Source organism: Aphelocoma coerulescens, chromosome 1A (genome assembly GCF_041296385.1).
Source record: "Aphelocoma coerulescens isolate FSJ_1873_10779 chromosome 1A, UR_Acoe_1.0, whole genome shotgun sequence".
Classification (NCBI taxonomy): Eukaryota; Metazoa; Chordata; class Aves; order Passeriformes; family Corvidae; genus Aphelocoma; species Aphelocoma coerulescens.
The window spans coordinates 32132809-32204897 of NC_091014.1; the positions used below are offsets into that span (position 1 = coordinate 32132809).

Here is a 72089-nt window from a genome sequence, read left to right on the forward strand (position 1 = left end):
CAATTTCAGGCCTCTTGCTTAAAATATATGTCCAAACAACATGACTCTAAAACTCATCTCTGGTGTTTAAGACGACAATAATTATCTCTTGCAATGACTCTACAACTCTACAATAAGATCTAACAATTATATTAAAAAACTTTTCTCTACTATTTCCTTTTCTGTGCAGGAGGCATATTATGTTATACTTTTATTTCATGTTTCTAGACATCTATATTTAAATTTTTACTTAAGTATATTTTGTATGTAAAATAGACTTAAACAAAATTTTTAGAGTGGAGGAAACAGAAAGCGGTAAATCTGCAATTACCTTGACTTTCCTCTGGTTAAAGGAGTCTGTAAGAGAGTGGTGAATTCATAACATTGCTAATTTCCACCAATTTCTGTTTTACACTTGTGTCTCTCTGCCATTCCCTTTTTATCTGAAGTGTCTGAGCAAGACTCACTGGCAACCATCTGCCATGGATTTTATTTTCATTGCACTGCACTAATAGCAAAGTCGTTTATCTCTGAGTGCCTTACTCAATAAAAAAAAATTATCTAGCAGTGATTGCATATGGGGTGGCTCTCTCTGCTGCTGAGAAGAGTTCATAGAAAGAACATGAGTTTCTTTCCCTTCAGTGTAATGAAATTAAAATGCATGTCCAGCTGATTCATCCCATGTGTGGTAGCTGTGTGTTTGTTGGCTGGGTGTTGGCCATAAGGACAAATGACTCTTCTGTCACCAGCTGGCAGTGGGACGAAACTTAAATGAGAGCCACAGCTGAGGTCCACGCCTGGTGCTCACCAGCACTCCTGTGCATGCTGCTGAAGGTGCTGGGGCAGCAGCCTTGAGAGATTGCTGGGAGAGAAGGGCAAAAGATCACCTCCAGTTCATCTGCCTTCTGCTCAGCCTCTGGGTTTGGAGGATGCTGGAAATAATCCTCAGAGAATAAAAGACTTTTCCTTCCAACCTCTCAAGCACCGTACTGTAGGGAATAAATCAACAGCTAATTTGAAAAATATTCTCATCGGCAAAATGCTAAATTTGTCTATTGTACACTGTTACTTGCTGGCATTTAAACAAACTTTATACAAATGTGTTTCTCTGCCTCCTTGTTTTATTGGTGATGTTCTTTAATTATGCAGGTGGGTCTGATTTTTTGTCTATTTCTATAAATTCCTGTGATTCAGTGTGACCATTCCAGCTTATTTTATGTATACTATTATACAATATATACCTAGATAATTTATTTAATTCTGTCTACCTTAAAATGGAAATCAGTACACAAGTATGCATAAAGAGCTTAATCTTCACAAAGGTGCACAGACAGTTAGCTCAGTAGAAAAGGGGACTTAGAGGCATTAAATAAACCAGAAGGCATCAGCAGCTTTCAAATGCATTTTGTCTTGCTAAGTATTTCCAGTAAAACGAACAAGAAAGAGTGCTCTCAGTAACAGAAGACCTTACTAGACGTTACCTTTTCCCACTCAGGACTTTTGACAGTCTCTCTCATCAGTTAAGAGCTGTGTCACTTTGTGATGCAGATGCCTGACTTGCTCATTCCCACCAGCAGTGGAGTTTGCATGGGTGTTCCCTGCTCTGCTTCACTGAGTTTCGGCATTTCTAAAGGGTGCTTTGACTTGGACTGACAGACCTCTCCTGCAGCAAAGAAACAGATTAAGATGCACTAATAAGAACCGAACTCTTAAAAAGGTAGGGAACTGAACTCTTAAAGGTACAGTATTTTCTTAACAGCAAAGTGAAATTTCCTGGAACCCACCAACTACAGTACTATTTGGAGATTATTTTGAATTTATTTTGATTTTATCACTTTGTTATTTATAGCTTAATGTGCAATGCTACGGCTATTCCCCCGTATCTGAAAAAATATGATCAATGGGTCTCAATCCTGAAGTAGTTACATATGAGTTTATAATTTTTATTCTTAAACTCATGTTAGATTTTAAGGGGTTTAATCTGAGGCATGATTAACTGCAGAGCATGAGGTAAAGTACAATAAGTGTAAACACCCTATCTTTCCATATGTGTACGAGCATTTTTGTATTTCAGAGCCTTGGTGAACGTAGGTAGTATACACATTTTGAATAAAAAAATAAAAAAGGAAAAATACTTAAAACCAGAAAAGCATTAAGAAAGATAGTCTGGCTATGTCTGTAATGTACTTGTGGACCCAATGTGACCCAGCTGTGCTCTCTGCCTCGTCTCTGCCTGTACTGGCAGGGGACATCCCTCAGAGCACTGCCCCTACCAGAGAGCCACTAGCAAAATGCACTGACCCTTCATCCTCCCCTCTCTGCACACAGGGAGGATGGGGAGAGGTTTGGCCAGACAGACTTAGTGTACATTTTCCAGAGGGAGAAGTGGTGTGGACCACCCTAAATATCATTGTTATTTGCATCTCTTGTGACCTTTCAGAGTAAGACCCACTGCACACATGGTTGACCTTTCCATGGTCCAGCTGCTTCAGAGTTTGCAAAGAACGTGTTTAACTTTGCTATTTGCAACAGGAATTGTATATTTATTGTGCGGGGTAAGGTCTTGCAGAAAGACCAGAGGACCTAATCACCCAATATCCTCTAGACCCAGGATAGTCTTAATCTGTTTTTACTACTATGTCCCTTCAAGTAATGCAATGATGATATTTTAAAAATTATTGCTTTCATGTCCAGTTTGAGCCAAGACAGGTGTAAAGTTGTCCTGGACAGAACTGTGGAGGAATCCAAAATTCCTATTAAATGTACTGTGTCCACAGGTCATCTGTGTGTTTTGCTTGACTTGCTGTTGATCTTCTCCCCTTAGCTGCCTGGAGTGAAGACTGGGGCTGGACTGGTTTGAGGTGCTCTTCATCCCTTTTATGTTGAAGGGTTAACACAAGATGGATCTAGCAGGGATCCTTGCTACCTGCATAGCTACAAATACTCTGTGTTCTACTCAGTGATGAAACTGGAAGCACTAGACAAGAGAAAACAAATCCTTGTAATAAAGGGACTCTGGAAATAAATATACTGTGAAAACATTTCTTACATAATTGTATTCTGAAGTCATGTGATTGGTGAGAGGAGCTGAATGAGGGAGAATGGGGAGTTTGGCTGATGGTGGTCACCTTTGAAATAATTTTTCTGAACAGGTGTTTACCCTATATTTTCACTTGGCCTTCCTTTGCAAAGTTGATTAATGCACACTTTTGCTCTATCTTAAAATCACAGTGTTCTTTATTTCCATTGTTTCACTAAAGTGGCACAGCTCTGAAAGACCAAGTCTGATGTATGAATTAACCAAGCAACCCATGGCTTAAAATAAATAGTTTTAGAAGGAAATCAGGAAGAACTTACATTACATATGCTAATTATAATAGGTCACGGAATGTAAGACTAAAAGGCAATTTAGTATGGAATCTGTCTTGCCTAACTCTAGCTGTCAAAGCTAAATTAGGAACACACAGGGGAACTAGACTATCAAAGACAGTCATTTAGCGTCTTTCATATAAGGCGAGAGAAACTGACACCATCACAGAGCAAGTTTTTCAAAGATACTAAGATATGTATTCTAGATATATTTCACTGGTTATGGAAAATCTAGCTGATTAGCTTAGACTGCGTGATGAACATGTAAATTAGATGAGACAAATCTTTGTCTTGGTACTGTAGCAAAGAAAATCATGAGATAAGGCAACAGCAAGTTATTAACAGCCATGGCTAACAGTAATGACATTCAAATAATTGAGATAACAATATTAAATAATGAAGAAATCACTCCTGAAGAATCACAGAAGTGTGTCATTAACTTACCTGCTTACAGTCTCCCACATTCACAAAGTCTATACTGTCCCTCTGCACAGAGATTGCCCTTCTTGTCTGGTCAACAGGATACAGGGACACTGGGTTGAGATGTGTGGAGGTTATATAGACCTGTTTGTGGTGTCTAAATCGACAGAGTTGTAGCTGAAACACATTTAATGTGAAAGAAGCAATCAGCAAGCATCAATAAAAAGATATGAGCTTTCCTTTGGAACTGAGGAACGGTCATTTAGCAGTGACTGGAGGAAACATGAAAATGCTGTTGTAGAACCCAGGAAGTCATTCAAATATTTGCTGTTTTCCTGCTTTGTATTTCAGTTCTGAACTTAAGGTTGCTGCAAATGAGGCATGGTAGTCAAAACATATCACTGGCCATAACAGTAATTACTAGCTGCAGTGAAATTAGAAATGCTTGTTTAAAAACCTCTTCTCAACATTAACTCTAGTACTACATAGGCAAAACACTAATATTCTTGTTTCAGAATCTAATAGCTTGATTGAGTGAATATTTGTGATAGGAGTTATTTAAGAGCTACTAAAAAATGACACTTTGAAAATTCTGGTGTACCAGCAGGGTTGCCCAGCTCCTAGGAAACAACATCTCACTAGCACTAGTTCAGCAACAGGCTCTGTGCATCAAGAGGGTATGTTGCTGGTTACTTCTGCTTAGTGACTGGTCTTTCGGCTGAGAGTTGGAAAGAGAATTAATGAGCTCATGGTGTTCCTTGCTGTCTTTGTACCTGGACAAACAGGATGTGCTTAGAGTATGAGAAAGGTGATAATTCAATTACTTTAGTTAAAGGCATGGGAAGGCTGAAAATCTTTGCTTTGAGAATGGGGAGGCTATTTAAAGCTATTTAAATGCTGTGTAGCTGGAGTATTAAACAGATATTGGAGAGTATTGAGGGGAAAAGACAGAAATGGCAGGAAATTCTTGTGGTGTGATTTTAACTTGCCTGTGGGTAAGAGGTATCATTGAATTAGCTGTGAACCATATGAACTTGGCACCGCACTGTGAATTTTGGCCTCTATCAAATTGCAGTGAGCGCCTGTGCATTTGGTGGCTATATTTTCATGTTCCCTCTAATCAGTTCTTGTATGTCAGTCATTTTGTAATCCTGTTAAAGGCTAAGCTTGAAGAGCAAGCTGTATGCAAATCCTGTGACATCGCTGACTTTCTATCTGTTCTAGAAAAAATTACAAGTTCAACAAATGGGATGACCCTGCCTACTGACAGCATTGCAGAGCCAGAAAACATTTCCGTAGGGACCATGAAAAGTGTGAGAAGCAGAAATAACTAGGAAAGAAAGTAACTGTATCCCCAGAATAAACACAGAGTGGAAGTCAGTGTTTCTTCCAAATGTTAACCTGTAGCCATTCTAAAATCCAGATTTGTGTCCATCCAGATGGCAACCCCAGCCACTGCTAAGAGAGTATCCTGGAGTGCATGAGAGGAACCTGCTGGGCAGCTCAGCATGCCATGGGCTGCTTTCCCACCTGCTCCTCTGCCAGTCTTTGAGGGTTCTGGAGATGCACCTACTGTTCCGTCCAGAGCCATAGATAAGGAAAGAAGGGCTGATGACTTCCCTCCAGCAACTAGGAGTGTTTCTCCCGAAATCAGAGGGATCTGTAGTATCTCAAAAAGGGAGGTGCACCGGCTCTCTTCAGTGGGATTTCTGGGCCTTCCATTCATTTGCTATAGTCCACTGAGAATGGTGGTCTTGAAGGTAATGTTGAACCCTGCAGCATTTCCCATATTTCTGCTACTGAACACCCAGAATTTGGATTCTAGCCACTATGCGTTTCTAAAAATGGATGGCAGGCTGTCCTAGTTCCAGCCAAGGACAGGGTTAATTTTCCCAGTAGCCCTGGGAGGATAGTTTGGAGCCATGTGGGCATGGCAAATACATCCTGTCACCCCATACCATCTTACCTCATGTCTGGGGTGGGGAAAACGACTCACACTTCTGAGAGGAAGGGACACCATTTCCAGTCACGGGAAAATATGGTGGATGTTGGGCCCTCCTACCATTGTTCATTGTCTCAGCTTGGTGAGCATTCTGCTTGTAAATTGCCCTCTCTTTGTACACTGCTGCTATTAGTATTGTTGCTGTTACTGTTCTTTTTCTTATCTCATTGCTGTTTCCAGTAAATTGTTCTTATCTCAGCCCATAACCTCGGCCTTTTGTGTCTCCCACTGGAGGGGGAGGGAAGGAATCAATCTACATCTGATTTGGGAGAGTCTCCTTGTAGGGGGTCACTGAACTAGGGAGTGCTGTTCCTAAACCACAACACAGCCCGAGATCACCCCTGCAAGTGGATGGGACTTGTGACTACTCACAGTGGCAGACTTCCAGTACCTGCTCACTTCATCCCTTGCCTATTCTAACTCCCTGACAAATTGAGTGCTGGTAGGGAGTGCATATATGATGAGTTACCCAAAGGCGAGCCAGAGGTATAGTACATGTCATAGTAATGTAGCCAATATCAATACTTTACAGTGCAGTGAGTCTTCTATTATTTGAAGCTAGGATAAAGAATAGAAGTCAAATTGAAATCAAGATTATTGGTCCACTAATCTGAAAATAATTTGCCTAATGTGTGAATTTCACTTAAAAACATGAAATCGTTTTCTGTTACTTTCCTTGAAAGAAAGTCATCATGAATTTTATAGTACTAGTTTAGAAGCAAGTTTCATATTACTCATGGATAAGACTTCTTGAGCCAATAACACTTTATTCCTCCTCATTTGATTCTGTTCTTCTGGAGAATTGTTTCAGATATATTTGGCTTTGAGATAACCCAAACGTGGGATTTTATGCATCTAAGAAGTTTGTTCCCTTCTGGTCTTGCTCTTGATAGATTAATTCTTTTTCACACACAAAAAATAATATAATGTTATTGTTGTAATTTAGAGAACAGTAAACCAGTTCCACATGCATGTATTTCCCCAGACTCTCACAGCAACTGAAAGGAGGTGACATTTTTGTCAGCTGCCTCCTTTGTGCAAAAGGATCACAAAGAAAAGAAGCAGAAATGTCAAGTTTAGGTAAATGTGGAGGCTTCACATATTATATAGTTTGGAATATTCTCTACCAAGAGAACTTTTCTTCAGTGGCTCAGAGATACCTAAGCTTTTCTGCAATTTAAAGACCTTGTATATTTTTGTAGTATGTTGTGGTTGATGAAACCATATTTTGGGATGAACATCTGTGGTTTTTATTGTAAGCATTTCCCTCTAGCACTGTATGATTATGACTGAATGTACCCCCATAAGAGTTCACTGCTGAAGTCTGATCCTGTGGAGAAGCCTCACATCAGGGAGGTACATCTGTTGAGCAGGATTAAACCTTCTCTTCCACCTGTGAAGAGGCCACACAGTGTGCTTCAGCCACAATCGTGCACACAGAACAGAAGATGGGGCTGATGCTTCTATCACAGGTAATTTTGTGCCCCAGTGGCTTTGCAGTGTCAGAAAATTTTTCTGGGATAGGTTTCACAGGAGTCTATGCCTGAGCTAGTCGTAGGGACGCGCTTCACAGTCAGCAGAACCACGAAGGGCATGTAACTCGTCTCGGACAAATGCTTCTGTTCACCAGCTATCACAGAAATCTAGATAACCAGTTCAGATGTAGACACCAGATAATGACATGGCTGGGGTTTTCTGCTGAATTTCACTGTAGGTATGCTTCTCTTCTTCTCTATTGCTCAGCTTCTGCATTTTGGAACCTGCCAGTGTCCCCATCAGGAAACAGGGCCAGCAGAGTCAATTTACATGGCCTTGTTGCTGCAAGTTGTTCCACAGAGCACAATCATCCTATGGCCCCAAAAACATGGTGCCCTCAACTCATGTGTTGATCTGCTCACAAATTTGTGATGCTTATCACTAATTTTCTCAGGGTACATTTAACCATGTTCTTCCCATATTTAGGGTTTCTTGTCTCAATGGTGGATAGATGTTATAATTTGTCACAGAAATTTTTGTGAAGGGCGATTTTTTTAAGGTTTATGTCCAGGCTCAGTACAGATGGAAGCGTATCTGATCTGCTTGTCTGGCTGATTTGCTGAAACATATTTCACCACTAATCTGGAAAAGGCAAGGCTTTTCTTTTGAAAAATTGGCACGCAGAGGCAAATCTGGTCCCAGCACTGCAGATGCATAAAGCACTTCAGCAGAGGGATAAATGTGGTTCTTCTGCACAGACTGTGCTGCTTCTCTCTGCAAAACACAATCGTTCTCTCAGAGGATCTCTGCAGGAAAGACAGAGTGGTGCTGATCCCGGGGGATAGTTTGCAGCTTTTCACTGTCACCTTTGCAACTGATCCAATGCATGAACTCAAAGCCTGCAAGAAGGAGAACTCTGAAACCACTTTTTGCATTTAATGAAGGGCAATTTGGAGACTTCAGAAAGAGTCATATTCTTATCAGTCAAGAGTCAGAAGAAACATCTGCTATCAGTGCCTTTCTTTTGTACAAGGTGACATTTTGAGGTTGTTTTGTGCCTCTAAAAATGTCTGTGGAAATGTCTCCATTTACATGGAGAGTGGAGAGGGAAATTTTGTCTGCATGCATTAAGGTGAGATATAACCACGCAGTGGCATTTTAGATTCCCTCTAAACAAAGGGCTGAACAGTAGAGGACAAGGCCTAGGATAGGAAGAGCATTGTTTGCACATGTCCTTCTTTTAAAATTATTCAGGATAGTGGAACAAATACTTTTCTAATGCTGGGCTAATAAATGACCATTATTTTGTCCTTATGCTATTATGACAGAGGCCTGATGATTCTTCAAATGAACTCCTGCAGCTAAGGATGCACTAATAAAAATGTCCTGATTATCCTGCTTTACTGGACTTTCTAGAGTAGAAAACTGGGAATAGCTTAGTTTTTTCTATTTTCCATAAAAAACCTGGAAATAAATTAATCTCGCTTAGAATGGGCATTGGAATCAAATCAATGAATAAAATATTCCCACATGGTCATGTAACTCAACATAATTGTATTTTAATAGTCAACACATAAATATAAGAGCATTGAAAGAAAATTATATGCATAGGGGAAATTGAGGGAATTCTGGTTTATGACAAGATCTGCATGAGTGAGAAGAAATATGTACAAACTATGACTGGATGTGACAGCACTGCCTATCACTTTGGTCAGAGTTTCATGAGCTGTCAGACCAGGAGAAACCATCCAGTATGAAAATCATCTCACTTAGATAGAAGTTCAATGTCCCATATCAATGTGAATTGCCCAGCTCACACTTTAGAAACAGTGGAAGGAAACAGGTGTCGCTGGTAAACAATTTCTCTGCCCTGTTTTTAGGATTGAACACAATACCCTCTGAAAGTGCTTATTTTTTTTAAGGAAAGCACCTCAGCTTGAGGTGCTGATTTGAGCTGTAAATGAATCACATTTAGATCCCTACCTTAGGGCAGTTGAATCTCACTACTAAACTAATGGGAGACTCATATGAAATTACATTTTTGAGCTAAAGCATTTTATGGAAAAAAACAACAAATCTTGTGTTTAAAATGAACAGTCATGAAGGATCTGCTGCATTTTCTAGTAAATCAATACAGCTGATATTTGTGTTTATACTGTTTTTAAAGCCCTTTGCTTTATTTATAGCTTGAATTAGTCTATCTTCAACTTTTAGCTGATAGATCTCATTAAACCCTGGCCTGCTCCAGTAAGCTACTGCATAGCTTTGCTCCCATGCAGTGTATGTGGAGATTTATCTCTTTTTAATTCACTTGTCTCAGTATCAGGTGTCTAGTCTGAATAAATCATTTACTTTCCCCTCGTGGCCCATGGAGACAGATAATGATTAATCCAGGTTGTTTGGGACATTTGTCTTCTGCTGGAGGAAAAGCATCCTGGGGTGATGACACTTTCCTTCAGAGGCCTGGAAGAGGTGACATACACTAGGTGACACTAGATCAGCTAAAATCAGGTGGAATAAATTCTTCTCTGAGATGTGCTCATGACATTCCTAACCTTGGTTTCAACAAATTAAGCACACTAAGCTGCTGGGAACAGACTTTAAAGATTTTCCTAAATGATTTTTCCCTTTCCTTCCCTCTTTTCTATAATCTGTTATTTTCAATTGAATTCTTCGGAGTTTCTCAACGCTCCTCTCAATGAGTGGACAGATGTGGATGAGTGACCAGAAGTGGACACTCTTGGCTCAAAGGAACCTACTGTCCTGCTCCTACTTGGGTTTCCCATTTGAATTTGTAAGGATTATGACAGCACAGTGCTTTGGACAATGCCTCATGCCTCAGTATGATTGATTTTCTCCCATGAACCAATGGACTCATGCCTCAGTATGATTGATTTTCTCCCATGAACCTCGAAACCTTTCTAAATAACCACATCCCAAAACATGGTTCTCTATCCTGTGCACATGGCTTACATTCTTTGAAAGGATATATGTTTTTAGGGGCTAAAATAAGCTGATTTATTTTTAAATTCCAGATCTCAAGACACATAAGGCAGACTCTAGAAGGGTTATGCCCAATCTGTAAAATTTGACCTTAGCTGAAATTACAGCGAGGTGGCTCAGAGGAGACAGTATTTTGTAAACCATATGTTCTCCACTCATGGAATCACAGTGTAGCCACAGAAAGTAGTCAGAAATTAACTGTTTGAATGCCTGACAATCTGTGATGTAGAGGAATCCTGCAGGAATTCTGCCTCATGCTCACACATCCCTCATACATGCAGTGGCAGGTCTTTGGAAGGAGACCTACATTTTCTGTGCACATAAATGTCAGTTTGGCTGGAATCTGTTCTCAGCTGAACCAGCCTGAAACTAAAGGAACATCACTGACTGTGCAGCTGTCACTCTAGGTTTACACACTTGTAACTCAGCCTGTTCTGAAATCTCAGTCAGTCTGTATCTTCATGGACTGAGTATATAACTTACTAAAAGTTTGTCTGCAAGAGAGAAAATAAGACAAAGGACACACAGAAAAATTTCTCCATTTCACAGATATCCTCAGAATCTTAGGAAAATGTCAGGTGCTTTTAAAGAAAGGATACAGAGACTAATTTGGTGTACTTTATCCCAGATTGTCATACTGAAGATGCATGGATAATATTGGGGAATGCCAATGTACAAACAGATGTAACCTTGTGGCTCTTCAGGCCAGAAGTTGCTTGCTCACTGCTGTTGCTTGTGCTCAAAATACCAGGTCTTTCCAGGTATTTTTATTTTCTGGAATGGAGTATAAAATTAGCCCATGGTGAGAGGAAAAGATTGGAATATTTTAACCCCATAAATTTTTAAGGAGGTCTCAAGTACTCCAATGTCACAGGTACAAGCATTCTCATGGAAATATATAGCCAACATCAGTCCTTAAAACTAAACTGGGTTATGCTTGAAGTATATAAATACTGTGGGCACCTGCTCCCATTTCTATTCCATACTATACAAGTGCTCCTGGAAATGTTTTCTCTTTATGTCCTGTTTTTATTTTATTTACTAAAGTCTTCTGATTATAATAAAGAAATATATTAACATAATTCAACATGATAATTAAAAGACTTGCTTTATACAAAATAATTGCCCTACATTTTTTCTTCTGGTTTATTTATTCACCTTCCCTCCACTTCTTCCCACACATGGGTCTTTTACTCAGCTTTTTTTCTCCCTGAGGAGTTAGAGATGAAATCATCATCATTAAACATTTAATTTTATTCCATATCCCTCACAGCTTCAGATTTACTCCTCTGAGAATGTGTTTTATTTTAGCTATAATGGTTTGATGGTGGTTACCAGAGGCTACCTTTAATAAAGGTGACTGAAGGATTTTCTAGAGAATAATTTTCTTTTGGAGATACACCAAAGAATAGATCTTTACCAAGAATGTATCAAAAGCTGAATAAATTGCAACAGGAAAAAACTGCAACAATAAAACTGCCATGGTAGTACCAAAAATGTTTTATGCTGGCTACGCAGAAATACAGATTTTTGGTTTTATTTATTTTCATTTCAGTTTGCTGTACACTTAAATGTAGCATGAAATATGTATTTCCTTCTATGCAGTGCTATATATTTTCAAATTATCACAGTAAAATGATCTTAAATCAAAATAGCTTATAACAACTGTATAAATTCTTGCACAGTGCATCCAAACAACACAAGACTGGCTCCTTTTGGAGCTGGTGCAGCAAAACTCCACCCAAGCTCCAGCATGCTTTCAGGCACCTCAACCAGCTTCCCTGGAGCTTCCTGTGCCGTGGAGATGGCTTAGCTCACACCTGAGCAATGCCCTCTCTAATTACCTTTTTGCTCTCATGCCTTTTCATATTTCTACCTCTTTCCCCCAGCCTTTCTCTCCCCTCCTCCCGGCCCCTCCTCTGTGTCTGCTTGATGACTGGTGGGAGAGTGATGTGCCCCATCTCTTTCTGGGCACTCAAGAGCTGTGGGCTGCCCTGTTTCTTGCACAAGAAGACAGCATTCACATCCTTCCAGCTTACAGCAAAAGCTCTGACAGCCACTGAACAGAGCAGAGCGTTAGGACTGCCTCTGAAATACATTTATTATTATATAAGGATTTGGGCTTGAGGAAATATAATGATAGCAGGTGGCTTTAATGAAAATTGTTTTGGCATGATATGGCTCAAAAGCCCTAGCTCTAGCCACCATTTGCCCCTTAATATGCTAGTACACACACCAGGAAGATTAGAGTCAGTTAGCAAGGCTCAGACACAACTGACTTGGGGAGGAACAGCCAATCCACTTGAGACTCTTCAGACACGTAACTAATAACAAGTTGTCAGCTTACATTAATTTTTACACATCTTGGCTACATCAGAGATATACAGGCAAAATCTAGTGCTCAGAGGAATGACACAGAGTTGAGGACTCCACAGGGAACTTAATCAGTGCACACATATTGATCACAAGTAGTTTTTTCATTGTGATGAGATTTCTTTCCTTGTGTAACTCTTTCAGAATAATGTGTTGGAGAAAAGATAATTGAATGGAAATTGCATCTGAAAAATACGAGAGTCAGTTGGAATATTTTGTGAAATGCTGCTCAGTGAAGCGAAACATCTCTCACAGTATGAGTTCTCTGTCTGAAAGATGCATCCAATATGCATAAATGTAGGTGACTTTCAGCCTCAGGAACATGGGTTGTCACATAATCATAACATCATTGAATGGCCTGAGTTAGAAGAGACCTTAAAGATCATCTAGTTCCAACCTCCCTACCATGGGCAGTAACACCTTTTACAAGACCAGGTAGTGCAGAGGCCCACCCAGCCTGGCCTTGAACACTTCCAGGGAGGGTGCATCCACAGCTTCTCTGGGCAACTTGTTCTAGCTGCCGTGTCTAGCTGCCCTCACAGTAAAGAATTTCTCCCTAATATCTAATCCAAATCTACTCTGAGTTTGAAGCCACTCCCCCTTGTCCTGTCACTCCATGCTCTTGTGAAAGGTCTCTCTCCATCCTTCTCACAGGCTCCCTCTGGGTACCAGAAGGTCACAATTAGGATTCCTTATGAAGGGCTGAGTCTGATCTCAGTTAAACCTGCTTGACCTGAAATGAATTGATTTGACTTTACTGATGCAAATGGGATCCACGACTGGCATCATGTTTAACCTGAGCAAACTGTTGCCCTTTTCTGCAATAACATCATATTCTCATAAGAAATTGCTGAACCTGATTATTAAAAAAAAAAAATTCTTTACAAAATGTACAGAAAATTGAAAGCTTATCTAGAGCCAGACATCCCAGACATCTACCTGACACCAGGGAGCAGCTATTCCAGATCTCTGTTTTTACACCTGGGGTAGAAGATATGCAGCAGGGGCCACACACAGAAAACACTGAGGCAGACTCCCATTTTATCTGTGGAACATCAAGGCATAGGTGAACTCAGTAACTTTGCTTGAAGACACACAGATAATCTCAAGATATAGGATACTCTCAGTATAAAGGCTCATTCCTTGCTTAAAATACAGTTAGTTCCAGTGTGAGTCAAAAGAGAAGCCTAGACCAAAGTACTGTCCACTTAGCTGGCACCATTTTGTGCTCTCCAGAGCTGACTTTATCATCTACAGTTCTCCCACACAGCTCCCTGCAAAGGTATCTGAGAGTCTCACAAGTGCCAAGTGTCCATAACCTAAAGGATGGGAAACATCCTGTTACATAAAAAGAAATTGTTCAGCTAAACACTGTTAAGACTTAACTATTTATTTTTATTCCATCAAGTACACAAAATAAATTATTTAGGAGCCCAGTCTCATGCTTCTGATGGCTGAATGTGTCCAGAATACTGCAGTTTAATAGGAAAAAAATAATGTGGGAAATCCAAAATTTCTCAGTCAGATTTCATACTTGGGCTAAAAATTAAGGATATTACTAGTTGTGCGAAGTTCCATCTTGTTGTTGCTTTGCTGTTGGGATCTCAAGAGGTTACTGACTATATTAAAGGCCCTAGTTCTGTTCTCAATTTAGTTTATTGTAATTTTATTAAGTTTATTCTGATGCTCTGATGCAACCATCTGAAAGAGCACAATCAAGCCTAAATCTGTGTGAGGCTAACATATACCTTGTATTAAGAGCTCCCACTTTAAAAAGAAATTTGCCAATTAGTTTTTAGTAAAATCTAATTTTTTTTTAATAAAACAACAGTTTTTAAAGATGTGTTTAACACCACAAGTTTGTTCAGACTAATTCTGGTTTTATTAATATATGATCAGCAAAATATACTTTCACTGGGTCTGAATACTTATATATTCCACTTATTAATGATATTTTAGTATCTTCCTTTTTTTCCTAAAGAAGCTGTGTCATAAAAAAAACAGGCAGAAAATGTAGTAAGAAGATACTGTAGTGTAGTGACTCTGCCTTGCTAACTCAGTAGATTATTGTTTCCTTTTAGAGGATGTGCTACTGGAAATGTGTGAGGATTGCCTACCATTTGGGGATGAAGTATTTTACTACCTGAAATATTGCATACCTGTAACACCATTAAATAATAAGACAGTCAAACGAGATGTATAACGCACAGTGAAGGCAACCCTACCTTTGAAAAGACGACATTGTCTTTCAAAACTTGTTACACTCTCACAAATTCAGGGGAGTGGGGAGGAGTAATTTAGTTCCATTTTGGGGCACTCTGCAGTGACAGGCCCACATTTGGAGAGGGGAAACAGACCTCTCTCATTTTCAGAAGTCCAACCCAAACTGTACAGTTTCCTCCTGCTGAGTCACAGTACATCCTGCCAGCAATCCCACTGACCACATCTCTCTTTCATGCTGGACTGTTTACTGCAAAGCAAACTTTAGCCTACAAGCTCCCAAGAATGTATCTCTGTACTCCAAGGCCAAGTTAAACCTGCCTGCGCTGGTAGAAACTGTGAAACAGAAAGACTCATCTTGAATGATCAGCATTTACAGCTAAGGCAATATTGTGGTTCAGTGACCTGGAAATATCTGAAAAGTGAGTCCAAATGACACTCTGGAGCTGCTTTAAAAGCAATAGCATGGCCCAGGATTTTCCCAATATGCTCATGTTTAGTGCGAGGCAGTTTCAGGAAAAAATTACATTCAGTTCTGCAATGGAGTGACCACAGTTTGTCCCCCAACAAATTAATCAGTCATCCTGTTTATGACATTTATTTCAGAGGCACTATTGAGAAAGAACAGATTTCAGAGTACTATTTGTATAAACTTGAGGAGCAAAGTCAAAACAAACCTCTGGGGAAAATGAGTGCTTGTTTTCTGCTGAAGATTCCCAAGGAAAATGAAGCACACATGAACAATTTCAATTTCAGATCACTTTGGATAAAAGAGTTTGTATGTAATCCCAGAGAATCTTCAGTAACCTACATTCAGGGCAGAAAACACATAATGCAAGTCATGGGGCAAAGTGGACCTAAACAAACACTGGTGATGTAACACTACAGGCCTGGAAAGGATCTTGCAGCTCTCCTAGTGCAATACCCTACACTGAAGACAGATCAAGATGCCTGTAACTTTCACAGAAGTTGTGTGCCTAACTTGTTTTTAAAAGTCCTCTAGCACAAGAAGGAAAGAAAAAGCTGCAATAGTGTCAGTCAATAGTCTCCCCTATTGTTTCACTGTCCTTGTGGCCAAAAGGCTGTCCTTATTATTCAGCCAAGGCCAGTTAACTTGTCAGCAGTGAACAGAGTCAGTCTGATTCATTCTTGTCAAATCTGTCACCTGTTTTTACCATTTTAATACGCTCCAGGTACTTATGAATTGATTACCTAACCACCCACCTCTTCCAAAATAATTCCAGGAACTGCTGTTGCACTGCATAATCTATAATTCTCTGTTTGCAGTCAGTTTGGTTTTTTTTTAAACGTAGGTATTGCATTTGGTTGTCTTGCATGGGATCTGCCCATCTTTTGCGAGTTTTCAAAGATAACAGCCCATTTCAGAGACTTTTTTTGTATTTCTTTAAAGAAGTGAAGTTGAATGTCATCAGGACTTGATGGCTTCAATTACACTTAACTTATCCAGACATTTTAAAACTTAGTTTATCACTATTCTGGTCATGCTCCTATTTTCACATTTAATTTAATGTAGTTAAGTACCAGATCGGAAATTAATCTTTTTATGTGAAGACAGTGAACACTTCAGTACTCTGTGAACTGCCTGTTAGGTTATGAACCTTTACTTTGCCCTTCTTTTGCTTCTCTTACTTTACCTTGCATAATTTTGCTACCTTTGTGTTCCAAAGTAATGTTAACATCTTACCCTCTGAACTTTCTCCATTCCTATTAAATGCATATCTAATTATGTTCCTTATTTCTACTTTTGGTATGACTACTTTTGATTTTAGGTTCTTAGGAAGGTCTTGATGCAGTTGCAATGCACTTTGCTCCTAATATTTTAAGTTATCTCCTGTAAGTTTGTCACTGTACATTTGATGTAGCTTCTTCCACAACTCCTGATGTGCTTTATTTTTTAGATTAAGTATTTCAGAAACTCAAGTCACACTTCTTTTTACTGATCACTAGGCTTCTCTCATTGTGCTTTCTTCTAAAATTTAGCTCACTTCTAGCTTTAACAACCTCACTGAAGTGGTGATTGCTGGTTTGTGGGTGACTAAATTAGAGGGTTTTGTTACTGAGATTCTTAAATTGGAAACAATGATAGAACACTGAAGTGCCTTTATGCTTCAGCTGCAAAACTTAAAATTGCTCACAGACACAGTATATTTATATGTATTGTTCATGTAAAGATTACTGACAGTCTCAGAGGATTTTTGAAACATTCAAGAACCCCTGCTGTGAATATCAAAAGTCAGTTTTAAATTCTGTCATAAATTGACGTGTCTCACGTTGTCATATCATACCTGGATATTATTCACATTTGCAGGGACTCCTCAGGGGCAAGAGGCCTCCTTAGACCTCTTGACATGTGTACATCACAGCCTCGTTGTGGTTATGAGTAATGCCCATGAGGCAGAGAGAGAAGGAAATAAAGGAAAAAGAGGTTGCATAGGGACAGTGTAGTTAAGTCTGGCTTAAACTCATGAATTCGTGTAGAAACTAAATAAAATCAAAATGTAAAGAAACCTCCAGAAAAACTTCCAGATGCTGCTATTATTCAAATAAGGGAGTACAGTTGAGGGAAAGCAAAGCCTACACTCTAGTTGTGTCAGTGGATTAATGTCAGGAATATGCCAGTGCTACTCCATGGAGCAGTCAGTGATGACAACTTTTCTCAGCAATAAGAGGCTTCAAATTCATACAGCCAAAATCAGCATTTCTCTGGCAGCTGGAAAGGTCAGCTGGCATCCAATCTTCACTGATCAGTAAAGCTCCTTTCTGGCTACTACAGCACACAGCTCAACTTCAAAGACTGGCTTCGTATGTCAGTTTTTGGAGAGTCATTCAGTGTGAATATCACAGAAAAAGCACTTGTCACAACTAAGAGCATGGCCTTTTGAAACAATTCAGAGAGCTAGACCTAAATGGTCCATTATGGCAACATTCCTGCATGCTAAAGTATACTCAAGGACATTAGTCTTCCATTTTCCTGTGTGGTCAGTGCAGAGAGAAAGGCTTTCTGAAGCTCTAAGCCTCCTTTTCTGGAGGAAAAGATCTCTCTTCAACCTAAGCAGATGGCAGTAGGCTACAGTATGGGAGTTCTTGTGTTAAAATGCAATAGTCATAGCAAGAATGTAATGATCTCCTTGAAAACACAGACACTGTACATTAATAAATACCCACCTGTGAACGTATTTGCTCCCTGAAGTGCAATGCATGCTTACTGCCCTTCACAGAAACATTCAAAAAGCATCCAAGGCGTGGAAAGATCCTAACATATTATACTGTAAGGCTACTGTAATGCTTCCTGTACCCAGAAATCAAAATGTTTTGCAGCTACTAATGAACTAAGCTCCACGAAGATGCTCAGAGTCCAATTTTAAAGCAGATATTACCAAAATACCATTAACACAGTATTCCACAGTGGTTATCAGTAATCGTGAACAGTACCTTACAGCTTCCTAGACATACTTTAAGCTCCTTTTTTAAGGCCTATAAGCCTGGTCAAACTCCTCTCATATGCTTTGGGAAAGAGAAGCACTCCTTATCAGAAAGATAAGACTAATCCTACTTTGCTCTATATGAGTGTATTGGAATACCTGAAATGTGGCATCTGTACATTCTGTTGACAGCATGCAGTTGGTCTAGAAGAGCTGTGTTTCTTCTGCCCTCCATGACAACACAGTTTCCCATACTGGCTGTTTAGGAAACCATACAGAGCAACTGTCATCTTTTATATTTAGTCTCCAGAGATACACATGCATTTCCCCCTCTTATTGTGTCAGTTCTTCTCCTCCCACTACAAGGGTGAAATATTAATTGGCAAAGCTGACAGCAGTACACATACCCTGTTTCAAATACATCTCTAAAGAAGAAAATGTTATATTCTGTCTTTAGGGCACAATTAAGTTAGTTACTTCATTTTCTGCAGAGGAAAAATAAAAATCCTAAATGCTCCTACTTCAGTGACAGCATTTCAGCATCTTATAAGTGATGGCTTGGAGACAGTAAGAGAATCTATTCAAAACCACAAAAATTTACAGAAATTTCCAGGTCACTAGTCCTCTGCCACTCTTAGAAATCAGTCCAGTTATCCACTGCCTCTTAGGGAAACCATGGATAAATATTAACATGGTCTAGCTACTGTGAGCAACGTGGCTTGAACTCATGATGTGGTGACAATTAAAGATAACCAGAAAGTACTTTTCTGTCCATGTGTAAGGTCTTATTTCTGGGATGAATGATCTGCACCTTCCTTATTAAGACAACAGTTCTCTATGCAGGAGAAAATTACTAAGACAGTATAAAATTTTAATATAGTTTCAAAAGCCTGAGCCCCTACAGAGGTTCAGGTGCTGCTTTTGTTTTTCACTTTTGACTTCTGAACATTATTTTACCACCTTTAATTCAAAGGGTAGTATCCTTCTTCTGGAAAAATTTTCCCACTGCAATGTTTCTATCTTTAAAAAATTGCAGCCTGCACTCTCCAGAAAAGAAGCTCATTGCTTCTGGGCAGTAAGAAAACAGCACCCCTCTGAGGCCTAGTCTTCACTCTGCTTTTGAACAGTTTTGATAAGAGGGGCCCTCACACGTCATCACTGTGAAATGGACCCTGCATAATACAGCAGGTGACATAGCCACACAGATAATGAAAGCTAGTGTAGTGCTCAATTCTTTGTAGTAGATGAGCATAAATTTTACAAGTTATGCCTTACTGAGCAGAATATGTAGGAGAGCTTCAGGAAATGTCTCCATAACTCTTGACTTATTACCAGTGCCCATGGTATCTTGTATAGGCCTAACTGGATACTGTTGTATATACTGGATAGTGAGAGGTTTACTGATATTTTTGAAGAATATGAAAATGACATAATAATGACAAAACAGCTTCATAACATTTTTATGCATCATAATGATGAGAATTTTAAAACTTCCTTCTATCACTTTTCTTTATTATGAAGCAATTATAAATCACCATGAATGTGCCAAGTACACAGCACACTGATTCTTCTGGCATGCTTTCCAGCAATTCTCCCTGCTGAATATAAAAGGAACAGGGTCTGGCCGTGCTGGAGAGCTGGCCATGTGCATTCTTATCATTCCCAGGCACTTAGACAAGGTGACAGGCACATGACTGAGTTGGGAATTCATCACAACCAGTCCAGCAAACAGCAGTTGGGAACAGCAATTTTCCACACGGAGCACTAATGAGAATTAGTTTTCTTTAATATGAAATTTTAATGCCAAGAGCCACACTGCCAACCCTATAATAAAATTCTTGGTGAATAACTGATGAGAATGTATCTTCCACACTCTTAAAAGTGTTTTCCTTGCTACGTGAAGGGAAGAAGTGTGTTTTCACAACTGATATGAAGCAGGTGCTATTGAAAGCCTTCTGACTCCGATTAGGTGTGAATTACTAGGCAGGACTGCTAAAAGACAAAACATTACAGCGTTAAAGGACAAAGATGACTGTTTTTAGTAAATGCAGTGATTTCTGACATCCTACTGCATTTTTTTTTAATCTATAATGGGAAGGAAATTTTAGAAAAATTACATGCCACAAATGCAGTAACAATAATAACAGCATGTCTAAATACATTTTTAAAATGTGAAATGATATACAGGACAGCATACTCAACAAATTGGCTCATCTCTACAGAAAATATGGATCACAGAGACCATTCACCGCAACACGATAATTTTGTTGAAATTATATGGGCTGATTATCCATGCTTGAAAATAAAAAGGGGAGGGGATACACATGCATTGAAAAATAGTTGCATTATCATTTTATGGACAAAAAGGGAAGGAGAAGAGAAAAAACAAAATTCTTTCATCCCCAAATTACAAATCAGCTGATACAGTTGCAACAACAAATGTCATTCACTTGCATTCATGAACGCAGTTTAAAAGATAAGATTTGAAATTATTTCAGGCAATAGCTAAAATATATTAACTTTTGCTTAGCAGAACAAGGTCAGAGAAGCAAGTATACCCTCTGCTCTTTTGCAAAATACCTCCTTCAACAGGATCCAGCCTTGACTTGCATATCTGAGTGGTGAAAAGCTTTGTTTCCCTTCCACCAGTGTTTTTACAGGCAGTGGTGGACTGCCTGGAAAAAGGCTCAAGATTTTGTTTGTTCTAAATACTGGCGTAAAAAAAATACATCTAACAAATCTAGTGGCTCTCTGATTCTGGTGTCAGACAAAAAGAGCAAAGAGGACAAAAGTCAGATGTTGCCTGGTCTGAGGCTCTATCTAGCGCTATAAACCCTTGCTCCAAAGGCAAAAGGCTAATTGAGCTGCTCCAGGCAACAGCAGTGCTTATCAGAGCTAATTTATTTTGTGATCTATTATTGCCAACATCACCTCAGCTACCAGGGAAAGTGCTAGAAATCCTTTTGTTTCTGTGAAAGGACATCTTTTCTTATGCAAAGGCAGCACTTGCTGAGGCTCTCACATATTAGAGCCTCCACCCCCTCTCTAGAGGGTGTCTAAAATTTGTTTGGATTTGATGAGTATTTTGATTTTAGGACCATTAACCCTTGAGGAGAGAAATTGGCAGTGTAGCACATTATGCAGCTCTCAAACAAACACGTTCACTCCCCCTCAACTGCTCTTTCCCTCTCCTGATGTCCCTATCAGGAATATATGCTGCAGCAGCCTATTATGTTCCATGCATAGTTCAAAAGTGCAAATAAAAGCACTGAATTCAAAATGGGATCTGTGGTAAGGCCTAAATAGCAATTGCAATTGAGTTTGTTAAGCTAATCTCATTGAAGAAAACATCTTCCTGATTGTCTAGGAAAGGTCTGTATAATGAAATTTGGCTCGAGCTTGCCTAGGAAATGCAGCTGACCCCTGGCTGCCATGAGAAATATTCATACAGACTGGACAGCCTCTCTATAGACCAGAGTTACTTTATGCTAACGGAGTTGTTTCACATCACTGATGGTTTCTATATAAATTTAGTTGATGCAAGATGTTGCAGGAATAGTCTTTCTCCTTTAAAAAAACCTAAAATATGCCACTTTGAATTAATTCAAATGAGACAGAAAATATCAGTTAAATTAAAACAACCCATAGGTTTATGACTGAATAAAGAATACTTAAATCCACAACTAACTCTTCCTGACATCTCAGTGATGTTGAGCTGATTATATCATTCTTGACCCTCCCTGCCTTCCCTACTAAATGTAGACTTCATTAGAAGAACTAAATGAGAAAATATTATTCCAGTTAATTACGTTGTTCTGCAAAGGAAAGGAAAATAGATTCATACAAGGCAAAGAATCCACCTAAGAAAATCAGAACCTAAACCAGTAATTCACAAGAAAAATACTTTCGCCATTGCATCTGTTCAGTTCTTTAATGTTAATATTAGAAATTTCTTTTAAGTAAGGAAGAGATGTAGGGTCCTTTTATCTACGACATGACCACTTCAGCAAATTTGGGATGCCCCTTGTTCAGAAACAACTATTAATAATACTCTTACACTTTGATTTCTGTATGGATCATTTTCATAGCTTTATTACTGTCAGAACTCTGTTAACATACAGAACCTACAAAATACCCATCAAATTTGTATTTAGGTAATAAGTGCTTGGTGGTTTTTTTTTTTATTTTTAACATGTACCCACTGAAGACAAGAGCTAAGATATTAGCCTTTTAAAATATCAAGTGAACTTTGGATCAAATTACTTCTTGCCCTTATTCCCCTCAACCTCAAATTTCTCCTTTTATTCATACCTGAGCCCTACTGGACAAATGGAAAAAGAGTATCAGAGTAAAAAAAGGCCTTAAAGATGCATTCTCTTTCTCTATATGTTTAATGATTCAAGTACTATCTACCAGAAAGAGCAAAAACAAAGTAAAATCTAAATTGCTAAATCTGTAAATTGAATATATATCCTGAGCTCCTACTTACCAATGTCAGCTCTCACGATTTAGAAGCCACTTGGAAGTAGTTAATTTATCAATTCAAGTAATCCCTTACAGCAACTTTGCAGTACACCCAGAAATCGTCTTCAGGAAGCCAGTCCTTACACTGAAAACTATGAAGGAAGATGCTGGAAAAGGTCCCTGCACCTGCCACGGCCAAATGGCAACGACTCAGCCTTGAAGATGAGAACAGAAGTGTGTGCTGGGTGGGATGGCCAGTGGCTGCAGTCCACGGGGAGTGTCATTGCTGCATGACTTTAGAGATGACCACAATATATGATGTGGCCCATAAAGGCTGGTTTATCTTCACCCAGTTCAGAGACACGAGGGGTGTGTAGGAATAAGCTTTAGACAAGGTATAAAAGCACTCTGAACGAGTTGGATTTACTCTAGAGGGAAGAAATCATCTTGTGCAATCCTGAATTAAAGTTTTTGGTTTAATCACAATTTTTCCCTAGGGTTTTAGGTGTTCAGAAGAATGAGCTATATAATCTGTTAGTTCTTTGACACTGTCAAGAACTAGCAGTCACTAGAAATCTCATTTTTTCGAAGCAGTGATGCTAAGGAGATAGACACATTACTAATCTGGAGCACCACTTGCCTGGCAAGCAGGAGGTATACTACTGGGCTAAAAGCACAAAGTATTGGCTGACAAAACCAACTGCAGGGTAAAGGCTGGTGTCAGGAAAGCACTTTGGTTCACCCTCAGCTTCCAGCATGGATGGCAGCTGCTCAGTGTATTTGAGGGGTAGTCAGATACTGTATGTGTTCATTGTTAGTGAGGTGGTCTAAGTCTGACACTGAATCTTATCAAGGTCAGAAGAGATGACCAGCAAGCAGCTTTACCTGTTTCCTGCCACTACAGGTAGAGAACACAGGGACGATGTGGTTGTGCAGCTGCTGTTGTTGCACTCTGGACTGACCTGAGAGGTTTCATGCTGGCTTTACATGACTTGTTTCCAACACACTCCACAAAAGCTGATGTCTGCAGGCATGTGTGGTACTGGAAACAGACAAAGGCAAGGACATAATTTCCCAGAGCTGCCTGCAGATGCTACCCTTATTTTTGATCCATGAGACAGTTGGAACTAATGCAATAGGCCATTGAGTAGGAGAAAAGCTGCTTATCACCATTAAAGTGGTGGAGGACGTATATTCCAAGGAGCCCCCAAAAAAGACACAGTGGTAAACTAAAGCTTAGAGCTCTGCCTATGACCTTGTGTGGCATGGTCTCAGCCACTGCAAAGAAGACAAGGGAGAGCAAAAGCACCTGGGGTTATCAGAGCATTGTGGGGAATATCTTACTCCAGGCATCTTGCAGAGGCAGTGAGTGACCCCATGCCCAGCCATAGACTTCCTGCCAGTAGCTTGGTACCTCTGCCTTACTGCAAACCCATTTTAAGATGTGTCTGGATTGGTGCCAGAGCATTCAATGCCTCACAGAACTGTGCTCTCTCTGCATTAAAAATATCATTCACCTTTTTTGTAGTTGCTGGAAACATCACAGGGAGATTCAGGACACAGGCTAATGGGGGAGACATGGTTGTAGGACAGGCCTGCCAACAAAGCTTCTCTAGGAGAGTAGAGCACAGCGGAGCTGCAGGTGTGACATCTGGGTAGCCCCTCCTGCCCATGTGACAACCAGCATGCTGCAAGGCCATGGAGCTGGAGGGCAGCACTGGCTCCCTGCCCTGGCGGGGCTCACATTGCAGTGGAAAGAAAGCAACTTATGAGCTGCATTGACTTTCCACAGCCTTCCAAGATGAGAGAGGACTGGGGCTATGGATTATGGTGTTGGTGCTATATGATAAATATTCATTAATGATTAAAAATCTTCATTAAACTTGCACCTACTGAACTCATGAGGCTATGGTAACGTAAAGAAGCAGCAAAAAAGCCATCTCTTTTCAAAAGCTTTTTTTCTTTTTTTTTTACCACTTTGTTTATACTTGTGGTGTCAACTGTGAGCACTTTGAAGGAGTCAGTAAAATACACAGTTAATAGTCACAGTGAATATCTGCTGTTTAGATCAATGCTCAGCTTCTCTAGTCATCTGTCAGGATTATTCTGATCCCACAAATCCCCATGCTTTTGCTGCAGGGCAGCAGCCCTGTGGAGGAAAGGCTGAAGGATCTCTACCTTTTTTTGTTTAGGACTACCATACAGATTTAACACGCTCAGTGAGTTCGATACGCGATACTCCCACTGCCCTGTGCTGGAAACAGCAGTGGAGTGCACCTGCTCAGCTGTAGCTGCTAAGGAGAAGAGCGTCTGCCTCCCAGACATACTGACAACTGCCTGCTTTCTTTTTCTGTCCAATTTGGAACTGACCATCAGCGCTCTTGTGTAAACACTGAAATCTGGGTCAATCAAGCTCATGTACGACAACAGAGCATAACATCTGCCCAGAGCTGTAAGTGATCTGTACAACTGTCTGCAGAGTACTTGTCTCTCTGCTTCCCACTCTGCCTCACCACCATTTCAGCCTTTTGGCCCTGGATCACTGATCATCTCCTTGCACAACACAGAGGACATCTACCCACTCACCAACCATACATGTAAAATACTAGGAAATCATGCAGCTTAGTTAGATCTTAAAAAAAAAATCTTTGAGAAGGAGACAATGTCAAACCTTTGCCACACTGACAGATGACCAGCCTGATTTTGGCAAAGACAATCACTGTTTTTCCATCATACTTTGTACATAAAAAATATAGATTTTGGGTTATTGCATGTATACAGATGAGAGAGGGAAAAGCTTTATGAAAGGACACTAACCTGCTTGACAGCAGAAACGATTTTTAAATTTACACAGATAAATGTACAAATAAAAGACACAAACTTCTGGTCATCTTCCTCTCCTCAATATTTATTATCCTCTACCTAGAAAAATAATTTCCATCTTCTATTTCCCTGAATATCCTAGTTAAAATCTCCAGCATTTTTATAATTCCACATACTTTGTGCACAATACAGAGACACTGCTCCCTGAGCTAATCTGTTTGCCACATAGCTTGTCTTCAAACAATTAGCTACATCAGGATTTCTCTGTAGCAAATCAATTGCTGGTAGCTTTGGCTCAGCCAGATATAAGCTTTTGCATGTTGACATGCCTCTCAAAATAAATCACAAAAAAAGGCAAGTAGCTGTTACAGTAAGCTTCTCGAAAATAAATTACAGTTGCCATACCATGTAGCCCTTTGATTCTGATTTAGTTTATCCTTTACCCTTTCAGTATATTCCCCCAAAATAGAATGAGACAGACATGCTCCATTAACTTGTCTTTGGTAAGTTACTTGGAAAATTCCTTTAAAGTTGCTGCTTGTTAATGTGAGGAAGACTGGAAAAGTACAGCCTAGCCCAAAGGTAAGCAAGCTAAAAAAAAAAAAAAAAAAAATTAAGGCAGATATAACAGAAAAAGAAAAAGCTAATAGACCAGAAAAAGAAAAAGCTAATAGGCCTGTATGCTCATTACAATAACATGCTTCCTGCAACTTATATTGCATGACCAGTCCAGGACAGTTTTACCAGACTCATAAACTTTGACTGTGACACATGCAAGAAAGAAAGCAGTACATACAAGACAAGGGCCAGGTCTAGGTAAAATCAGTATTTTCTGAATTTACAGCGTGTAAAGTCTTTTATATTTTCATGAGTTTGTCCAACTACTGCATTTCCTCTTTTATGAAAAAACTTCAGGAAGCAAATTTAATAAGGCTGCAGAAACATGTGCCACTGAAGAATTAAAATATTTCCCTGATTTCACAATCATCTTTGAAGAGAAGCCACTCATCCCTAAGATGAAGCAGGAGCCCTGGTGATGGTGGCAGATTTGTTTGCCACATGTGATGCCAAGCATACAATGAGCAGTGGAGGTTAAGACAGCTGGCTATAATCAATCCAGTTATCACAGCTTAATTAGTGACTGCTGATTTGTGTAAGTCCTCATGCCTGACAACTACCATTTCTTGACTAAGGCAACTGCAAAGGTAGCATGTTAACTTTTACCTGTTTTCATCACATGAAATATTTATAAACAAGTACAAGCATGTTTTGCAAGTAATCTCATGACTAAGTTTTGAGTAAAATGATTACAATGCCCTTAATTTAATGTTTTCAAGAAATTATTTGCAAATATATTATTGGCTGAAGGCCATAAACATTTACCCAGTGCTACTAGGGTAAATTTGGTGGCAAATTTAATCCTTTTGTGCCAAGCGTTCCAAGAAAAATCATGACTTTTTTCCCCTAGTGATTTTATGTAAAGATTTTATGAGCCTGTGAAAGGAATTGCAGAAAGTCTGGACATTTTTCTCCTTAGCCATGAGAGTTTGCTTCTGTGCACACTTCAGAAGAGCTGAGTTATCAGCATGACTTGGTGTTGCATAGGGGTCAGCCTCTGCCTCTGCAGTCAGCTATATGCACTGAAAGTGTCTCTAAACATGCACGAGAAATTGCTGTGTATGGACCAGAGAGTAAAACCAAGGCTAAGCTTGCATTAAAAACATTCACAATAATGACAAGCTCTTTGCTTTTCCCAAACGAGGTTTCACCATTGCATGGCCTGCACACAGAGAAGACGCAGTTCAAGGACTGACAAAACATACCTTTTTTAAAACATTTTATCTCTTTTTATTTGTTTGTCCTGATGGTTGCTACAGGCAAAGGAGGTATTCAGAAATGGAACTGCACGATACAAACACAGGCAGCAAACTAAGCTGGCGGCATGAAAGGTGTATCTGAGAACACAGAGTTGACAGAGTCAGAGTCGGATTTTGTTCGAGTAGTTTTTAAGATACTCTCTGTAATGACACTGTCATTAGGAAACAGTTTTACTTTCCCATTCTGACTCTGTTTTGGTTCGTGCACGGGTTCCAGGAAAACCACCCGTTTACCAGTGCTAGCCTTCTTCTCGTCGGCTGGCAGCTCTTGTGGCAGTGCAGAATTCAGTATGGATGAGTGGGCACTGCTTTGGTTCAGCTTCCTCTTCTTCTTTTTCGCCTTACATTGACATGGACAGGGCGTCAGATAGAGATACAACAGTACTAAAATAATACTGGCCACACAGGCAGCAAGGGTGGTAAAAGCTGTATTAAATGCTTCATGAGCGTGGGACCTGTTCACTGTGAAATTGCTAACATTTATTCTGACCTCTATGGTTTCATTTAATAGTCTTTTCTTATTTATTGCAATGCAGGAATACAGGCCTGAGTTCTCTAGCTGGGCTTCTGTTATCTCCAGGCTGCCATTAGGAAACACTTTGAAGTTATCAGTCTCCCTGTCTGGCTCCAGCAATGTATTGTCTGGACTAATCCACACAAACTGTGTGCCCGTATCACTGATTCTGCTGTCACAGTGTACAATCAGCCTGTCTCCAACCTGGGCATCATGAATAAACCCAAAGGCTTGGAAAGAGCTGTTGACGGTACTTTCAGAGCAATTCATAACATTGTCATGCAGTAAAGGCAGTTTATTTTGACCTCTTGGGTCTGACTGCAACAAGCAGCTGTACTCATTCTTGAAGTCCACCACCGAGCTGAAGTGCCTTTGATACCAGAAGATTAGCATGGAGTACAGGACACAGTCACAATAGAATGGGTTGCCATGAAGATAAATTCCACTAAGTTGTTTGGCTGGCACTGAACTCAGGCGCTGAATAGGCATCGTCTGGATGTGATTAAAGGAAATGTCCAGCAACACAAGGTCTGTCAGTTTATGTTTTCCAACGTATAAGTCCAGTGGGAAATGCGAGACCAAGTTGTAGCTTAGGTACAGTTTCTGTAATTTGTACAATCCTCCAAAGGCTAAAGACTCAATCTGTGTTATTTGATTGTTGTACAGCAGGAGAACCTCCAGCGCCTTTAGCTCCTGAAACACAGGGCTGCCCAGTGTTTTCAGGCTGTTGGATGACAAGTCTAGATACTTCAGATTCGGAGTTGTGGAAAAGCTTCCAGTGCTAATGCTGCTAATGCTATTATGATTGACTATTAAAGTGTTCAGTTTCTCAGACAGCACTGGGACCCATTCAGGCTCCAAAATCCCAATTCTGTTATAACTCAGATCCAGCCTTTTCATACATTTATAAAGATTTCCTGGCACTCGAGTGAGGTTCTTATTTGTGCAGCTTACGATATCACTGGCACAGATGCAGGCTGCTGGACACATCCCCGGGGCACTGCCACAAACACTCACGGTGAAGACCAAGAGGCATGCGAGTCCTTTGCAGTTCACTTTAAAAACTCCAAGTCGAGTAGGAAGTGTCCGCCAGTTTAAAGACATTGTCACTGCCTTTTAGCTGTCTCCCAGTGCTCCTTGCCACAGATTACATGTGCAGTTAGCTTTGCACTGGTTGCTGTCAAAAGAGGGATACAGAGGTACAGCACGTTAACATTTACCATTCATACTCTGCCTGACTTCTTATGCCTTTTGAAAAATACATGGAATTAATCCTTTGGGTTTCATACAGTTAACGGTACAACCTAGTTCTAAGGTGATGTAAGCTTAACACTGGTTTTATGTAAACATGAAATTCTGCATTCATGTGTAAATATATATATATATACTGTAGATACAGTATTTTTTGTCTTCAAAAAGAATGCAACTATTCTTCAGTCTCGGACCAAGTAATGCAATTTCTGACAGTTCATGAAAAAAAACTGGAAATGTTCCTCTGTGGGCCATGACTTGGCAATGGCACCTGCTACCTGTTTCCAAACCAACACCAACAGAATTCCCAGTAGAGGAAAGAAAAGGCCTCAATCTAAAATGTTTTTTTTCTTGTCTAGTGGGAAGCAGCTACAACATGCTTTTCTTTACTATCAGAAAATGTCACGTTTTCAAGCAAAGAATTTTCTCAGACTTTCTAGCATTAAATGTCATAGGAATTTCTTTCTTTTTCTCTATTTTTTTATTCAGTAACTTATGGTTCAGGTAGCAACAGCCTATTTTGAAAGTTATTAAAGTTGTTCAATAAAAATATTTTGTATTCTACTTCTACCTTTGCCAATATAAGTAATGAGGAAGAAATCTATGCTTAGTGCCTACCTCAGGCACAAGTTTTGGGAACATTCAGTAAGGATGAATCAGCTATTTCTCAAACCTTAGTAAAAAAAAATATTTTGCTCATATGTAGATAGAAAAACCCCAACCATACTCTTTTCCAAGAATATTTTAGAGTCAGTATTTGAAGCAGGGATGTAAGATTTGACACAGTAGTGATTCTGTGCTAAGGGGTATGCTTTTTGCCATCTTCTGAGAAAATGTACACATACATAGCAGAGGAATGAACATTTCTGTTTATTCTTTTCTCCCTGGTACCTGTTTAGAGCTCATCAGTAAATTCACAGGAGAGTTCATCTACATTGATTATTGTCACCCCTTCAGAGTTCAGATGTGGTATTCAGCTCCCACATTATTATCCTCAAACTCATTTCTCCAATCTCACCCACCTGTTGGAGCAGTTCTGAGCAGGACAAACCCTGCAATGTCTGCTCTGTGCTGCTGACAGTGGCTATGGCCAGGAGCCTGTGGACAGTGGGATGAGGAGAAAGAAGCAGCCTCAGATAGAAAGAAGGAGAATAAAAGAAGAAATTGTATTCTCCAATTATGCAAGATGGATGAAGGAAAGATGAGCCTTGAGGAAAAAAACATTAAAATCAAGACCTAAATGGTGGAGGGCAGCAGGGCAGAGGGACAGTGAAAGAAGGGGAGACAGAGAAGAGAAGGGTAAGAGATACACAGGGAAGGAAGTGCAAAATCAGGGGAGGTGGATGCTAATGGAGCATCATTGCTGTTACTGAAGAAACTGAGGAGGAGGTAGTCTGAGGATGCAGAAGTCAGTTAAGGCATAAGAGACTGGAAAGCAGAAGAGGAGGGTGTAAAGGAAATGAAAAGGACTAAGCAGAAGACAAACAAGAATTTCAGGAAGTAAACCTTAGAGCACACCTCTCCAGAGAATTTACATTTGCTATTTAAAAACCTAAGATTACCGATCCAATTAATTAACATATGCAAAATGCAAAAATTTTCACTCCTCCTCAGTTCTTCATTTCCCTCTTCTGTAACCCTCTGCCAATCTGGCAAGCTGCTGTCTTCTGCTGACAAATCTACTCTTAAGTCAAGTGGTAGAAGATGTGCTATGAAACTTCTAATGACCCACTAAATTAAGAAATATGAAGGCAGCATGGGAGAATGGGACATTTCACCTTTCACAAGAACTTATATATACATTGTCTTTAGATGTTTGCATAAAAATAAAACCCATTAAGAGTCTTAATGATCTTGGCAAGACTGCCAAGTCAAATGCTCAAAAATATAGTGTCAGAATTACATTTTTCTTGCCATTTCAGATTTTATATACAGTCCTTGGTTACATGATTGCTAAATTTTCCCCCCAAAACCTTTCATGACACTGTGCATAGGTTCTGAGGAAGAACAGAGAAAAGAAAGGGTGACTACATCAAGAGCTTAGTAAATCCTGAGAACTGTAGCTGTCCTAGCCTTGGCCACAAAATTCCTGTGAGATCAGGCAAACGATGTAAATTGGTGACTATTACAAAACAATGAACATATTACAGCCACCAACTTGGCACTTAGGAAATAAAGAACCTCTGCATGTTAAATTTGGGAAGGATTGATCTGAGGAAGTGGTGAGATGAGTGCCAAAATGCTGTGACTCTATCTGGCACTTCTGCACAGAGTCTGACCCTATCTGCACAGACTGCACAGGCTTCTCCTGCTTCCCTGTTTACACAAGGGATATAGTAACATGATCTTAGCTATAGAAATATTGTAAAAATAAATTGATTGGCTTGAGTTAAAGTTAAATATCAAGATTCATGAATTCTTCTAGGCTTTTAAAGTCTCCTGAAGCCACTAACTGCATGGGGTTTTCAATGGAAAGTTAGAAATCCAGAGGAATATTTTTTTAACCAGTCCTAAGCTCCTTACTTAATTGCTTTTGTTAGGTAGTCTACAGCAACAAGTAATAGATACAAGTTCTTCTAGAGGGTGAGACCTATGAAACTGCCATCCGAAAATAATTGTATACCACAGTGTGAATTTGTATGGCATACAGACATAAGGCAAAAGGAAAACACACTGACAGATGAAAAAGGTATTTAGTAATTGTCTTTTAGTTAGTCTTCTGTATGAAGCAAGGCATCTGAAAACTACATACCATAAAACCACATGCTTGAAGACTGGATTATAAAGCATCCACAAAATAGATGAACTGTTGCTGCAAAGGTTGCCTTTCCCACTAACACCTGAATGCCTGATTCTGCAAGCTGTGAAGCCTAATTTTTAATGTAACTGAACTTGCAACAAGGTGAATGGCAACTAAAAAAATCAGCTCCCATGTTGAATATAACTGTGATCCTGGAGATACTCCAAATGGGACATACTACACCAGTGCTCTGGTTTGTAAGGGTTACTAAGTTTAATACACTAGATAACCCTGCATGTTTGTTTCTGTCCATGACTACAATTATCTCATCAGAAACTCCAAGCTTGTCTGCAACCAAATCCCATGGGGAAATGCACATCAGTGGCTGGTGTATATCATCATAATACCTTTGAATTCTAAGGAGCAAAACCAGTTTGCTAGGGCTGAGAACTTGATTGTCCATTTTCAAAGTTCACTGGAGTTGTAAAATGAAAATTGTTTCAGATAACTTGCCTTGTCTGGCAGGGCAAATCCAAATTACAGACATCCTAAACATACCACAGGACACACAAGAGTATTTAGAGAGTAATCTGATGAGCAGAAGCCTTCCTTTGCATGCCCAACTCACAGTGCAGTGCCAACATTCCCAACAGGTTCTTTGCTCTTTTGGAGAGTAGGACTGTTGAGCTGCAACTTGCTCTTCAACCTGTGTTCCCCATATCTTCTGCACAGATTACCCAGGATGGTCTGAAAAGCCAAGCATGTTCAATATAAATATTTATAGTGTTTGTGATAATTTGAAGTTACTCAAAATGACTGCATAAACATTTCTGGGTAGTAATGTGTTAAGTGGCAAGAAGAACAAAGCCTACAATTAACCCTATATTAAAGAACCTGGCATTTTGTTTCCTCCCAGTAACACTACTTCATGTCTTAGAGAAGTCTTATTTTACAAATTTCAATATTGCATTTTTCTCAAGAGAGATATTGCTATTGAATACTATCAGCTAACATGTGCCAACAGACTTTGGCCAAGTACTTCACCATTATTTCTGAATGAGCTGGGTAAATACCTTTTCTGATTTATAGTAAAGTGAAGGGCATGGTTGGGAGTTTTGTTCTTGAATTCCGTTCAAAGAAATAATTTCTTTGTGATGTTAAAGGGCAATATTTTAAGTTCAGTGCCAAAAACACATTACTCCCTGAGATGAATCATCCGAATAGTAATGGTGCACATGCTTCTTAACTATTTGAGAGGAAAGGCAGGGCATATCCTGCTATCATAGCAAAAATCCTCTGTGGTCAGAAACAGCAAAATTGACTACAACCAATCAAACTTCTAGAGAAGCTAAGGATTTGGTTCTTGGTTTTGAACTTTTTAGTGTGTATGTTTGTTGTTGTTCTTTGTTTATTTCTGGGGGAGATGTTTGTTTGTTGTTTTGTTTTTAAAGTAACAAGCACCTAGACCTGCTTATGGAAAAGGGGAATGCCAGGCAACATAGAATCTCACCATCAGTTATCACCTGAAAATCAACTAATGTTCTAAACACTCCTTTCTCTGGGCTCTCTCTCCCACTAAGACATTAATAATCTCTACACCAGTTTTCTCACCCTCTGTAAGTACCTTCAAGCTTACTGCTGTTTCTCCCACAGAACCTGTACACCAAACTATCACTCCCAGTTCACTTGAGACTTTGCTGAAAAATCCTTACGTGGCACATCTCTTAATTTAAGCAGTTAATTGTACTGGAGATCACAATTCACCTGAATGATTTTGCAAACACTACTATTAGTCTTTTCACTGTTAAAAAAATTGGATTGGTAAATATTATTCCTACTGTAAAGCATTTTCCTGTACATTGGTGATGCACATAGTCCCACATCTGGTTGGTACCTTCTGCACAGTGAAAATGCAAATATTTGCACACAACCCTGCTGCCTGCTATACTACTGCAGGAATAGTGTCGAGCCTCTAGAGAGATCAAAATATCAAAGACCTCAGTTTATCCTCCAGAAGGTTCACATCATTTCTACATCCCCTACCTCCTTCCCTTGTGCTACATCCCCTGTGACAGTCTTCTCTTGAGTCTTGCCCCAGTCTCACCAGCCCACAAGACATTTTATACATCCCTGCACCTTGCACTGACTTCCAACGTCCACACAGGTGCTCTTCCCCTATACCAGTCTACATATCAGATGAATTAGGGTAGAACTAGTCAAACATAACTATATATTAAATAAAAAAATGGTGGCTCAGGTGTTAATGTTTTCTCACTGCCCAGTTTTTTTTTTTCTGGCATGACATTTGACAGAGGTTCCTCATGAACTCAGAAGCAAAAGTGATTTTTAGAATGAGGTTTTATTAATTTATAACAACAATATCATATAAGTAATATCATGCTTTTAATCCCAACTTTATGAATCCTGCTTAAGTACATGACACAGCCATTAATTACACATAGACTAGTGGCATCCTACACAATTAGTCTTTTAAAAAATTACATTTATAAAGAAGGTCTGCACAAACTTGCATTCCTTGTGTGTGTGTGATACTGTCAGAGGAAATATTCATACAGCAGCCACCTCACCTCAGTCTCCAGGCTCTACTCTGCCTTTATCACTCTTGAGTGGAAAAGGCTCTCTCTGCATCAAATCTTCCTGACAGCTGTGCTCAGCATCTCTGACTGAACAGAGATAGATTACCCCAACATCGTAATCCATGAGATTTAGTGACATGATGGATTGAACAGCAAAGACTGTTGGTGAGCTACATCTGGGAGACATCTTGATACACTGGACTAAATCCCTGAACTGGGCTAAACTATACTTGGTGCAGGACCTAACAGTGATGAAAAAATGGCTTTACATCATATTTGCAGCAAGCTGATCCTGAGATCAGCATGGTAAATGGAGTGTTCTCTATGCCCAGCATCTGGCCAGACCTCAGTCATGCTGAATGAGAGATTAATTCGTCCTAGTAACCTTAGCCAGATAAAACTATCATCTCCCACTAATCCTTCACTAAAGATTGAATTTCCTTGAAGAGGGACTTTTTTTTAAAAACATAACTCACTTGTTTTAAAGAAAACCGAGACACAGAAGAGCAACTGGGTAACGTACAACAGAGCCTCAGTTGGACTAATCAACAGTCTTTTACAGCCGTACCAGCTATGTGAAGTCAACATCTCTGCAGCTCTTATCCCTCTGAGAGAGTACAAGGGAAATATGCATCAGTGAAACAATTCCATCCTTTTTTGCCATGTTACTTTGTCAAATTGAGCTGCAACCAAGCTTAAACCTTGCAAATTACTTCAGTTGCTAAGGAGATCAGCAAATAATTAAGAAAAAATGCAACGATAAGTGGCAGTGCCTATTACAGTATCAGTAACCACTCTCCAAGCAATGTCAGATCTTACGAAAGTTTTGTTGCCCAGCGAAGGATCCTCACCGCCCCCAAAATTTTATCTGAGGGCTAAACTTCACAGAAACCCCCTTGCCTACGATTTGGGGGGCTCCTGCCAGTCTCACGGCGGGGACTGTCCGCTGTAGCTCCAGGCTCCTACCGGGAGTCGGCGGAGGGCAAAGTTTCGGCGAGCCCAGCGACCGAGCAAAACCGGCATCGGACCGGGGGCACCCACAGGCACTCCGAGGGGGTCTCTGACCGACTTCCCCGGGCAGGCTCGGCCACTGCCGCCGTTCAGCGGCGGAGGCAGGGACTGGGTCTCCCCCGCCCGCTGCCGGGCTGCGCTCGCCTCCGGCGGCCCCTCTGAGCCCCGACTCCTGCCCCTCCGACCCCTGCCCCCCGTCATATCCCGGCTACTGGAGGGATGCCTGCTCCGCCACCCCGCCGGGCAGCGTTACCTGGAGCTCCCGATGGCCGCCTCATGTCCGGGGAGCGCGATGCCGGCCCCGCCGCCGCCTGCAGCCCCTGCCCCGCATGCTGCGCTCCGCTCGGCGCCGGGGGAAGTTGCGGGACGCCGGGAGCGCGGCAGCGGCTCCGCTGCGCTCCCCCGCGGACGCAGGCAGTGCCGGCCCGCTGCCCCCGGGAAGGGAGCTGAGGCCCGGAGCTCGGTACCGGCGGAGGGTGAGCAGGGAAGGCAGGAGACTCTCAGTCAGAGTGGCGACGGGGTTTTTATCCCCTCCTGCCTCCGCCCTCCCCGTCTCCGCCGCCGCGCAGCACCCGACCCTACCCTACGCCGCTTCCCCCGATGCCCTCTCGGGGGCTTCCGCGGCAGCGGGACCGAGTCGTCGGTGCCCCGGGGGAGGAGCGCACCGGCTGCCCCCGCTCCGCCCCTCGCCTCCCGGGGGCTGCGGCGGGTGAGGAGCGGGCCCGGAGCGGGGCGGAGCGGCGGCAGCCCCCGGGAAGGCTCCGCCGCCCGAGTGGGCTCTGCCCTTGCGCTGCACAGCAGCCCCCAGCCCGGCCTGCAGCTCCTCGACGCCGGGCGGGGGGCAGAGAGCCCGGCTCTGCAGCCGCCACCAGGGACACCCCTTTTGCGGGCGGGCGCAGCCGAAGACACGGTCCTCGTTAAAAATGCATCAAAACTCCCCGTGAGCGGAGATGGAACCGCGGGGTGTTTGTTCGTAAGGGGCGGATAAATGTAAAAGGCATGGTGTTAGCTCTAGAAAACCGTCCTCCTTCCGTGGTCAAAACCCACGGAAGCCCCATAGCAAACTAGGCTTTGATCGGAGCAGAGGAGTATAACAAATGATATAAGGGGTTATCTAAAATTAATTGCCACGTACAGAGATTCTCTTGACCATGGAATCTGTGGGAGAACTGCTGCAAATCAAATGGGGAAGTGTGACCAGATCAGGAAGAGACAAAGCTGCAACTGAAAGCCAAAGAACACATTTCCTTCTGTTTCACACTGATTTTAGCCTCCCCCGGCCAAATTTCTCACGACATTTCCATCATAATTTAGAGTACCCTACATTTAGAGACTGAAATTGAACATGGGCTACTTTGGCAAATAACAGAGATCGGGGATTTATTGTCATCCAGACAGACAGTTTATAGAACAGTTCTCAGCAAATGGGCTTGCATATTAAAGCTGCTGCAAACCACACTTTTATTTTAAGGGCACAAAGAAAAGTAATTTTTAATATGAGGGTTCCTGACTACATATAAAGCTAAAGGGTTCCTCGTCCTAGAATTCACCCTACAGGCAAACTGAAATTCTTTAGTACAATACAAGGTATATGTTAAAGATCTGCTTCAATATAGATTGAAGCCTGGTGAGATATAGGTGATATTGCTATTGATTTAAAAGAGTTTTTGTGCACAGCCTTAAAATAAGAATTCAGCTTTTTATTCATCATTCTTATTTTGTGCTGAATTTCTGTATTTCTATGCAGTTAGGCTATACAGCACTGAAGTAATTTTAATCTCGATGTTATCAATTCAACACTGATTTGTTTCAGACTCTCCACTGGAATATTCATTTGTTTAAAGAAGCTTGTTGTCTTCATTTAGACTAAACCATTAAACTTTCCTGGTGACCTTGATATGACAAAATACTGGGTGAAATTTAAGTCGATCACATTACCAATACAGACTGAGGAAGAGGGTAATCACTTTCGTAGTCTTCCTTCCCCTGCTTTCAAAACTGAAAATGTTGAGCCTGAATTCTTCTTAAAGACCTACTTATGGAATGAAAATTCCTTCTGTGGTAGCATATGGAGTAGCTGTCCATTTGTGAGTTTTGTGCACACTTTGATTGAAGGAAACTGGTTTTAAAATACTAAGAATTTTAATTGCAGCTTGTTCAGACCTCAGTAAGTGTGGAGGACTGGTAGATACAAAGTGACAGTATTGCTTGTAGCTAAGTTATTTAGATTCCAGCCATGAGATCTGGACAGAGTAATAATTGCTCTGGGAAAGACAGGATCGAGATCAAAGTGAAGTCCAATACTTAAGGCAATAAGAATTTTGATTTTCAATTTTATTTTTCTCATTAATGCTGACTGTGATTTGGTTTTTATATTGGAGATCTCAGGGCCCAGATGCTCAAAAAATTGATGGGAGTTGTGATCATCCTTTCATGATGATCACGATGATCATGATGATCAGCTTACAGAGAGAGGCCATCTGCCCATAAGCAGACTTAGCAGAGAAATCATGATGAAGGGATGCATCGAACTGTCTGAAAGGAGTTCAGAACCACAGGATTCTTGTAAGTCTGGAAACAACTGGTTGTAAGCCCAGCAATTCTTCGTTCCCACTGAATGCTGACAAATTTGAACATGGCATGATGCAATCTAATTCTTTGTGCTGTTTCACAACATAAAGGTGCTTTTGTCACTTGTTACATACTAAATTACAAGGAAGATTGCTTTTAAAAATCTAATTTGGATGAGAACAATCAGTATTTAGCTTTCCTCAACAAATAGCACTGATGTGAAAACAGTACCTATCCAAAATCTTTGTTGCTCATACATGGGCACAAGCTGTGTGATGCTGACAGTACATTAATTAGGATGTGAAACCTCTCTTTTGATAATCTCTATGAATATAAGGTTTCTGGCATCACCAATAGCGATTCTTATTGCAGAGAATTGCTGATAGCTGCCTGCCCCTTCCAAAAACATCAGGATCCTGCCTGTGTTTCCCTGCCCCTGCACCAAACCATCCATTAGAGTGAAAGCTTTTCAGTGCTTGTTTTCACATCCTGTGCAGTGCCAGACAGACTGAAGGGGCTTGATAAGGTCTTTTAATAACAATATTTACCATGTGATCTTGAAAGCCCCCACAAATACAGAAATGCCTCTAGTATCTTCAATATCAAGTTTCTTTATTAAATGCAAACTTTTTACATTTATTTCATTATTATGTAATGAAATTGATCATAAATACTTTTTCAAAAGCCTTTTGGCTACAGGGAGTTTACAATACCTTCTTGAACATGCAGTGTAACTACTGGGCTAGAGATTAGCTAGGAGGCGGGTACTGAAAGAAAGGAATATCCTCCACCTCTCACACTCTGCTTCTGTCAAGGGCATGATTTTTCTGCCATAGTGCTCATGCAGGAAGAAGGATTTCCAGCCTCCAGTTTAAGGCCTGGTTACATGAATTATAGCCATTAGATATCACACAGTAAAAACAGTCAGAAAGTCACACTCCTTTTTTGTGATTCCCCCTTTCCATCCTGAATTAATTCTGTTTCAGTGTAACTCCAGTCTGGGGGTTAGGGTACTTCAGTGAGCTGGAAGAGGTGGCCTGCAGTCCCTCTGCATGAACTCTGAGCCCCCAGAAGAAGACAGGGATGCAAGTTGCACAAGGACTTAGCCATAGATTTGTGACTACCTGAGGGGAATCCTCTTCCCCCAGCTGGCACAATATTTTCAGTAAAGTCTACACCAAACAGTTTGACAATATCTAGTGGGCCAAGCCCCTTAGCGGCAAACACGTGGGCCATGGATCCTATCTGGACTTCACTGTGAGACACAAGCACAAATGCTTGGTCCTGTCAATGCTCTAACACTTTTGGCATGCCCTGAAGCAGAACATGTCCTCTGCCCTGTCTGAGTGATTCTGGGAATCCTGCAGTGCCTCAGGGGATGGAGAGAACAAAAAACATGTCTGGCAGGGATGGCTGTGGCAGACAAGTGTTTTAAGGCTTTTATCAGATGATAAGCAAAACTGTCACTTGAAAGTTTCAATTGCTCTTAGGATAATTTATTGGGTCTGGCTGAGATGGAGTTCATTTTCCCCATAGCAGCTCTCACTGTGCTGGTCTTTGCTTTGGTAGCTAGAAAAGTGTTGATAACACACTGGTGTTTTGGCTACATCTCAGCAGTGCTGGCACAGCATCAGTCCTGTCTCTCAGCATTCCCCCCCCATCAGTAGGCTGGGGGTGGGCAAGATCCTGGGAGGGGACACAACTAGGCCAGCTGACTCAAATTAACCGAAGGGATATTCCATACCATATGGCATCAGCTCAGATATAAAAGCTAATAAAGGGAGGAGGAAGGGGGGGACTTTTGTTATTTACAATGTTTGCCTTGCCAAGCAACTGCTACGTGTGCTGCAGCCCTTCTTCCTGGGCAGGGGCTTGACATCGCTTGTTGGTGGGAAGTAGAGAATAAAATTACTGTTTTTTTCTCTTTGCTTATGTGCATAGTCATTTTCCACTTATTTTCTCTCCCTGTTCAGTTGGGAAGGGGGAGCGATAGAGTGGTGTGGTGGGCACTTGGCATCCAACTAAGGGGAAGCCACCAAAAATAATGATGATAAGGTTGAGTTCCTATGGGTAGGGATCAGGGGGAAGGCTAACAAGGCAGACATCCTGGTGGGAGTCTGTTATAGACCATGCAACCAGGATGAAGAGGTGAATGAACTGTTCTGTAAGCAGCTGGCTGACATTTCATGATCGTTGGTCCTTATTCTTCTGGGAGACTTTAACCTGCCAGATGTCTGCTGGAAACTCAACACAGTAGAGAGGAGGCAGTCTAGGAAATTCATGGAGTGTTTGGAAGAAAACTTTCTGACTTAGGTCACAACAACCCCCTGCAGTGCTACAGCCTGGGGCAGAGTGACTGGAAATTGGCCCAGTGGAAAAGGAGGTGTGGTGCTGGTTGACAGTGGCTGAACATGAGCCAGCTGTGCCCAGGTTGCCTGTCACAGTGGGGATACTGCAACACGTGTATCAGACAAGGAGGCCCGTGGAAAAGAAATATCTATGGACAGATCCTTGCTAGGTGTTTCAGAGATGTTTATTTCCCCAGCCCATGGCCGGGGCTCTGCCCAGGAACTGCTCAATCACGGGACTCGAGGGTCTTTGCCCGCGCAGGGGAACACAAACCAACCAATGGGGAACGAGGCTGACCCGGGACAGGGAAACCCCGTGCCTCCCCCCCAGGGCCCCTCTCTCAGGGCCACATGGCATCCAGTTTTGAGCCCCTCCCTTCAAGAAAGACATTGAGGTACTGGAGTCAGTCCAGAGAAGGGCAGTGAGGCTGGTGAAGAGTCTAGAGTGTAAATTGTATGAGGCACAGCTGAGGGAACTGGGGTTGTTTAGCCTGGAAAGAAGGAGGCTCAGGGGGGATCTTCTCATTCTCTACAGCTGCCTGAAAGGAGGGTATAACGAGGTGTGGGCCCATCTCACAGGCAACTAGTGACAGGATGAGAGGACATGGCCTCAAGCTGCACCAGGGGAGGTTCAGGTTGGACATCAGGAATAATTTCTTCCCTGAAACAGTGGTTAAGCATTACCCAGGAAGGTGGTCAAGTCACCAACCTTGGAAGTGTTCAAGAAACGACTGGAGATGGCACTCAGTGCTATGGTTTAGTTGTCATGGTGGTGTTGGGTCAAAGCTTGGACTCAATGATTTTTGAGGTCTTTTCCAGCCTTAATGATTCTATGATTCATTTTGGCTCTGCTTTCCAACTAGTCTAAAGCTGTGCCCTGGGAACAACTATTTTGTTCCACCAGGGCGCTACTCACCAGGCTGCTCAGTCACCAAGGAACCACTATTTTCTTCTTTTTTTCTTTTTTTTTTTTCCTTTTTATCTTTTGATCTTTTTTCCTTTTTTCTTTTTTCTTTTTTCTTTTTTTCCTGCTGAAAAGCTCCTTTTTTTACTTCCACATTGAATGAAGGCTATTTATTAGACTAAGGACAAAGGAAATGAGTGAGTCTTTAGACCAGCGTGGGGTTGTGAGAAGATTATACTCACTCTATACCTGGACAAATGGTTCCTTGCTCTCCATACTTATGCATTCAGAACTGAATTTTCTTCCTGTCACTCAAACATATTTATTACTATGTGTTTTCACTTTCATAGCTCTGCAGGTCTAGGGGGGATGTTTGAAGACATCACCTGTCCACCAGTGCCATCTTTTCCTATTCTATCCTCAGAATTGCCATCAACTGGTAAGTACTGTTGAAAAGGGAGTAAGAATGGTTAACATAAAGTTGAGCTTCTCATTAGGAGTGTGTATATTTCAGAATAAAAGCTTTATACTACTTTTATTTGTTGATATAGTCCTGACTTCTGGCCCTTTCTACTTTCAAATGCTTCTTTAGTACCAAAAATACTGGTTCCTCAGTTTGACACAATTGCTGTTACTTGCAGTCCTCTCAGATGTCTTTGTTTTTCAAGGATTTCATAAGACCAAAGATGGGAAAAAGATCATCAGATACATCTTAAATATCTCTGTTTGTCAAATTGCTTTACTTTACTTGCTGTGTGCTGGCACCATCAAGTTTGTGTACAACTTACTGAACATGCAGTTTATGTCCCGGATAATTTCTGAAACAGTGAAAGAGCTTAAACCATGATATTCTCCATCCAAAGGTGTGTTTCATACATTGAATGAAAAACAAATGAACATTCTGAGATGAGTTCTTTTTGAGAACTTATTTTGCGATAGATTTGATTTTGAAATCTAAAAGTTTGGAAAAACAGAGGTGTCAGTGGCTTTGTATGCCTTGTGGATTTTTAGGGTCCTTAAGTCTTTGAATTTGCAAATCTCAAAAACACCCAAAGACCTTGTTAAGCAGTATTCAACTCTTCAGAGCATATTTATATGCAAAGAAAGCATTGTTAAGCACTGGAGGATAATTTATTTTCATTTTCTATTCTGTAGGCAGAAGTTGTGAAAATGTTACAAATTAACAGTAAGTTATTGGTTCACTGAATTGAGCCTTTAAAAGGAAGGACATTTGGGAAAGTAATTTGTCATGGCTTTGAGCAGTCTATTTTAAAGCAGTATGGTAGCTTTTCTACGATAACAGGTAACTTAACCTTTAAAATGCAGTTCTTCATGCAAATAAACCTGGGTAATGGACTTTAAAAGGTGATTTTGCATGCCCTCAGGCATTACTTATTTCTTGGAACACCATGTCTCTCTCATATATCCAAAATAAAGCAGGAAATCTTTTTAGAACACCAGATTCATTTTGCATTGTAATGGAATGTAGTGAGTTCCTACAGCAAATGTAAAATATTGTCTAAAGAGAGAACATGCAAGTGTATTCTCTAATGAAACATGGATACTACCCCACAGCAATATATAAAGTATTTGTGAATACTCTATATTTGCAATATCAGTCATGAGGTAAAGGAAGATGGACAATCTCACTCTTGGGTTTAATAGTTCATGGATACAGTGCTATTAAGTACGGGCTGTACTTATCAGGAGTTCGAGTTCAAACCCATTTTGTGGATATGCAGCACTGGTAGGAGATTGAGGAGGTTCTTGATGTGTTTCATATTGAGTGTGTGACTCATTTAATTGGCTCCTACGTCCTGCTCCCCCTCATACTTTTCATGGTGCTTCTGCACATTTTCTGTCTCATTCCAAGACCCCCACATGCTGAATATGACAGATCATGAATGGTCAGTCTTAAACGTAGTCTGTCAGGTGAGTGTGCCTGGGCTTACAGAGTGGGAGAGAGCACAGGAGGTGGTGCATTGCATAGGAAAGAAAAAAAAGAAAAAAAAAAGTAATTAAAAAGCCCATCTAGAAGATCAGTACAGCCTTCCTCTGCATTTCCTTCTTCCCATAGGACTCAAGGTGTGAGCTGTGAGCCTCCATTCTGTGACCAATGTGTGGAACCCTGGATCATAGTGCCACAGGATTCCCCAGACTAGCACAAAGACACCAGATCTAGTACAGCAGTGCTGTGAGTTTGCTCAGGGGGCGTGTGGGGGTGTAGTTACATATCTGAAAAGGACAGACAAGTTTCTGCATACAAATTCCTTCAAAAGGGAGTTAAAGATCTGTAACTCCTCATGACAATGAGTTATGGCTGCAAGTCAACAGAAATACTTTCTAGGAGATGTAGAATGTTTTATTTTTATATTTTGTAAAAGAAGAAACCAAATCTCATCACAATTATTATGATGCCTTTCACCCATCCTGTGTCCTTTTTAAATCAGATATTTTACCACTAGCTTTTAGCAAGTAGCTGACAAATAACATAGGGAAACTAAGTAGAAAAGAAAGAAAATTGTATGTTACTTTGGTGAACAATGCTTAGTTTGCAAAGGCTTTTATGATCCATAGAAGTCCAAACTAAAACTGCTCTGACTTTGCTTCAACTAATAACAGTGATGAACACAACCATCCATTAATATTAGTTACTTTTGGAAAAAAAAGGATATGAGGCAAAATGTATTCGGAACTGGCACTATGATCCTGGACATGAAGACAGCTTCTGTGCTTATTTCTGTAGGCAATATATCATCTGGAAATAAAAGGACACATTGCCCATTATTCATGACCATGCATCTTGAAAGCAGCAAGGGTGACTGTAAGGATAGAATTTTGTTTATATGCAGACTCATGTTCATTATGCTGCTTATTCTGTTTGTTAGAACCATAAACCAACACAGTCCACTGCAGCAATTCCATCATATATCTCCATATGTGTCTCCATAATGACCATGTACTGCCGTCTTCTTTGCAGTGCCTTTGGGAATGCTGGAGTGGCCCCCTCACGTGGAACATGCTTTTGACCCACTTCAGATTTTGCAGAGAACCTTCGTCTTCTTTCAGTTTCAGGACTGAAATGATTGCAATGTTGTTCAATGCGGTTTGCTCTGAAGTAAACTTGTGTTTGCAGAAATTGGAATTCCCTGTCCCGCTCTCTCAGTCATGTTTGTGTCTTGTGTAGAGGTAGAAATCAGTATCAGCATCTGTTTAGGCTAAGTTCATAGTAAAGGGATGCTTGAGAGTCCCCTTTAAACTCTGATATTTGTAAGAAGGGAAATACTAATTTAAAAAAACAATGGGGCTTTTTTAATTTGACTATGTTTTGAAGCATATGATCTGACAAAAGTTATGAGACCTAATCATGGCTTTGATCATATCCCAGTTTCAAAATAGCAGTTAATGCCTGTATATAAATAAATACATTTTTATTAAGAGTAATTTCAAGAACATATTATGTATTCTTATCAGTGTACTCAGTTGTGTTTGTGGTCTTTTCTAATAGGGATTCATTTCCAATACACCTGGATGGCTGATAGCATCTGAGTGCTTGGGTTTTGAAAAATGAAGAACTGAGAAGAAGTAATATATTCAGAATAATCAGAAAATATTAAAAACAAAGCCTATATTTTGAACTTCAAATGTATTTGAAAATGAATTGACAGGTCTAGAATTTGAGACCAATTTTAAAGTGGAGGAAAAGAGTACTTTGAAAAATGATTACCCAACAAATGAAGGAGGGAAGCGTCTTTTTATTTGTGGGAAAAAAAACCATTATGCTGCAACAAAAAGCTTCCACAATCCATTGCTTTAGTCACCACCTTCAGTGGTAAAAGCAGAGTAAAGCAGAAATGTTTGGGAGCATGGGAGAGCATATGGTAGAGACTTACCCTCTCTGTCTCCCTGTTTATTTCTATTCTCATTTCAATGTTCTGTAAAAGCAGTTCTTTATTTAAAATCCTGAAACAAGAAAACTTTTTTTTTGTCTTTGAATTTGCACTTGATTACAAACTCCGATTGAAGATTTTCATATGAATAGAGCATCTGCTGGGTATCCTGTCCAGATGGAATCTCCAGTAAAGCTAAAAAGCTCACGTTCACTTGCTTGGTTCTTCTTCCCACAGTCAGAGCATTTGCTTGTTACTTCTTCTTTACCCAATGATTTTTATGAAGCTTTTAGGTCTAACATTATGTCTGAGACTTCCGTTCAGTAAGTTTGGCTGAAACTTGAAGTCCCTGGGGAGACAGACAGCTACAGCGACAGACAGTCTGTCTGCATAAGCTTCATTTCCTTGACACACCATGCTAGAAAGAAAACAGCTGAGATGAGATTACAGCACCCAGTCCCTGAAAAAGGAAAAGTGGGAGATACTCCACACTGGCTGTACCATTAGTGCCTTTAAGAGTGGGGGATTGCAGTCAGCTTTGTTAATGGTTATGTACATATGGCATAATTGATTTCAGCAGGTACTTTCACTTAATAGCCACTATAGCCTCATTTATGGCTGACTTAATTGATAAGAGACTGAACAGAGTCATGTTGGTAGGTATTGCTGAAATCAAAATTGGGTAATTCTGGTAAATGACACTGTAGAGTCTTCTGACCTGCTCAATTCAAAAAGCTTTAAATATGCAGGAGAGAATGGAAATCCCTCCATCTATTATTTATTCAGGTAAATTCATCCCATCATCAGTTCCCTGAACTGATCTTACTTTTTCCTCTCTTGGGCTATATTTTCTGTTAATAAGACTTTTCAGATCTACCAGAAGTTTAAAATACAAAATCTGAGGCTGCCTAAGATCATCATGGTATCCAAATGACTTTTTTTTTTTCTGCCCAGGACATACTTGTCTCTATCATTCTTGTCAGTAAGTAACCAGAAGGAAGAGATGTATAAAGCAGATTTCAGAATGTCAGATCTGCCTTCAGCTGATTTTCTGTAAGTTTATTATTGTATGAACTACTGCATTCAAGGAAATGGAAAAAAGCCCAAAGTTTTATATGCATTAGTAAATAAAACATTTTAAATAGGAAGCCTACACTCCAAGCAGTGGAAAAAGAATGCCATTCTAACCTTTGGAAGAATTTTGGTCTTTTGCCACAAGAACCAATCAGTTTTTATCAGACAAAGCCTTTATTATTTGATAACTCCCTGTGCTTGTACTTGTTTTCCATCAGTCATCTGACTGCTAGAAGCTTGAAAAACAACACATGGCGAGGTAAAATAACTGCCATGCTTTAACCAACCAAGTCTGCTTTTCTCTTCTGGTAAGTTCCTAGGGGGTTTTTTTGGCTACTTTTAATGAACATCTGCTTTTAATGAACACAAGTCAATAAAATTCATATGTATGTTATTATGAGGTTTGCTTCCCTTTCTATATAAATAAGATTAGCATTTTGAACTGCAGACACCTTCCTTGGAGTTTAAATATAGCTCCCTGGTTTTCTGGCATCACTACAATAATGATGATCATACACATTGGAAGAAGCTGCAAGGAGATAACAATTTGTGCACCTTCTGTGGTTATTCTTGGCCTCACATAAATCAATTAATAAATTTCTCTCTGGATTTCCTAGAACTGATTTCTGTATTCATGGTTGTGTCTAGTAGGTTCTTACAAAGGTCAGTGTGAGTGAAGACAATGTTAATTAAGATCCAAGTAATAATCTGAGAATCTGAGTCTGTTTTAAGTACTAGTTCCTTTTTTTTTTTTTTTGTTTGACAATTGAAGTGCAAAGGTTAAATTTCTTAACTTGTAGAACTAAGTTTTGAGAGTCAGGTTTTTTTAATATTAGAATAACTTTGTTTTTTTCATTTTTGGCCATTGCTACCTATTTCATCTTGAGCAGTCTGTACTGGCACAGTTTCTTTTATCCTTTGTTGTTTATGGGTTTTGTGAGGTGACCTGTGGCTTGCACCCTGCCAAACATCAAAGCCTGTTCTCAGACAGTATGCATAAATAGTTTTACTGTGGTATCAGGTCATCTATGCTCTTTATTCCTTTGTTTAATTAGTGCCATCAGTAGCTACAGGATTATTTAATCTTTGTAGTACTACAGATCGTTTGGCTGGGCAACTGGAAAGATGTTGTTAGTACTCATCGTATTTTCAAACCTTGCCTATTCACCTCTGGTGGTGAGATCCAGCAGTCATCTGCTTCTCTCATATTTTTCTGAATTCTGCCATAACTGTGGAGAAATAGTTCAGTTGTTTTTGAAGGAAATGGAATTTCATATGTTAGACCAAAAAAAAGTTTGGTGTATTGGCAAAACTCATGTAACAGCTAACATCACCTGAGCCAAGACACTGCTTTTGAGACATGCCATTTCCATTCAGAGCTTTAATTTAGATGAAGACATAACAAAAATTTATTTTAGCCAGACTTGATTTTAGGTTTAATTTGGACTGACAGTATGTGGCTGATAGATACTTGAAGTTAGAGAGCAGGTATTTTCTCATGTAAGCTTATGCTTCAGTTTGTTAGTTTGCCATATCAATTTTTAAGAAATGACCGAGGGATTAATTCTGGAAGGGCTGGTAACACCTTATTTTGTCGAGATAACCGAGTAATTCCCATTGTAAGTCTCAGGTTTTGGTTGCTTATAGCTTTGTAAGTATTTCATAGTTGGAGCAAAAATATCCCACACTATCTATCTGCCTCAGTTGGTGCTTGATTAGGAAGTGTCAGACATTTCTAAAATGTCCTGAAATACGTCTATGGAAAAAAGGAAAAATGAACAACCAGTATTCCCTGTGTTAACATTTATGATGAATTTTCCCTCAGAAATGTGACACCTCATTTTGCAGGAATTAGTGAGGAAGTAGTCAATTTGTAAATCTTTGAATAATTATGTTTTGCACATTAATACACCATATACCTTAAAGATTCTGCCTGGCACTGGAAATGCTCTAGTCCAGGATGGAGCAAAGGGAAAAACAGTTCTTTGTTCTTGAACCTGACATCTGAACTGGGAGTCCATCTCTTTTTTTTTTTTTTCCTAAGGATCACTCCTGGGGACAGAACAGCTGGGAGAAGGGAGATCCTTCTGTGACAATAGGGAAGTGCTTAGAGCTGGGCATGAGAGCAAAACGGTAATGGAAAAAATAGTAGGCAATAAGTTAACTACACAGAGAAAAGTTTTGAACTAAGGTAAACACAGGCAAGCTTATTTCTGGTTGACATTGTGTGATTAACTAGTGGCAATCAGAAACTCTACTAAAACCCAAGATTTATCAAAAAATCAGGTAATTATGGAGGAGTTTTAGATGGGAAGGAACTGTTGGAAATCATCTGGTTCAACCTCTCTGATGAAAGCAGATCTAGCTGTGAAGTCATATCAGGTTTCTCAGGGTTCCTACCTAGTTCCAGCCTCTCTGAGCAACCCTTTCCCATGTGGCACTTTACCTTGTCCAAGCTGAGAAAACGTTGAGCCTCTTCCTCAGGCAGATATAATTGACAAGCTGTCTCCTGAGTGGAAAACCTCTGAATCACTCAATGCTGCCTAGTAACATTGGGTAAATTGTTGATTTCAGTGTAAATATTGGCAGTGGTTGGTAGGTTTTTGTGAGCTTTCTGACAGTGGTTTTCTATGAGACTTGTGTAAAATGAGGTGTACAAGTACCCTGCAGCATCTTTCTGGAATTACAGAGATGTCTGCTGTATTCCCCTCATTTTTGCTGCATCCAGAAATGTACTTTTTCCTCTGTCTTCTGTACTTTTCCCCAGTTTACCTGTTTCTAATCTAATGGGAAGGAGATATTACTGGAAACTAAGCTTTTATTCAGATAAGCCTGTCTCTGCATGAGCCACCACCTGCTCCTAATGGACACCCTACTCAGCCTGAAGATTTAACTTGGCAGAACTCAAGGTTCTCGGGGAAATAAACTTTACAATTTATCCTGACATGCCCCCAGGCACATCATATAATACAGCAACTTAGGTAAGATTTTTTAAGAGCATTGCAAAAAGGAAAAAAAAAAGAAAAGGAGAAAAAGCAAGTTTTGTCCCTATCCCTGTTATACAAATCAATTAAGAATGTTTGAAAATCTAGAACAATATTTTGATTAACAGTAACGGCTTGTTTCAAGCTTGTATGTCTAAGCCTTCTAGATTAAAAAAAAAAGTACATATGTCTTCCATCCAAAAATAGTCTCAATTTACAAGTATGGACAATATTTATGTCAGCACCAGATTTGGTCATGGCAGTATAGCATCTGGCATGTGGGATTGGCAGCACAGTCAGCTGTTTTATGAAATAGCAGCCTTGGTTTTTATTTGTGATTTTTGCCTATTTTTCCATTCCTCTACAAATGGACCAAAACAAGTCAGGAAAAGCCCCTGCTGCTAAGCTTCTCTTTGAAAGTGTAAGGTAGTGAATTCGTAGCTCCTTTATGTGGGTTTCATTAACACAGAATCTTTCTGCAGGTTTTCCAAGGCAATAAAGGCTATTCAATCATTCTGCCTGTGTATCTATGTATCTCTATTCAATGAGAACAAAGTTCTACTCTACTGTTCAATGTTAATAACTTTTTTTCAGATGAACAGACCTAGGTTACTTAAATATAGCTCCTATTGCAGCTGAGTAAGGAAAACCTTCCCTGGGAGAAAAACTGCAAATTGCCTGCTCTGTTTGGCCTGCTGCTGGCCAGTCACCCGGTGAATGCTGCTCAGCAACTCAGCTCAGCACAGTTGGGAACCAGCCCCAGCGCTGGGCTTGGAGGGTGTGGGTAATGAGGGGTTGTGGAGAGAGATGGGTGACACTGTGACAGGCAAAATAGGTTCATCACAGGAAGAGAAACTGGAGCTGCTACGATGAGGGGAAATACAGCATTGCAAGATCCATAAGATTAAAAGCCTCAGGAATTCCTTTGTTGAAAGAACTTTATACTTTTTAACTTAAAAGTGATATATCAAATTTAAGCCATGGCAATGCTTTATAGTAAGCTATCCATAAATACAGGCCCATGTTCTGAACTCTGTTTTGAAGCTTTGCTGGACTTCTGTGGACACACAGTTATGCTTTTAGTGAGTTTGTGTTTGACCTGGGATCAGTACACTCATTCCAAACTGATTAGTATGCTGTGTCCTCTAATTGTTTCTCTAATACACCTAATTCACAATGCTATTTATATACTGCATCAGCACCTAAAACTAGAAAACTCTTTCTGCCAATAGTAAAAAACCATGTATGACTGAATGACTGATAGATAATTTCTGGTGGTGACATAATTGTTGCATTACATTGTCTGGTTTCATTTTTGAAGTCCTTTTTTTATAGATTTGATAGTTCTCCAGCCAGCCTACAGAAGACTTAGGCAAAGCCAGGAGAGTCCCTTTGGAGTCCAGCAAGGTTCAAGTCAGGCAGAAGAATCTACCCTCCCCCCAGGCAACAGGTCATTTTTCAGGTAAAGACACTCTCAGGGACAACTACTCCTGTGGAAAGGACAAAGCATGCCAAAAGATGAAGTGGGAAAACTTGAACGCCCTTGACTGGAGAAATGGCCTCAACTCTTCACTCCAGCCATAAAGAAAGTACTGCAAAGAATTGTCTCTGTGACAAACTTGCTCATGGGCACTCAGAGGAAAAAGTGCTTTGTATGGTGATTTGTGCCAGACATCTTGGGACCATTCAGTGTAGTTTTGGATCTATTCCAGTATTTTGAGATAAAATGATGAGAAAAGAATTGATCTTTCAATTTTTCCTAAATATGGTTGGATTTGCATTGCTTGGCATTTGTTCCTTTTAAGTGTTAGTTGAAGAGCAGTATCACAGTGATGTTGCTCAGCTCATTTATCAATGTTTATGCATGGATTTGCAAAATATTTGCGAAGGTGCGTCCTATGACTATTTTAATTTCACAGATTAAATGTTTGAGGAACAGAAATGGATAACTCCAGACATTCTAAATAACATCAGGTAAATGGAAAAACTGGAAGTATACATGTTTATTGCCTTTTCCTGTGCCATTTTCCACAGAGATTTGTCTAATAGTTGCTTCTACTTTGGTGTGGGAGACACAGCTTCTAAAGGGGTTTTAGAACCATGAACATATGGTTTCTTCATGGAAAGACATGCCAGCTCTTTCCTTGAAGGTTAATAAAGTGATCTAATTAATTTTACATCTATTAAGAGGTGAAGACTTTAGAAAATGAAGCCTGATTATGGAAAAAACCCTAATAACATCTCCTTCCTGAGTAGGTTTTGCTGTGGTGTCTCTGTTCTGGAGTGAAATGAGTATTTAACTAAATTAAATGAGCTTTGCACAGAAATGAAAACAACAGGCCTCCTTTTTAATTCAAGGTAAACACTATTTCTGAAAGACTTGATTTCCTTTTAAATATCTACTAACCAAATGTTAATTTCCCAAATTTAATATTTGCTAACAGCAAAATGATCATCAATCAGTACTAAATTTCCAAGAACACAGACAGGCACATAATGCCTGATGAAATATGGTGACGTAAATGAAAATCATTTGACTTAAGAGGGGCAGAATCAGCAGCAAGATCATTTCTGTGACTCTCAATTATTAACTTGCTCTTTCCTCCATACACTTCAAGGAAAGAAGGGGCTGCAATGCCTTTTTCTGTTGTCTATGCAAGCAGGCAGAGAGATCCACACGTGTACTCTGCCAGTTACAATTATTTTTAATGGGTGTTCTCCAGCAGTGTATTCAGCCACAATTTATTAATGGTAAAAAAATGGGTGTCCACCATTTTCCATGACAGTTTGTTTCAGTATTTACTCATCCTACCTTTAGCAAGCACTAATTTTTTTCACCTAGATTTGGTATGGTTTCTTTGTGAGTCTTTGGCTTCAGTTATGTCTTTGACATATGCATTTTACAGATAGGCATGGTACATGAAGACCTGCCAGGGTGCTAAGAATTTAGCATGACCTTGACAAAAATCCTTGTCAAAGTCCATTGTTAAGCTTTTCTGCTGCATCATGCCAACACATCACTCAGTAAGCCATCTCTGCTTAGGAAATTTAGCTTCAAGGCTGAGTATGTTTGAGTAGGAACAAAAAGTCCTTGTGCGTGTAATAAACAAAAAAGTTATTTCTGTTTTATGATTAATTCAAAATTGATCTAGCTTTGCTTAAGAGTAAGAAACATTACTGAGATAGTCTGAAAAAGAGCAGAACATGCAATTGTAAGAAATTCTTTTGATTGTGAAATTGTGTGTTTATCCCTGGATATGTCTAACATGCATATAATTTGATTCAAGCTTAGCACAAGCCAGAATTAGAACAGCAAATTGCTCACTTTTAGGAAGAAGTGTAATCCAGGGCTTTACTGCTTACATTATTTGTGTAATTAGAAAAAGGCTATGGTTCAAGTCACTAGTTTAATCTCTAACAAACTGTAGCTTTTAGCAACCTACTGACATTGAAATCACAAAGATTGTAGGGCATATTTTAACTAATCCATAACTAAAAGAATACTGAATTTGTCTTTTTATAGTGTTATCATAACACTGCAACTGGAAATGAAACCCCAGTTTCTTAACTATTTTACATGTTGGAAAAGTTGATTTTATTATTCAAAGATAATGTGTAGATCATGTCTAATATTTACACAACAGCAGTTCAATATTTGGATTCTCAGAGAAGAGTCTGCTTGTTTCATTTTTAGATCTGGTCTAGTCATAAATTCTGTTATCACAACACACACTTCAGCCTTTGTCTGCCCTCTGCCTGTTAATAAAATTTAATCTGATATAATTCACTGATCATAAATCGTGATTTAAATTAGTCATCAAAAAATCTTGTGTATTTTTTAAACTTTTTTTTGCATATTTACAGTTCAGTTAAGTTCTGTATAATGTCATTCCCAATATAACTCATTTGAATTGTGACTTTCAAGTAAATTTACCTTTACACTTGAAGATTCTTCTTGACTTACAAAAGATAAAATCTGTTTTAGTTGAGCAACTTCTACAGTGTTACAATTATTTGTAATTGTTTATTAACTGTTTTCAATATGGAAAATGTAAACAATATATTTATTCATTATTTCGTAATTAGTTTGTATATTGGAACTTGTGGCAAACTGCATTTGACTGAAAATTAGGACCCACTTAGACAAAAATCAGATTCCTTTCTATTGAATAAGAAACTCTGCTTCACTTTAATAAAAGCAATAAAAATATCAGGTGCTTATGTTACTCTATTGCATGGAAGAAATTCTGACAGTACTTAACAGTTGAAGTAAATCAGGAGAAGACCAAGACTTTCAAAGATTTAGAATTAATAGATCCTCTCCATCTCATTTTTATTTCTGAGCTGAAAGAAGAAGACAAGATTTATTACTTTCTTGACTTTTCATTTGTCAACTTAATAATCTGATTCATGGGCAAAAAAAGACAATGTCCTGAAAAAAAAAATTTCAAATTTTAATCACTTTCTGTTCTAGACAATTAGCCAAAATATTCCATCTTTCTTAAAATTCCTACAAACATACTACTTCAATGACTATCATTTGTTATGGTTTGTAGGACTGATGGGTGGTAGTTAGGGGCATAGCACTGTTTTCATCTTCTGTTTTTAGGCATTTAATTTAATACTTTGTATCTGGAATAATGGCATGCACTTTCTTGACCGCTCTTTGAAAACTGCTATAAAATTCCAAAATTTGGCAATTTGGCTGTTCCTTCTGTGTAGAGTTTGTTTGTTTGTTTGTTTGTTTGTTTGTTTTTGAGGTTTTTCCACATCTCAGCAGTGTTCTCAGCAGGCTGAATTCATCTACCACCTGAAATTTCACTGTAAGTAATATATATGAAAACATTGATAGAGGACTTCTTGCAAGTACCTTCCAAGCAACAATTAATAATCGTTCCAATGTACTTATTATTAACCCAGGGATTTGTGACTATTATTAAATTTCAATTAGTGCTATATTTTATGGTAGGAACTGAGAGGAAAGCCATGAATGTGCTTCAGAAAAGAATGAACAGATGATTCAATTAATTCACCTATGCCAACACTGTTTCCTCATCATTGCTTTCAAAAGCATATTATTATTAAGCAATTTTTGTTGTCTGTTGAGGATCAGTTGTGTCTTAAGTATGCACAAAATAATGTATTAAAGGCAGATAGCAAGGTAAACCATCTCTTCTGAAAAAAACCCCAAACCCCTCCCAAACAAAAAAACCCCTTCCAAAACAAAAACCCAAATGAAAAACCTCACCAGGATAGAAGAAAACCCCAAAACTTTGTTTCTGTGTTGGTTTTATATTACACTAAAGTATTTTGGGGAAGGAGGCTTTATTGTAGCTTCACTCTTATTTCCAAAAGAGGTGAAAGTTGCAAGAGGAGAATGAGAAACACCTTAAGGTAAAAAATCTGCTTTTACAGAGGTGGTCATGTCCCACCTTCTTCACCTATCCTGCTGTACATCTCTGATGCTTCCCCACAGCTGGATCTAGTGCTTGTCCTCTGCAAGCTGGCTTAGCTACCCAAACCACCAGCAGACTAACCCAGGTGAATAAAAGTCTGCTGCTTCCAAAGGCCACTGTGCATGTGAGCTAAACTGAATTACTGGGGAGTTAGACAAGCACCAGAGCTCCAGAAAAATAAGATACAGAGGTACAGAGTAAAATATTGGCTTGAATTTCAGAAAAATTCATTCTCTGAGCCTTGAAGTGGAACCTGAAGCAAGGGACACATACTCTAGAATGTGGACCCGTGCCTCATCGGAACCTGCTGATGGAGAAAGAAGTTAGTGGGAAACTTGTCCTTGTGTGATGGAGAAAATTTGTTACTTGTTCTCAGTCCTATCCCTTCTAGCTTATGCAGCCAAGCTTAGCCCAGAAGTAAAAATAAAACATGTTAGGAGACAGGAACCAGTCTTCAGGGTGTTGCAGCCATGTCTCTTTGGACATGTGAGTATTTGATAAAGTGAATTCAGAACAAAATATCTACAGCTCTAAAACCCAGAGACGGACAAGTCGAGTTGTTGGCTGAATCAGGAGAAACACGTCATGAAAGACTTCTTTTTGACTGAGTACATGTTCAACTATATGTAAAAAATACAAGGCAAGAATATAATTGTCAGGACTCCTGAAAGTAGAATTGCACAAAGGAGTACTTCAAAGGCAGTGCAAGAAAATCCAACTGCATATGTACACAGCTTGACTTTTTGCCACCACAGCATCTGCAGCATCTCTGTAAATAATTTTGTGAGTAGAGATCTTGGCATTCTTTTGTGTTATTTATTATTCAATATACAGTTCATGAACCACTGGGGAGAATGAATTTGTTGCTGCATCAGAGATGCTTGATTGAACATAAAGGAGGAAGAGTCTATGGCTCAACACGTTTGTCGTTGATAATTATCAGCGCTACATTCACAATTCCACTGAATTTGTGATAGAAGTGCTATTTGCAACTGGGCAGTAATAGATTACCTACCAGAGAAATTAGCAGCTGGTTGTTGCCTGAAGCTGTATGCTGATTGCAGCATGAATTGTGGTAGCTCTATACAAAGAAAGTATTAAGAAGTTTTCATTAACTCTTTCTGAAAGAATGTTTATGTTTGTTTCCTTCCAGAGAAGGAAGCTTCTGCAAAGCAATCTGCAGGGGTTCTTTTAACCATATGTTGGAAGTTCTCCATTATACGGTGAATATGGTGGGGTTTCTTCTGCCTTAGTCTCAGTGCCCTTTGCACACACTGTAGGGAGGATCCTGCTCCTCATCTGGGGAAATCCCAAGAAGAGGCTGTGAGGAGAATGGATTGAAGGCAACCCTGGGGAGAAGGACTTGTGTCTGTGGACAAGAAGCTCAGTGTGACCCAGTAATGTGCCCAGAAAGCCAAATCCTGGGCTGCATCAAGAGAAGCATAACCAGCAGATCCACTCTGGCCTGGAGTGAAACAGTTTGGGCTGGAGTCAGAGCCATGAGCCTGGGAATGAAGAATGAGCATGGGAATGGAGAAGAAGTGAAGATATGGGAAGTCAGATGCAATATGAAAAAACTGGAAACTAGGGTTATAAAGCCAGTTTTGAGGGAAAATATAGAGATGAGCAGAAAATGAAAGTTATTCCAGTAGGGCCCTCTAGGGAAAAGTAGAGCTAAAACCAGCTTTTTCCCATCTGCAAGCTGAAGCACCCATCTTTCCAATACTAAACTGGGGTGGGAAAATCAGCTAAAATTCTTGTTAGCAAAATATTTCAATATAATATTGATCATAGGTAAAACAATTCTTTTGTTGAAAGTGTCTTTGTATCAGCAGAAGCAATTTGTTCCTTTTTAGAGGAAAAGAAATACAATGGGTCTCTTAAAAGATTTCAGTGCCCCAGGCTTTAGGACAATGGGAGGAGAATAATGACAGAACTCTATCACATTTGCAACAGAAAATGTTATCAAGGGTAAAAAACCACACAAGTTAAAAGATGTGGAAAAGTTATTCAGTTTGAATGAGATACTTAGCTGGAATATTGTCTCCCACAAGAAAAACAGCTTTCCTAGTTTTATAATTTTTCTGAGGAAAATTTAGTCAAGGCTTATCATCTGATACCTTTAGGTTTTGGGGTGTTTTTTGTTACTTATCAGAGCCACAGTTAGGAGCAGAAATGGTGAAGTTTAATGTTTAGAACTGAAATCTTGCCTTAGTTGCACAGTAATGCAGCATCTGCATTGATGTAGACTGAAAACATACTAGTGTAGACTAACTTGTTCAGAATTTGGAATTTGTTAGGCAATGTCTGTCATGTATTACAAAAATTGCTATATATGTAATGAATATTTAGGCTTCCTTGTCTAGTGTCTTCCTTCTGTGATAGTGTAAGAGCAATAAAATAGATCTTTTTCTCAATTCTATTAACAGCAATGGAAGACTTCAATGAGCTGAAAGTAAAAATAGCATACATTTCAACACTTCTCATCTTGCAATGGTTTAGACTACCTGCATTGCATGCATACTGTCTCAGCTTCTAATAAAGATGCTGTAATCATTGGTTTTGATCAAGAAGGCATTATTTTTCCTTGAAACTTACTGCAGTTTATCATATTATGCCCTGCAGGTCTCTAAAACACATTTCAATTTGTTTAGGAAAATGCCAGGAGGAATGAATCAGGTGGAAAAATAGATTATAATTTTACCTCACAGATGATTTTCCAGAAACATTTATACATTAGAAAACTTTAAAATTGTCAGAGAGGCAGACCTCTGTTAACAGGACATCAGTAGGCATCAAATTCTGTATGGTTATAGGATCTTTTACCTTCTTGTTGTCCAGCATTGTGACACAGCACAGTCATGGGGGTTTACAGTTGAAATCACATTAAACTGTTCTTCAACAGCCTGGCTTAATCCTAGATTGGGCCATGTCTTTTAATCTGTTTCTGGGAATTATCCAAAAGAATTGTACATACTCTCTGCGATGAGCTTAGGGGGTGGAAATCTCTAAATTAAACTGGAAAGGAATTAGCCAATGTGCTGTGGGTAGTAATTTAGAAACAAGGGGGTTATTGGGGTTTTTTTGGGTATTTGTACTTGGGAAAGACTGAATGTAGATTTGGGTACTTCATACAAATTTTAAAAAGTATCTGACATAGTGGAATTATAAAACAATGTACTTTACCTTGCCATTGGATCAAGTAAGAGCATGCACATATTCATTTAAGGATCAGTGATCATCTGATCAGTAGGAACAGGTGAAGTGCCTTAATGTAATCACATGTACATACTCTTAATCACCTTTAAAATAGTTTACTTCTATCTGAGAGTTCTGCAGAAATGTGATTGCCAGGCAGTGTCTAAGCCTTTTGCCAGCACTGTGAAATATAATCTTCCACACAGATAATATTCTGCAAGACTATTTTCAACAATGGATCCTGTTTGAAAATGTAGCAGACTAAACCATGCTTCTCTGGATCAAAAGCTAATCAAACTCCCTTCTGCTAATGAGAGACGAGATCAGAACTGTGGAAAACATATTGTGGACCATCATCAATTAATTGAGAAAATATGTCTGATTTGGGGATTGAGCCAGACATGCTGTGAATAGGGGTTGTCAGGCACGAGTGGTGCTGAATAATGTGGGAGAGAAAGGGGAAGCTGTAATCATCCTCGTTTCTGGTGTGACTTCTAGATGTGTGATCACAACTATTTGGCTAAAGATCTGTCTGGCCCTGGAAGAAGCTATCTAAGGTAGGTAGACTCATCCTTTCAGAAATCAGGTAAAAAGACAGGTTAGGCAATGTTTTGACCACATTTTTTCAACGCGAGAGGGACTGTGGTACTGTTAAAAAGAAATAGAAATCAATGCTGCAGAAATCAGTTGAGATATCAAGTTTAGGAGCACTTTTCTTTCTATAATAAGAACCTGAAAATGAAGTATTAGAAAACTTGGATCATAACAGTGTGTCACAAACCTGGTTGCCCACTAAAGAAACTAGGCATCCTCTATGGTAATTAAAGTCCCTGGTAGACATAAATTTGACAGTACTGCTAATTACCCAACCTTGTTCACTGAAAGGGAGCTAGTTGCCTGTAAAATAGAATAAATATAATAGAATAAGTATAATAGAAATGACAAAGACTCAGAGTTCAAGAGAAAAATAATACGTTTTGGATTAGGAGCACAAGTGTCTTTATATAGACACTTTCTCCTTCTATTCAGACCTGAAATTTGTTCAGCAAACAATTGTGGGGAGCAAAGAGCTAATGTGACTCATGAACACTGGCACTCCCATTGGCTTGATTTAGTTTTTAATTCTGTGTACTTCCTTTTTCATTAGTTATCGCAGTGAATCCCTATTGTGTGTTTTGATCTGCTGCTCCTCATCAAGCCCAAATGATGAGTCAGGCTGCAAGAATCAGGCTGGCCTTGCTTAATGAAACATTATTTTTTGTGAAGCTTTCTGCCTGTTTTGTCTTTTATCAATAATGAAGTATTCATGGTATTCATACCAAGTAATATTTTTCCTGTTGTTTTTTTCCCCCTGTTTCTTGTTTGATTGTTTGTTTGGTTGCTTGTTGGTGAGTTTTTGTATATTTTGGGTTTTTTTCATTTAGCCATGAACAGGAAGAACAAATAATTGGATAAGGATTTCACGTGTAAAGCCCAAATTTCTACAAAGTGTTCTGTAAGCAGCTGATTGTGCCCATACACCCATCTGTATCTTTAAACATTTTTGTTTCATGTTCAGCAGAAACAATATTGTTTATTTCCTAAAGGATAAGCAATTAGAAATGAATATAATTAATACATGTGGCTCTTTTTTCCTGTCTCTTATCAGAGTCCCAGCAAGCCATCCACATGCTTCAGTAGGTTTTATGAAACATTTGCAAATGACAAACAGATGGCCTTTTTGGGTTGCTGTATTAAACAGTGAAGATTAATATTGCCAGTCTTCATGCAGTATGTTCAGTCATATCTTGTCTGCCAGGAGCTGGTTGTTTTCAGTGTCTCTGTCTGTAAATACTTATGGCCTGTTCTAAAATTGAACAAATAGACAAATAAGCAAGCTTGAATAATATTCTTTAAAAAAACTCTTAATATTCTTAAAAATATATCTATAATAAATGAGACCTCTCATAAAGTAGCAAGAACCTATCCATCCTTACTGAATTTATACATGTTCCCTATTAAAAATTTATTTTAAATGACCACAGTATGTTTGTATGGTTTTGCTGTCTGGTTCCCATTGAGGAAGACAATGTTTGTTGTAAGAGCTTATCAACTTAGGGAAAATAGCATATGACCATTTGGTAAGGATATCAACTGACAGTGTAAGAATGACTTCCTATCACTTCCCACGTAGAAATGTTTTTATAAAAGGCAGATCTTTCACCTAAAACTTTGTCTTCCCAACAGATGAATAAAGCAAACCTACATTTTCCTTAGGCTGAAAATAGGGTTGGCTATTTCTAGATTTTCAACACTTTGGAACATTTGGCTAAGGACATCAGTGGTAAGATTTGGATTTATACCTAACTACTACACTACCTTGACTTCCCAAAATGAAAGAGCTCCAGATGATTCCCACTTAGAAACCGGAATTTCTAAAGTATAAAACCATCTCTGCAAGATGTTTTGTCTGTCTTATATAGTGACATTTCCTAATCTCTGTTAGTCATTAATTAGAAAACTAGCTGGAAGTGTCATCTTTTCTCTGACTTCTGTGCAGCACTGTGCACACTTAACAGATTAAGACAATTATTTCATCTCTTCTGCAGCCCTGAGGAAAGACTTGCTGGCTGAATTATTTTGATACACTCATTGAGACAATTTTTATCCACTTAATTTAATTTTTCTGTTTTAAATGACAACAGAGAAATAATTTTGATGTCTTATTACTTTGGAGATATTGTATCTCTTGCCATTCAGTGAACTTCTACCATACTAAGCTGTCCCTTTAGAGATCATAAAAGCATCTGTATTCTGCAGATCTTTGCTTTTCTCTTTTGTATATGTTCTTGCTCATGCTGATCAGTGCTTTCATTGTCTGTGATGTTACAAACATCTTCATCTTTCAGCCTCTCACAGTTGCAAGCCTTCCTGGAGCAGTATTTGATCCTAAAGGCTTCAGGAATAAAAAGTTGACTTGGATAAAGAAACTTATCTGTGAAAACTGTATGTTAGAAACTTATGCCAGACTTTTTATTTGCTTTGTCATTTTTTCATAAGTTATTTTTCCTGAGGAGTTCATTAGTTGGCTTTGACTGGATAATATGAAGATTCTCGGAGCTCCTATTAGAACTCAAGATATGACAGCTGGGTCTCACCTCCAAGAAGAAAATTAAAGTTATAAAAAAAAAGACAATTACAGTGTTCCTCAATGTGTGCTGCCATTTCTAATATTGTGGAAAATCTTGCTGCCTTGTACGGTTGCATTGTTCTGAACTGGAAGAACAAGATCAGGAAGCCTGTGTTTTCAGGCTATGGAATAATTTATACTGTATGGTCCACATCCCCAAACATTGGTCACAGCATGGTGTCCACTGGCAGAACTGAGCCTGTGGAATGGCCAGTGTTCCCATGCTGCCACTCCTTCTTGCAGTCATTTGATGTCACTGAACTTATGGAGGCAGTTGGTGCTTTAGATACGAGAGGGAGCCTCTCGAGTCTAAACATCCAAACACATCTAAAGCACAGTCTAAGTGGATGAGTAAAATCAGAATGGCCAAATACCTAGGAAAGGGTTAACTTGGCTTTGACAGATGTAAACTACTTGACTTTTTATGCAGGGGTTTGCAGGTTGCAGAATATTGGCTGTTGATATTATGGTCAAGGATTGCACAACAGCTTCCTTTGGAAGTAACAAGGATTTCTCTTCAGAAGAGGGAAGATGAATTTTCTTCTGAAGGTAACAGTATGATAACAGTAAAGAAGCCTAAGAAATGAGGCTAGACTTAACTTAAACTATACTGCTACTTTTTAGGCAGCTGAAATTAAATTATTTTTTCTGTCATGCTAAAAATAAAAGAATAAAAATAGAGACTAAAAATGTTCATGATCCCTGTATTTTTCTTTCGAAATAGTACTTTATTTAATCTTATTGCCCTGGAATAAAAGAATGCAAAATATTCAAACATTAAAATATTTTTTTTCATTAAAAATTACTCTTACTATTAAGAATGCCTTATTCTAAAACTGAATTTAGCTTACATCAGTTTCAGATCCAGTTAGAATCTGTCTGTTAAAGGGCTATGATGCAACAGACTGTCAGATATATATGTATCTGATGTTTTATAAATTTACTCAGTGTAAACTTCACAACCCCTGTATCAGGGGCACCACACTCAGACCATTTTAGTATGCTCATGGCTCCCATAGTTGTAACTTTCTGTCTTTTTTAAACAGAAGCCCTGGGGAGATCTTTTAAGTTTAAACAGTTTGTTGTACTATTTCCTAAAAAATTAATCGTTCTTCTACTAAAATAAATATGACATAAACACAGTTATGGGCACAGCTGGGAAAAAAACTTTGAATGAAAGAAGGTAAAACAGTCTAATTTTACTGTGTTTAAAAGTGAACATTTAAGCGTAGCTTATTTTAATGGTTTTGTAGTTGTTTCTTTTTATAATTAGAAAGTAGTTCTTCCTAAAGGTGGATGGCTTCATTACACTTACTTGAATAGCATGAATAATTTGATTTCATGCAATATTTAGCCACATCTGTTGCTAAAAATAATCGTGATAAGGCTATAATCATTTATCTATACTTTGGAAGTCTTAAAGTTGTACATATAGATACATACATAAAAAAAGGGTTTGCATAGTAATGAATCAAATCAGTGTGCATTAGGTCATTCATCATGAGTCTGATTCAATGTTCACTGTGATCTGTACATTTCCTTTACTGAGATTTGGATTGTGCACTCATGTGAAATCCATTTAATTTTCCAACTTGATACTCCACTAAGGCATTATCCATAGCATGTAAGTGCCTGTGATGATAAATATGGAACAATGACGGATACTTCAAGCATGAAAATAAAATGAAAATACCCACACTAATTATACTGTACTATTTAAGAACAAAAGAAATTGAAATAATCTGTTGTTTTGATTTGTCAGGAAAAACTAAAAAGAAAGTAAGTATTTTCACTAGCTTCTGATAGCCAAAGAAAACATTTTCCTATGCGTATTTATTGGATTATCTTTTTGCTTTTCTAAAATTATTCAATGACCTTCATGACACATAGAAAATTTTATTATTGAGACTCACCTTATCAGTAGTATTTCTGGACGTTATCTGAGAATGCAGATAAATTACTGACTTGCATTTAAGGAGCAGGATAGTAAAGGGAGCATGAATTTCAAATGTGTATGTCATTTATCTGTAAGCAAAAAATCAGCTCTCATAAAGCATCAGATTTCACAGTGTTCTCCAAAATTTTTCTAAATATAAGGGTGGTTTCTTTAGCAAAGGAAAGCAGCTTTGGCTGCTCTTTGGAAAAGTAGTTTTCAAACAAGTGTACACCATGAAGCCTATTTAAAGAGTGGTGAGTAACCCCATATCCGAGACTCTAAAAGTTCTTGCCTGTACTTTCTGCCTAACCACTCTTTTTATCTCTCCTATATAATATGTCACATCATTTCCATCCCGTTTATATCCATAATCAGAAAAGTGCATAACATATTCATCCCTGAATTGATTGGGTGTGCAAAATTATTCAGTGTGTATTAAAGAGCAATGCAACCAACTTCCTTTTTTCATTGTCTTAAAGAAGTAAATCAGATTATGAAATTTTATAGCCTAAAAGATAGCTTTTAAATAAGACAGGAAATTTAATTTAAAAATATTAAAATAACAGTTTTAATACAGTTATGTCTAATAATATTTCCATCAATATTAATGCTACTATTGTAGTTATAATGCTATTATTGTAGTTTCTCAGTTTAGTATCATGATTTGAGAAAAATTAGCATGATTCCTCTTTACATGGCCTGGATGTTATTCCTAAAATGCTGTGAAGTGATTGTGTGGGTTGGTAGAATGTGAAAAACTTAGGGATTATGGTGATTTTACAGGTATTATTCAGTGCTGAAAGTTTAATTGAAGAAAAGTCTGTCTGACTTTTGTACAGGACATAAAATATATGGTAGCAAAATGTGCTTTGAAGTGCACATTTAAGTCACTTGCAAGCAAAGCAAGCTCATTACAGAGCCACCTCAGTTCCAGCAGCTCCTCAGTTGTGCTCTGTGGGCCACCAGTCATCTGCAGGACATGCTGTGGGATGCTCTCTGGAGAGCGCAGTGGTTCCCGTGGTGTTCTTTCACTTTGTTTCCATCCTTTTAATTGCATAGAAAGAAGTTAAAAATCTGTCAGTACTTTCCCAGTACAGTCTAGCTTCACTGTAACAAACCCCAGGGAGTCAGGGAGAATTGCTCATCCTAACAGGACAGGTCTGGCAATTTGCTGCACTGAAATAGTGAAGAAGCACCGGAAGTGAACTACCCAGTACTAAGTTGAACTTTTATGACAACTATTTCACATTGCTAAATATTTACAAGATGCTTTAAAAAGAAAGCAATGAGGAAATTAAAAAGAAATAAAAAATGTGCATGTGGAGGCTAAATCCAACATGCTGTGGTAAAGACAAGAACAATGCAACTGGTACCTAAACCAGTCTTCTGTAGGCACACACTCCAATAGCTGATGACCAAGGAGAGCATGTTTGCCTGCTGTTGAAATCATTAGAGAAAGGGAGAGATTGTGACTTGCTTTAATTAATTTAGTCAATGCTTTGTTTCCTTCTAAACATATAATGTAATTGTGAATGAGGTAGAATTCATTTTCTGTTAGAAGAACTGATAACTGTGTTTGCCATGATCTGTAGAGAAGCAATGCTTTTCTTCTGATGTCACCTGTTTTGGTTCCCTGTTTTAATCCCCATTGCACCATCCTATAGTCTATGCTAATGGTCTAAGTTTATGGTTCCCATTTAAAATCAGCAGAGACATGCCAGAGGTACTTTCAGTTGCTCCTAATTTCAGTAGGCTCTTTACTTGATTTATAGAGGGAAAATCAACAAGCATAACTCTTTCTTGTTTAATACTGTTTAGTGATTGTTGTTCCACTTCAATGTAATTTTAGTTAAATCTAATTTCAAGCCATGTCAGCAGAATTACTAAATAATAACATTAAAAAAAAAAAACAAACCTGAAAGATAACATGATACACACTCAGATCTTTTCCTGACTGAAGTTAAGGAAAACTAAAACTAGACAATAAAAAAGCTTGGAATTATTTGAAACAAAGATTTTTTTTTTAATTGAACTAATTGTAGGTATTTAATCCTGAGTATTAGTACTGGACATATTCGGACAATCATCTCTTCCATTTGCTATAATCACTAATCACTAACATCTAATGGTTGGCATTAGCAACTTCCTATAAATTAATTATTTTAGATGTCTTTTAATGTCAACATTTATTATCAAAATAACAGTTATTTAAGTAGACATATCATAGTTCGATTATGTGGCAGATTCTATTGAACAAGACAATTTTACTCATTTATAATATATGTAAATATTTACAATTTCCATTTACTAGGTTCAGATTTTTATGATTTTCTCAACTTTCTACACATGATCCATCGAATTCTTTTGTAGGGAGCTTCATAGCAGTAAGATAGAGAAAACAAAGACAGTTTTCTACTGCAGTCTTTGATGTAGCCTTGATGTCACTGGGCATTCCTCTTTGGGCACAAAAGAGCTGGAGAGCCAGCTTGATGCTGAGACACAAAGTTAAGATCTCTATGGCTCCAGTGTTTGGGGCTGCCATTTCTAGAAAGCAAACACTGTGGATCTCCTCCTCCTGCTCTCTGCCATGGGAAGCATTGGCGGGAGCAGCCTCCTGGCGTCGTGGCAAACAGCCAGAAGTTCAACCAATGAATACTGCACTTATGGTCATGCAACATTTTAAAATTGACTGGTGATTAACAGACCTATTTCAGTGTTGCCTCAGCTGCTGCCCAGTGAGGGGTCAGATGCAATCTCCAGCACATTCCTGATCAGCAGGAATGCTCTGGAATGGCCTCAAAACTGTGCCTCGTTGTTTGCAAATACAAATTTCAGTGCAATGACTTGAACTGTGCTTATGTTACTTACCCACTGATGATGCAAATAGCATCCAAAGAGTAAAAGTACTTTTAATTTGTTGTATTTGTAAATTACAGTTGTTCTCTAACAGCTGAAATTATGTAGTAAACAATTTTTTTCTAAAGATAGCATTTTTTTTCCTTATTCAGTTTGCATACTAAGACATAATTTCTCTGTGGCTTTGCAAACAAGTACTGATATGTAGAGACAGAAGCTTGTCAGATGTATAATACATATGCTTCTCTAGCTAAACCATCTGTTATGTAACTTGTCCTAGGTCAGTCTGCTTAATCATGACTTTTTTTTTATGCATCATTGTACTCTGCAATTGTCAAAGAAATTTTATAGACTTTGTTGAGGTAAAAAATTATGTCCAACCATTATTTCCCCATAAATTTATTCTGCGCATTTAAAAAAAGCCAAAGAAGGTGGAACAATAACTTCTGGCAGTTTAATGTGGAAAAAGAAATGTTTGTGTTTGGTGTATCTCAAGGCTTAAAAGTAATTATTTCTACTATTGATGCAGTGAATGTAGAATAATCTTACTTAGCTAATAAGTATGCTTTGATTTTAGTTATTTAATGGCCCTTTAAAAATGCTCCTTTCTATGAAGCAATTAAGTAAGTTTCCATAGAAGTAATTACTTTTCCTACATCTTGAAAATTGCTGATTCTGGTTCTCCTTAAATCAGTTGTAAAGATGCTGATGTGTTTCGGAGGAGATTCATGATGCAGATGTACATAACACTGATCACATATAGCCAACTGGTATTCAAGAAGAAATCCATCTGGTCAAATGTAAGTATCTGCTTATGGGTAGGATGAAGCCATGCCCAGGCGCCAGTGACTGAAATTTCATGAACACAGCAGATCACAATGAGCCCTGATGAAGACTTGTAGACACCTAAAATAGCACAATTGCTTTTACCTTTCATCCCTCAACCCCTCACCCTTCAGAGTTCTTCTTTTCTAGCAGGCTGAATATTAAGATCTCCTCTTGTAATCATCATTGGAGAACATTCAGCCACCCACCAAGGAGCACACATTTTGCCAGAGTCGCTGCAGTATAAACAGTTCATATTTCAGAGGATGGAAATACTGCCTCAAAAATGCAGCTTTGTAAGAATGTGCAGTTAACATTTTTTGGTTTGTATTTTCACAGTTCATCATGCTCGATTTCAAAACATCCAGCTGTATTTGTATGGGAAGGGCCTGTTGCTGGTTGCAAGGAGACACTTTGAAGATGCTTGTTTAAACTAAATATTTATGTGAGTTTATAACAGATAGAAAGATATTTAAACAGGATAATCATTCTTAAATTGACTTAGACATGCAATAAACGTAGAAGGGAGAAATAACTGATGTCCCTTTAAAGTCAGAACTATGTTGTCAGCTTGTTGGTCTCTGGTCATGTACAGGAACTACAACAACCAGAAACAAAATCCAAAAGTTATTAACAATCTTTTCTCATGAATCTTTCTCTCTTCCAAACATATATTTAGGACAAGGACTGTTGGAGCTGCTTCATATGCTGCGAGACCAGGCATATCTAGCAGTGAAATAGTATTGTATCAGTCTTGCCATGTAAAGGAGTTTTTTTGTTTATTTATTGAGGGAGTAATACATTTTAAACAGTTAGGTCTTTCACTGTGTCTGGGGAATATTATTTATTTTAAGGTGAAAACCTGTTCTGTAGCAGCAATAAGTGTGAGTGCGTCAACTTTTACTGGGTGGTAGCTTCTGCCTGATGTCTCTGAGAAGGTTACTGCTTTATGGGAACGTCAAGCAGAATCTGTTATTAACGTCAACACATTCATAGGCACCTGGGTCACCTTAGCTGAGAGCAGCTCTGCATCAGCTGAGCTGAGGTCACTAACTGGGTGCACTCCAGGAGCACTGAGAGTGTGCTACAGCTGCAGAAACTATGGAAGAGGTGGCTTCAACAAGGGTGTTTTACTTCATGAGTAGAACATTCTGAAGGAAAGTGAGGCAGCTTGCTCAGCCACAAGTTTTTTGGAGCTGCCTAAAATTTAGCCTAAAATAGGAGAGTCAGCTGAGTCCCTTTGGCATTTTAAAGTCAGTCAATCAAATGGTCTCCCAAATCACACCATACTTCTTTGAAAGATAATCATAAGCTCTGCAGAGTGGGTATAAATGGAAATATGACAACATCAAAGTGTCTCATATAATGTTGTGTCCAGTGGCAGTGAAAAAATACTGGACAAAGCAAGCAACTAAGGATAAAAATGCTATTAAGGCCCTTGTGAGGGTTCAGGATTCACCAGAAATTAAGAAATAAAAAAAAAAAAAAAAAAAAAAAAAGGAAAGCTTCAAATTATAAACTGACAAAAATTATTTAATTTTGAAAGTTGTCTTGCTACTGTGTAAATGCAGTAAGACCTGCATATAAGTGGATTTGCTCTGTAGCATCAGGGCAGAGCTGTATGTAGCAGAAGAGTATAAAAGACAGAAGTAAATGTCAGTGTTCTCCTAAGATCATATACTCTGTGGCTTAGGCTTTCTGAACTGTCACAATTAGATCTCAAAAAGTCACACCTCAACCAGGCAATGTCTAATCTGCCATTGAGAGTAATAGGAATAGAATAAATGGTGGTGCTTAATCCTGTGATTAACTTGCTGATCATCATATTGTGTTGTGTCTTTTCCTCTCCTTGGGCAATTTCGTAAGAGTCACGTGGCAGAAGAAAGGAGGTTAATTTGGCAATTGGACAGAGATGAGGCCAAGGTAGAGCAAGAGAATTTTTCACTGGGTAAAGGGTCTGTAGAGCAAAACCCAGCAACTGCCTTGTAAGCCAAGATCAGAAAGTTATCACTTGTTGGTTATCACAAGCATGACAATCACAAAGGTCACAAGTGATGAGAATGACTGCTGTCCTTGATACTTACAGTCTAACTCTTGATACTTACTCATCAGCAGGTTTATGGCCTCTTCGACTGAAAGACAAATTTGATATGACAAAGGCTGAACTCAGGTTGATGTAAGACTTGATAAGAATTGGGATATGGCCCCTTGGGCTTGGTGTCACACAGATGTGGTCAGAGCACTGTAAGGGGAAGCTTGGGACCAGAATATTGGACTCAAAGGAACACAATTACATGACTGAAAATCTGTGTGCATATTTGTAAAACCAAGGAAAAAAGAAGCAATGAAAAACATCATTGTTTTGTGAACTCCAAAATGCATTTCTTCTTCCTCCCTAAATATTTTCAGTCCACTCAAACTAGAGTTTTGTACAGTAACAAAAAAAGACAATGTATGTTGATTTTTAAAGGAAGAAAGTCATGAATGTGGCTGACCTTTCAAAAGTCAGCATCTTCTATGAATTTAGAGAAAAAATTATTTGGGGAAAGGTTTGACTTTTCTGTTTGCTTTTTTTACTGGCTTTGTTTTTTGCCTTTATACTAGATGTTCTGTAAAAAAGCTTTAAGAATTACTATGTGAGCTTTTTAATTGATATTGTCTGAAAGACTTGTATCTATTTATAGTACCTATTTGTTTCTGCCAGTCCAAGTAAATCTCTCCCTTCTAATTAAAATAATGCACTCGTTAAATAGAAATGCAAGGAAAAAGAGAATCTCAAAACATATCAGTGTTACATCAAAACAAAACTTTTTCTTTGAAATGAGCTTAATAACAAAACAATCCCCCGCTGTTCCAAAAGTGAGTTTAAAAAACATTTAAAACCACAGCAAGTTCTGAAAAGAATGCTTGCTGGTCATATACCTACACTAAGTTTCCTAGGAAATATCAGCCCACAAAACCCACAGAGCCAATCGTGTAATGCTTATGAAGAAGCAACCTAACTCACTAGTGATACAAGGAATGCCTGCATTGATGATGAGGTCTTCCTACAGGTTAGCTCTGACTGAACTGGTCAAGTGCTTCCAAATCCAAAGCAGCTGATCTGAATAGGCAAGGTGTTCTTGGGTGGCACTGTTGTCCTTTGAATACAACCACACATCTTTTGATCTGCTTGGAAGATGGTCATATCTGCTTACTCTGTATGGTATGCGTCCACCTATGTTGAAACAACTTTTGCAAAATATATGTATAATAATTTCAGGCTAGATTAAACCAAACACAGTCCTTGGATAGGTCTGGGGCCAGTTGGGGTTATTCTCTTTCACAAGAAAGTCAAATTTATTTCACTATCACTTCAGTAACTTGGCAAAACTCCCTGCAAACAAATCATGGCATATCATCCAAGACTCAGGTAAAACAAGTATAACAGCCTTCCTCATGCAGAGCTGTTGCTATCACTGAAATGCTCAAATTTTGCTCTTTGTGATCAACAACCAGATTGAAACTTCAAAGAAACTGTCAGGGCTGTGCTTGCATTTAGATGATAGTCACTTTTTCAGCAGGTCTGGAGAAGATGGTGAAACGGTGAAATGGGCTTTCTAAACTCTGTAAGAGACAATATTGCTACTGCTGCCACTGAGTTTTCTATTTTAGAATTCCTGCAACCAGTTTCTAAGTGGAAGAAATGTAAGAGACACTATAATTACTAGGAAAAGAAATGCAAGTAGAGTCTAAAATTTGCAGAATTTTAGAGGTTTCCTGATATTCTAGAAATCCAAAGGTCTGGTTCAAATACACCAGAGCTGTGCTCTATGAAGGCAAAAAAGAATTATTTTCTCAAAACCATGAAAGTTAATACCATAAATTTGGTGAATGGTGTATAACTATATCAAGCTTTTTAGTGCAGTACTGAAATTTAACCCCTCAGTATCTAAAGAAGGTAGTGCAGAAACAGGCCAGTAGCTGAGATGGAAAATTAGCTCTGCTTTAGTCACGTGGTTGAGTAGAAGGTGTTCTAGGTGCCACTAGATGATTTCTAAGGTCCCTTATAAGCCAAGGAATTCTATGACCCTAAGATGTGCTCTTAGCCATGTAGACAAGTGTCATGGCATAACTCTCTTTTAACTCTCTTTTAACTCTCTTTTAACTTTCTTTTGCCTTGCCCTTTATGCCTGTTAGGAGTAGTCCCTGTCTCATGCACAACTCCTGAGCTATGTGGACAGTTCTAAGTGTAGAATTGCTGCCAGACTCAGTACAGATATAGCAAATGACTTCCCTCTTTATGTTTTGTGCTGGGTAAATGGCACCAAGGTAAAACTGCAATGTAAATAGAAGTATCTGTCTGGATAGGGGTCTGTGCTGCTGCAGTAGTAGTGGCTGTGTGTAGCTGGACCCTGGAGAACTGCCTGCTGGACATATGAGCTCATTGGTTTTGATGTAACTCTGTATGTTCTTCAAGCTAAGTATGTGTTTAAGTTTTTACTGGAAGGAGGTCTCTTTTATACTGATTTGAAATATTATATTGAGGGCAATGTGACCCTCATTTTCTCATTTCTCCTTTAACTCTTCTTTTCTACTGTTGCCTCTAAAGGATGTATATTCCCTCTTTCCTTATTATTTCCTAGTCCCTATTTCCTTATTTTCTTATTCCTGCAATTGTCATTTCCACCTTACCTCTCTCAACATATCCCCATATCTCTTTTTTTTTTCCATTTTTAAATTTCACCCTTTCCAATATATTCAAATCCACCCTACATCAGATATTTTTCCAGAATATCTTTTGATAAACTTACTGTATCCATCATAAATTGCTCTTATTATTGTGCATATTTGTTTGATGTGTTTTGTAATAATTGCTGTTCATTGTGTAGGCTGCTTCTTTGTACTAAGTCTGGAAAGATAAAGAAGGTTTTAAATAGTAGAAACCCTATTTTTAACCAGTTCTTTCTTTTTATAATAGCTAAAAAGGAAGAATATTGGGGGTTTTTTCCCTACTTTTTAGTTTTAGTTAACTGTCACGTACCTGAACTAGAGACAGTAGAATGAGGAAACTGCATTTTTTACTGTGGCACATGGTAGAGCTGATCCCAGGAGCTACACTGTGATAGATTTTTTTCATATTGATATTTGAAGCCATTCTGTTATTTTCTACACATCTTTATGTTATCTGAGTAGGCATGAACTTGAAGACATGCATTTCTGATGCTAATGGCTCTAAAAGGAGCACCTGTACAATGTATTCAAATTTGTGTACGATGAGAAATAGATGCAAGGGGACAAGGCCTCTCTATCTCCACACAGATATGTCACATAAGC

At 39.1% G+C, this 72089-nt stretch overlaps 1 protein-coding gene and 1 long non-coding RNA gene across 6 annotated transcripts; one reads left to right on the forward strand and one right to left on the reverse strand.

Moving 5' to 3' along the window:
* Nucleotides 1–27391: 27391 nt before the first annotated feature.
* Nucleotides 27392–36196, reverse strand: AMIGO2 (adhesion molecule with Ig like domain 2). Of its 5 annotated transcripts, none has more exons than XM_068998091.1 (4): nt 35816–36196; nt 32583–32701; nt 30237–30421; nt 27392–29140 (listed from the first exon to the last, which is right to left on the reverse strand). In XM_068998091.1, exon 4 carries the CDS (start codon nt 29065–29067, stop codon nt 27502–27504), a length of 1566 nt encoding a protein of 521 aa, XP_068854192.1. In that variant the 5' UTR covers nt 29068–29140; nt 30237–30421; nt 32583–32701; nt 35816–36196; the 3' UTR covers nt 27392–27501. The 5 variants fall into 5 exon arrangements, with proteins under 5 accessions (XP_068854192.1, XP_068854175.1, XP_068854166.1 ...); XM_068998074.1 differs by adding an exon at nt 35028–35158 and having other exon boundaries at nt 27392–30421; XM_068998065.1 differs by lacking the exon at nt 30237–30421.
* Nucleotides 36197–41031: 4835 nt separating this feature from the next.
* Nucleotides 41032–44799, forward strand: LOC138104627 (uncharacterized). Its single transcript, XR_011148171.1, has 4 exons — nt 41032–41116; nt 41736–41824; nt 43463–43579; nt 44366–44799. It is a non-coding gene; the product is annotated as an uncharacterized lncRNA (long non-coding RNA).
* Nucleotides 44800–72089: the final 27290 nt, after the last annotated feature.

What these genes read in the sequence shown, in the direction of transcription:
- AMIGO2 (XM_068998099.1), bottom strand. Translation starts at nt 29,067, where the DNA reads ATGTCTTTAAACTGGCGGACACTTCCTACTCGACTTGGAGTTTTTAAA.